The sequence below is a fragment of the Haemaphysalis longicornis genome, unplaced genomic scaffold (assembly GCF_048455015.1).
Source record: "Haemaphysalis longicornis isolate Haplotype H1 unplaced genomic scaffold, Haemaphysalis longicornis Haplotype H1 scaffold_8, whole genome shotgun sequence".
In the NCBI taxonomy this organism is placed as follows: Eukaryota; Metazoa; Arthropoda; class Arachnida; order Ixodida; family Ixodidae; genus Haemaphysalis; species Haemaphysalis longicornis.
The window spans coordinates 22,895,705-22,967,793 of NW_027526445.1; the positions used below are offsets into that span (position 1 = coordinate 22,895,705).

Below are 72,089 nucleotides of genomic sequence, written 5' to 3' on the forward strand. Positions count from 1 at the left end.
GTCCACTGCACCTAAGTCATTAAAAATGCCAACCAAGTGTTGGGTTTTTACGCCGCAACTTTTCAAGGGCACACTTTTTCTAGAAACGTATTGTTTACACTACAGTAATCCCATCTAAATTTAAATATGCTGCAGCAGAAACGAATCCTAGTCATGCCAACCTAACACACTCCCCTGATATGGTACAGAACCACTCATCTCTTCTTACACTTTGTAATTACAACCACACAGCAACCATAACAGCCATGAAACCCAGCCTTAACTTGCTTTCACTTTCATTCCATCGTAAAATGGTGCGCCTCCAGTTCACTTGTTTCAGGCGCTGCCTCATGCGGGACCGTCTTGTCTTGCCCCCTAGTTTCTTTTCGCTTGGATTGCTCCCATAAAAGCGGGTCACCTTTTTCCAGGACTTGCACTGTCTCTCGCTGTTTCACATGACGCACCTCTAAGGATTACAACTGCCTTTCCGCATCAGCGGGAATCATGGAAAACCACCTGCATTTAAGAAGTGCGTTAGCCAGTTATGTATAAGTCATCCATGTATTGTATTATATTGTTGCATCCTGATATTGTATTGTTCCTGCACATGGTTTATCGTCTTGTTTGTATTGCGTCCGCCTATTTTTTATTTCACAATTCCCGTGTTTTGTGTGCTATAAAGATTGTTAGCTAAAACTATATCATTAAGAAATTCTACCCGATGTAATACTTGCAGCTGCATCATGTAAAAACCACCACCTCCCCTCGCGGGAACCCCTGTGTAGATGCGACGCATAGGCGGAGCGCCGAAGGGACCGCGTTTTATAGCGCGCATAACGTTGAGGGGACTGCGTAAGCCGGTCCAAGTCGATGACGACGTTGGCGTACTTGTAAAGCGGCGTGGATTCTAGGTGTTTGAGCCAAGCGTGGATGTTGCTTCGCCGAAGAACGGCACACCGGTTATATGCGCAACGCTCCCGAAGGAGAGGAAACCACGGAAGAGAGAGTATTGCGCATGCGCCGGCCCCAGCGCGTCTGCCGCGGCTATGACGCAACACAATCCAACACAATCCACTTTATTCCAATCCAATCCAAATCCAATCCAATCCAAGCCAAGCCAATCCAATCCAATCCAATCCAATCGAATCCAATCCAATGCCTCTCGCGAGAGAGTGTTCGCTATCGGAGAGGAGAGGGGGTGAGCGGCGGAGAGCGCAGCTGGCGCGGCGAGGAGAATGGGGAAGGGGTGGACAATGCCGCCGACGACGACGACGACGCCGGAGGGACAAGGCGAGTGAATCAGATGCTCTGCGTCTAAAACGTTTGCGCTTTGTGTTGCAACCACTCCCCTCGGTAATATCTTTTGGCCCTCAGGGTATTGCTAATAAATAAATAAATAAATAAATAAAAAGGTAAATACACAAAAACACACAAACAAATTCACAAATATATAAATAAATAAATGCATGATAGATAAATAAATAAATAAATAAATAAATAAATAAATAAATAAATAAATAAATCACACTCTGGTTTCTTGTCATGAGGTTATCCCCTCGAGCAGGTCGAGCAGGTGTTGAGGGCCCAGATTTCCTCATTAAGTATTGAAGGCCACCCAAGTGACGCGACCACGAGAAATAATTATCATTGCCCACAGCACCATCAGGAGAAGAGCACTTCCAGAAGCAATTGCGGTGCGGAATTCGACGTATGACGGTTAAAGGAAATTTGATACACGCGTACGAAACCACTACACTTTTGCGTAGGATTTCTAAGGGGGTGTTTGAACTATTCCATATATGCAATGATTCGATATATTCGGGATCGACTGGAGCTGAATTTTGTGCCGAAGTAAACGTCGTAGCGGGGCCATTGACTGGACCACGGGTTTCATTCATGAGTATCAGGCGTCGCAGTCACGGAGGCTGTTCCCTTCTTGTCGATAATAGTAATCATGTTGATATTCAGGTATTGTATTGGTATGGCGCATGCTTGGTGTAGCAAGCAATTTGGCCTTCCTCCAATTGTAGAAATTGGCGTATTCATGGTAAGTCGTGGCCGTTACTACACCAGGGTGTCCAATCCTGCTCTGGTGAGGAAGTGCGTTACCAGCAACGGTTCCCTGGATCAGGCCGCACACCGACCCCATTCTGCAATTCCATCAATAAAGGTTTCTTTTAGTTCCAGTGGAAATTGTCTTGCACAGGAATTCAAATCACGGTACTTCTGCACGCGAGGCGGATGCTCTACCTCTTCTCCACCGCTTCACTCCACGCCTCTTCACTGCCTGAAAGCAGTGAAGAGGCATCTTACCGTGGGGAAAGATCAGATGTATGCACTTAAAGACAAGCAAGGCAGTGCCATCACAAATACGGATAAAATAGTCACAGTAGCCGAGGAGTTTTAAAGGGATCTGTGCAGCAGTCGGGACATCCAGGATAATGTCGAACGAGACAGTACTGAAGAGGATATAGACACCCCACCAGTAACAACACAAGTAAGGAAGGCTTTGAAAGAAATGAAAGGGGTCCAATTCCCTGGTTAGGATCAGATAAAAGCAGACCTCTTGAAGGATGGTGGAGAAATTGCAAACCTGTAACACAATGCCTAATGACCGCAATGCCTAATGACCGCAATCATAGAAGAACGCGAACATCATCCCAATCAATAGGAAAGCGGACATCAAGGACTTGGAAAATTACAGGCCGATCAGCTTACTGTCTGTCGTCTACGAGGTACTTACAAAGGTAATCGCTAACAGAACTTCTGCAACCTTAGATTTCCGTCAACTTAAAGAACAAGCAGGGTTGCGGAAAGGATATTCATTAATTGACCATATTTACACGATCAATGAGAACATAGAGAAGTGCGCTGAGTATACTAAGCCCCTATATATACCCTTCGTAGATTATGACAAAGCATTGGACACGGTCGAAACCTCAGAAGTCATTCAGGCAATACGAAACCTGGGTGTATATGAGCCATATGTTATAATACTAAAAAATGTCTACAATGGGTCCATAGCTACCATGATGCTCCATAAGGAGAGCAGTAAAATACCTATCGGGAAGGGCGTCAGAAAAGGAGACACAATCTCCCCAATGTTATTCACAGCATGTTTACAAGAATTATTCCGAACATTATATTGGTAACAGGTGGGAGTGAGGATTAAAGGCGAATAATTGAGTAACCTCAGATTAGGTGATGACGTTCACTTGCTAAGTAACTCGGGGGACGAATTGCAAAGCATGCTTTCCACACTGGACAAACAGACCAGAACCGTGGGCCTGAAAATTAATATGCAGAAAACCAAAGTAATCATCAATAACCTCGGAACAGCTCAGCAGTTTGAGGTAGGTGGCGAGGCAATGGAAGGGGTAAACGAATATATCTACTTAGGCCAAGTTGTGACCCCGGATCCCAACCATGAGGGAGAGAAAATTAGAACGATGAGAAAGGGGTGAAGTGCATACCGCATACATTTTCAGATAATGAATGGCAGCCTACCATTTTCCCTAAAGAAAGTGTATGTCAGCTGCATCTTACCGATAGTCACCAAGGGGCAGAAACTATGGGGCTCACTAAGAGAGTTCAACTTTAATTGAGAAATACCCAGCGGGCAATGGAACGGGAGATGATAGGTGTAACATTGTGGGACAAGAAGAGAGCAGAGTGGGTAAGGGAACAAACGCGTGTTCAGGATATATTAGTAGAAATTAAGAAGAAGAAATGGACGTGGGCAGGGCAGATAATGCAAAGGCAAAATACCCATTGGTCATTAAGGGTAACCGAGTGGATCCCGAGAGAAGGCAAGCGTTGCAGGGGGCGGCAGAAAGTTAAATGGGCAGATGAGATCAAGATGTTTGCGGGAATAAATTGGTCGCAGGTAGCACAGCACCGGTTTAATTGAAAGTAATGAAGAGGCCTTTGCCCTGCAGTAGGCTTAGATAGGCTGGCTAGGATGATAATGAATTGTAGAAAAAAATGGGACGGAGTTCATGGATAATGATGTTTGACGCACCACCGCCGCCGCCTCCGATGATGATGATGATGAAGATGATCACGATTACAGGCCCCCCCTTTGTATCGGGACGTCAGTTGTCCCCACCGACTTGCTTGTGTGTTTTACCCTTCACTAACCTAATGGTTCAGCCCCACCCCCGGTTTTAAACTTCCATGCTTTACTCCCGTCCTGCCCTTACACACCTTTCACCCTCCCCCCTTCTGTTATAAATTTTAATTCGGTATATTGCTGTTCCTACGTACCACTCTCTTCCCTACTTTTCTTCCACCACCACTCCAGCCATGTCTTCGACACCTCTTTGACCCTGAAGTTGACGCTTACCCTCACACCAAGTCCCAAAGCCTTCGTCAACGTCGTTTCCACATCGTCCCGCCGTCGTCGTATCTCTGTGCTGTCTGACAATAGGCACTATGGTCTCCCGATCGCTCCCGCAGCATACGTAAGTTTCGCCGTGTGGGCCGTCACCTCTATGCGCATGAAGTGGAGTTGTTGCCTCCAGATGTGCAGGCACCAAATAAAAACACGGCATTTTATGCTCGTTGGCTTCACGTCAATGATCATTGTCGTTGCATACATACGTACCTACCGCACACCGACAGCATACGAGAGCTAATATTATCCGGCGCCATTGTATGAAGACAAAGCCTACTCTACTTTAATATAATGCGACGGATTTCAACAGATTGCATCGTTCCGCAAAAGTATAATGTAAAGTCATTAAGGGTACGGAGGAAACGTATTTATCTCTTTTATTAAGAAAAATACCGATTCATATTTTGGTTCATTCCATTCCGGCCGAAACGACCATTGGTTTTCTATAAAGATATCGCAACCTTGTTAATCTTTACCTTCAAGCTACAAATTTCATTATGATTTCATTGAAAAAACAGAGTAATGAGTGTGGTACTTCTACGCTAAAGAATTCCATTGGTTAAGCGAGACGTAACCACAAGGAATGCTACATCCATGCAGTCATGTTTACTGGCAGAAGTTTCAGTCCTGCAGCCACCAGTCGCAAAAATGTTGGCCGCGCATCGGCACAGGGGTAATACGTGAAAGCGCCTCGTGCGTGATTCACCACACTCTGTGATTTGCATTTTAGACGATCTGGAATAACTCATATATGAGACCCTTCCCGTACTATCCAGGTATAACGAAGAAAATATTAAAGTATATATATATATATATATATATATATATATATATATATATATATATATATATATATATATATATATATATATAGGGGATAGTAGAACTTTGAAGATGGTAGAGAACACAAGAGAAGAAAAACTTCGAACAAGGTAAAAGCACGATTGTGGCCTACGTTTCAGCAAAGAAAACTTGCTTTGTTGCCCTGAGGAAAGCAAGTTCTCTTTGCTGAAACGTAGGCCACAATCGTGCTTTTACCTTGTTCGAAGTTTTTCTTCTCTTATATATATATATATATATACATAAATATATATATATATATTTATATTTATATAGACAGAAAATAGAAAATAAGGGCAGTCCCGAGCAGTCCGAGTGGCGCTGGATACCACCCCCAAGTGCAGGAAACAAAAATACCTTAACACAAATTCTCGAGAAAGTGCTGGGGAAACAGCCCCGCTGGTAGCGTAGTGGTTATCGCACCAAACCGGTTATTTTAGGTCGTGGGTTCGGATGCCACCCGGCGGGCATTTTTTCACCCCTTTCTTTTCTACTCAAAAAATTCTTCATCTCTTTCTATTACCCACCACAACCTCCCCTTTGCTTTCCGAGGTTTTCTTGACTGCCAACCCTTATTTTCTGTCTTATTTCACGGAGCCCCTCATTTCCCATTTTCTGATTCGCTATAGAGTTATATATATATAGATATATATATATATGTGTGTGTATATATATATATATATATATATATATATATATATATATATATATATATATATATATAAATATAAATATATATATATATATATATTGAGAGGCAATGCCAGGAGACTTGCCGAACGATGAATATTCGGCGAGCATTACCCTGGCCAGAACCGGATCAATCACGATGGCAATATGGCGCGTCCGAGAAAGACGACGAGTGATGAGATGATGGTGGACGCACAAATTGCAGCGACGACGACGTCGAAACATGAAGGCGGTATTGGCCAGTCATAACACTGAGCTATGGCTTCATGAGGGGACATTTAAGATTCGCGCTTACAATATTAACCCCCCTCGTCGGAAGCCGCCAATCTGGCCGTCACAGTCAAGTAGAGCAAGCCCGTCAAATGAAATGCTTGATTCGGGAAACATGAACGATCTCAGTTCCACGGCAACGGCGGTCACTGACACCGAGAGTAGGTGTTACGCGGTAGTTAACTGGTGAGGTCTGCGCGAGGATTGTGTAGGGGCCAATGAAGCGGGGAAGGAACTTCTCGCATAACCCAGGGGCATGGATAGGGGTGCACAGTAGGACTTCTTCCCCAGGTTGGTATAAAACAGAACGATGCCTCTCATCGTAGCGGGACTTGCGGCTGATTTGGCAGGCTGCCGTGTTCATACAGGGGAGACTCCGGCAGTGCGCAAGTCGGGAAACTAACTGGTTGGGCAGGCTTGTCGTAGAAGGCCCGCGTGCGAAAAGGAAAGACGTGTCAAGCACCGAAGAAGGGGAACGGCCGTAGAAAAGGAAGAAAGAAGAGAATCCCGTGGTTTGTTGACAGCGGTGTTGTAGCCGTAGGTGACAAAGGCAAAATGGTGTCCCAGGTGGTGTAGTTCGGTCGAATGTAAAAGAAAATCTTGTCGGAAACAGTACGATGGAAGCGCTCAGTGATGCCGTTTGTTTGCGGGTGGTAACTGAACGCAGTCTTTTGAAATTTTTCAGCGACACGAAGAACTTCGGAAAGGAGAGTAGAAAGAAACGTTCTTCCGTGGCCACTGAGCAGAACCCGAGGCACACCATGGCGCAGAAAGATTGCTTGCAAGGAGAATTCCGCAACCTCCGAGGCGCAACCCCTGCGAATAGCCGCTGTTTCGGCATAGCGGGTCTGGTGGTCAACCGCGGTGACAATCCACCGATTACCGGCTGGGGTGGCTGGAAGGGGTCCGTACAGATTGATCCCTACAACTTCGAATGGATTCGAAGGACATGGCGGGGGTTGTAGCGTCCCAGCTGGAGTAGAGGTTGGTTGTTTCCGGCGTTGACACGGTTCACAGGACGAAACGTATTTGGCGACACTTGTTGAAAGTCCGGGCCAACATAAGCGGCTGTTTATGCGATCATACGTCTTAATGTAGGAAAGATGACCAGCGATAGCATCGTCATGAAAAGTTCTTGCCGAAGGGAAGGCGGAACCACAGGGACCCATTTGTCGCCAGTAGGATGATAGTCGAAATGGTAAATGCAGCCGCCATTCATGAGTTTAAATTTGAGTTTTCGACGCGAACGGCTGTTGAGAGGTTGGGTTGAACCGTCTAGAAGGTCGATAAATTTGCGGCAGTAAGTGTCAGCTCGTTGTAAGGAGAGAAGATTAGAAGGTAACGCCGGGCTGACGGGCTCGGCAGAGGCAATAGTAATAGCTGGCAGTGTCGCAGGTGGCGCTTGACAACTTCCCTCAAAGAACAGCGGACAACGCGAAAGTGCATAGGCATCCGAGTGCTTTTTGCCGGATTGGTGCACCACGTTAAAATCCTACTCTGGCAGCTTAAGTATCCAGCGTCCAAGGCGTCCGGATACATTCTTGAGGTAGGATAGGCAGCAGAGTGAAAGGTGATCCGTTACAACGGTGAAAAGACGACCATACAAGTATGGTCGGAACATTTGAATGATCCAAACTACAGCGAGGCACTCCTGCTCGGTATTGCATAGTTCCGCTCGGCTGGCTAGACAACCACGTGCTCCAAAAATGATGTATGGCGTTGCAGGAGCACAGCACCAAGAGCATGCCCACTGGAGTAGGTGTGGATTATTGTCTGAGCGTTGTCATCAAAATGGCTACGTACGAGTGCACACGTAAGAGCCCGTTTGAGCTCCCACGAACACTGTTTGGCATTCTTTAGCCCAGGTAAACGGTGTGCCAGAAGCTCAGAGCTTGTTTAGGGTGAAGCTATTGCCCAAAAGTTTCGAATGAATCGACGGAAGTATGAAGCCAATCCAAGGAAACTGAGAAATTCTTTCTGACGAAGAGGTCGCGGAAAATTTATTACCGCTCTCGTTTTATCGGGATTGGGGCGAATGCCATCCTTGCTCACAACGTGCCTCAATACCTTGAAGGATGTGGTTGCAAAGTGGCATTTTTTTTTTAATTTTGAAGGAGACCGGCCTGGCAGGGGCAAGTTAATACTAGGTCCAGGCGTTGAAGGTGCTCGGCAAATGAGGAGTAAAAGATAACAATGTTGTCGAGGTTACAGAGAAACGTTTTCTATTTCAAGCCCTGAAGGACATTGTCTATCGTTGTTTCAAATGTAGCGGAAGCATTGCAAAGCCTGAATGGCATTACATTGAATTCGTAGAGGCCATAGAGTTTGAGAAAGCTGTTTTCTGTTTGTCGGCTTTGTGCATGGGGATCTGCCAGTATCCTGATCAAAGTTCGAGACTAGAGAAGAATTCTGCCCCATGCAAGGTGTCCAACGCGTCATCGATGCGCGGCATCAGATAAACATCCTCTCGAGGGTTCTTGTTGAGGGCCCTTTCATCCACACAAAACCTCGTGGAACCGTCTTTCTTCTTAACTAGCACCTCAGGTGATGCCCAGGAGCTAAGCGAAGGAAGAGTAATATTTCGCTTCAACATGTCCTCCACGTTTTCTTGAATTATTTTATGTTCTTTAGGTGAAACGCGGCCCGGGCGTCGACGGACGACACAGGAACCATCCGTTTCGATAAGATGAGTGGCCACAGAAGTTTGCCCAAGAACAGAACAGTGAGTGTAAAATAAAGCTTTGTTATTTTCCAGTAGGGTCAATAGGGTGTTCGTTTGCTCCGTGGAAAGGTCAGGATTGTTTTTCGCAACAATGAAGACCACCGGAGGTTTAAGATCTAAAGGATTATCTACTGTTGGAAAAGAGTCAAGAGGAAGCAATTCAACGGCATCATCCGGGGGTACAGAAGCAATCGCGGCGTGTTGGGTTACCGAGAGGGTCTCCGACGTCGAATTTATAGCGGCGAGATAGGTAGATCCACTAGAAAAACGGACAAGGCACGGCGGTGTTAACAGTCCTTTAACAAAGAATTTTCCCGTTGGTGCGATCAGCACGTCGCCTTCAACAATTTGGCCTGATGACAATGAAAGAACAGCTTCTTGGCCAGGGAAGAGTGTACAGTAGGTGGTCGTCTCGTCACCAAACGTAGATCTGACGCGCTATCAACACTTGCGAGCTCTGTATCGGCGATATCAATCATTGGTTGACCACAGGAGATGATAACAGATGCCGAATGTAAAAAGTGCAAACCCAGAATTACTTGATAGACGCACGAAAAGAGTACTGCAAACTGAAAGTGATGGCGACTGTCAGTGATGAGTATACACGCAGTACAATATCCTGAAGGCCGAATCATATCCCCGTTCGCCCTACGTAGAGCTGGGCCTGAGTAAGGAGCCCTCACCTTTCTTATTCGAGAGCACAAACATTCATAAATGATAGATATGCTGGCAACTGTGTCTCCCAATGCGTCCACAAGAATTTCCTCAACGATCACAGTCAAAGTGTTCCATGGCCGGTCCGGGGGTCTTACATTTTTCCTTGGTGGTGCAGTTTCGCCCTCTAAAACTGCAGAACAGTTTTCCGGTGCGTGGCTGGTATTACGGAAGACTGGTTGCAGAGGCGACACCACCCGGCGGTGTGTTGACGGTGAACGGCGTCGTTCATTTCGGATGTTGTGAAGAAATTCAGCGGGGCCAGGTGGAGAGCGAGAATGACGTGGGGGCGACGTATAACGCTGTTGACGGAAGCCGTAGCTAACACTGATGTTGTCGCTCTCGTAGGTGTCGTAGCCACGTCGCTCGTCCTGTTGACGCAGGCGGCAAAACAGGGAGATGTGGCCACGTCCCTTACAAAAATTTTTATCGCCTTGGTTTTGAAAGTTTATTGAGTTTTGTCGGAAGAACTTATTGATTTCTTTTTATGTTTCTATTGACTCTGCCTATACAGTTTCAAAAGTTATTTGGCCACCGCGTTCCTATTGAAACGGGACGAAGAGGTTCAATAGACTTTTTCTATCGAGTACTTATTTAAACTTGATATACTAGATCTATTAGGTTTCTAATTAAGTTCCCTACAGAGTTTAAAATGAATATGCATAAAACTTTTTAAGTAGTTTCAAAAGACGTTTTCAATCGAGTGAAACTTCGAAAAAAAGTTCCTGCGGTTTTGCAGCCGCCCCTTTCCAAAGGGGCGATTTTCAGGCGTGGATTCCCCTTTCAAGGGTCCGCACTCGACCAGGGACTACTGTACTCATTAAAGAAACCGGTGGCTGCCCGTCGGTACCAGGATTCGAACCCAGTACCTCCTGCATAAAAGGCGAGTGCTGTACCTCTGAGCCATCGCTGCGGTTAAAAGTTCCTGCGTTTTCTCCGCCGCCCCTTTCCATAGGGGCGATTTCCCGTGCAAGCCGGGTGAACTTCCCAAGCATTGTATTCCCACACAAGGGCCGAGCGCCAGCCCAGGAAGACGCTTGTACCTATTTTACCGGTAGGTGCCCGGCGCCACCAAGACACACGAATGCACATGGTGCCTTCCACAGCCACGGTGGACGCTCTACTCGCAACCGCCTGTGGCAGGACATGCCGCCATACTCTTTCACCACCGGCAATGGCGCAACGCGGCATGATGGCCGGGGGCCGCGCCAGATGGACAAGGGTCAGGAACCCCTCGATAGGGTGAAGGCAGCTTTCCAGGCGTGGATTCTCGTCTCAAGCGTCCGTACTCGACTTGGGACGCCTGTACCCATTAAAGTAGCGGGTGGGTGCCCTGCGGTACAAGGATTCGAACCCAGTACCTCCCGCATACGATGCGAGTGCTGTACCTCTGAGCCATCGCTGCGGTCTCGAAATATAATTTCGAGACCGCAGTGAAATATTTTGATATAAGTATAATTCGAATATCAATATAATTTTTATAAATATAATTCGAAAAATAACTTGTAAATTCGTGTACCTAGGCGGTATTTACCGGATTTAGGTTTTAATTGAAAAACATTAGAGTTCACTGTTGGTTCATGATGTCTGGCTTGAATTGGTTTTGAAAGCCTGTATATACAGCGTTCATTTTTTCTCACTTTGCAAGATTTGACGATGCCATATATGTGACAAAACCTGCTTGCGAAACGAGACCACTGACAACAACAGCGCGGGAGAGTGCTTCCCATTCCGGAACGGGGTAGCTAGATCTGATGTGATGGGGGAGTACAGCGCACTTCCCTATCATGTTAAACCAACGAGCATAGTCACTTTAGTGCATTCCAGATCTGACATGACCCGTACGTGCAAAACCAGCAGGGAATTAATATATTTCGCCGTTTTTGCTAGTGCCGTGGCAATCCGCAGACTCTCGCGGCGGGGCAATTAAAATTGATTTTGTACATGCATCTCCGGCCCCGCTCTATATAGCTGCCGAAATTGCTGGGAGTGACCTCCACAAACTATTGAAGCCAATTATATGATTATTTAAGATTCCAAATTTGGTGATTGCGGCATATGCATCCTTTAATCTGCATATGTAACAGACATTTTCATTCTCCGTGCACCGCCTCCATCGAAAATACTTGGATGAAAAACTTCAAAGTGAGCCAACGGAAACTTTCTTGCGTTTTCACGTTAAAACTTCAATAGCATTTCCAGTGACCTTATATTGAGTTAGTTTCTATACTGAATACCGTACAAAAATTCAAAATAGCTTTCATAGAGTAGACTCCATAAAACCGCTATTGAACGAGTTCAGTAAAATGTGTATAGACTCTTTATCGAGCCTGAATAGATTGAGTTTTTATAGGGAGGTCCCTTTTGAAATTCTATAGAGATCTTATAGAGATGAGGAGAGTGAGTTTTTATGGGGAGGTCTCTTTTGAAATTTTATAGCGATCTTATAGAGATGTGGAAAACGAATTTTTATAGGAAGGTCTTTTTTGAAATTCTATAGAGATCTTATAGAGATGAAGAGAGTGAGTTTTTATGGGGAGGCCTCTTCTGAAATTCTATGGAGATCTTATAGAGATGGGGAAAGTGAGTTTTTAAAAGGAGGTCTTTTTGAAATGCTTTAGACATCTTACAGAGATCACTCGTTTGGTCATGAGTCTGCCATGAGTTTTTAATGAGTTCCTTTAGACTCTATAAGTACTCTATAAAAGTTTATTAGGATCGCAACACTCTTTTTGTAAGGGGTATTCTGCAGTATTAACAAACCAGGCGGCTCACAACTAAGTCTTGTTGAGGCGGTCGTCATGACTGGTAGGGAGAATGGGGACCCAGAGCCGTAGGAACGGCTGCCATAACAGTTAGTCGCAGGTTGCGCCAGGATGGTGTCAGCAGCGTAGGTGGTGGCCGAGCAACTTTTGAGTAGGATGGAACCGTCAGAGGAGTAGGAGGGTCGAGAGGAGTGAGGCCTGGCATAGGGGCAAGCTCCTTATTAATGATTTCCCGCAAGCCAGTTGCAGAAGGCTGAACATAGGCACCAGGAGCACAAGGAGAACGGCAATCAAGGGCATCTTCACGGATGATAGCCCGTATCAGCGCCCGCCGGTTGTCATCTGTGGGGTACTGCGGCGTGGTGGCCTCCTGCTGCAGACGGATAGACTGCAGTTCGTACAGCCTTTGGAAGGTCCTGGTTACATCTGCCACGGTCGGCGGGTTTCGAAGAGCGAGAGCCGTGAACTCGAATTGATTGATGCCCTTCATGATGTGTCGAACGCACGCTCCACCACTTGAGAGGCAATGCCAGAAAGCTTGGCGGACAACGTTTATTCGGCGAGCGGTACCATGGCCGGAACAGGATCAATCACGATGGCGATGATGGCGCGTCCGAGAAAGACGACGAGCGATGAGATGATGATGGACGCACCTAATGCAGCGACGACGACGACGAAACATGAAGGCGGTACTGGCCAGTCATAATACCGAGCTATTGCCTGATGACGTGCCATTTAGGATTGCGCGTACAATATATATATATATATATATATATATATATATATATATATATATATATATAGCAGAACAGCAAGACACGGGACTCGGGACTCGGTAAGGACACATATTCGTGACAATATCATGGTTGCAGTCGTCATTGCCAGTGCTATTCATCTGTCTCCGAAATAATTAATAGCGCCTAATGACGTGTTTGTCACGTTTTTTTTACACAGCGGCCAATAGGCGAAAATATAAGTCGAGAAAAAATCCGCCCTTTGTTTCCTGGAGCGGGAGTCGAACCCACATCTCCGCATAACGCGTGTGGTGCAGTGAACAAATATGCTATCCCGCAGCGGCTCTTCTCTCGACTTTAACGCGGGGCTTTATATATACAAGTATTGTGAGGACAATCAACTAGCGCCACCCCTGGACCACCGCGAGAGACGTAGAACGTCTTTTTTCCAGCGGCCGCCACGTAAGACGGGGTCGGAGGTCGGGGTTACCAATTGGCATATCCGAACTGCTGGAGCCAGAGCCCTCGTAATGCATGTAGCAGAACAGAAAGATACGGGGCGTGGCACTCGGTAAGGACACATATCGAGGTTGCAGTCTTCATTGCCACTGCTATTCGAATTTTTCCGAAATATTGAATAGTGCCGAATGACTTGTGTTTGTTATGTTTCTTTGATACAGTGATAAATAAGCGAAAATATGAGTCAAGAAAAAATCCGCCGTTTTTTCCGCCATTGAGCAGCCGCTGCGGGATAGCATAATTGTTCAGTGCAGCACACGCGTTATGAGGAGATGTGGGTTCGACTCCCGCTCTCGGTAAAAAAGGGCGGATGTTTTCTCGACTTATATTTTCGCCTATTTGCCGCTGTATCAAAGAAACATGACAAACAAGCCCACATCATTCGGCACTAATAAATATTTCGGAGACAGCCGAATAGCACTGGCAATGACGACTGCAACCTCGTTATATATGTGTGTGTATACATACATACATATATATATATATATATATATATATATATATATATATATATATATATATATATATATATATATATATATATATATATATATATATATATATATATATATATATATATATATATAAGACAGAAATAAGGGTTGGCAGTCGAGAAAACCTCGGAAAGCAAAGGGGAGGATGTGGTAGATCATTGAAACAGATTAAGAATTTGGAAAGAAAGAAAGAAAGTGAAGAAAAAATGCCCGCCAGGTGGGATCCGAACCCACGACCTCCGAAAAAACGTGGGATCCGAAAAAACGCCCGCCAGGTGGGTTCGGATCCCACCTGGCGGGCATTTTTTTCTTCACTTTCTTTCTTTCTTTCCAAATTCTTAATCTGTTTCAATGATCTACCACATCCTCCCCTTTGCTTTCCGAGGTTTACTCGACTGCCAACCCTTATTTCTGTCTTATTTTCAACGAGCCCCTCATTTCCTATATATATATATATATATATATATATATATGGCGATATATGGCCTGAAGCAGACCAGACCAGTGGTCGAAACTGTCGAATTAAAGTATTTGTTAGTGTTTTCCAAGTGGTCGCACCCAAGTTTTTGAATATATATATATATATAAATATATATATATATATATATATATATATATATATATATATATATATATATATATATATATATAGTGAAAGAAGTCGACTGCCACGTTTCCCGTTTTTGTTGCCAACAGTTTCGGAGTTAGAAACTCCTTCTTCAGGGCTGTATTTTAATTTCTCACATTGCGCCTTTATACAAAAACTTCTGTGAGGGAGGGTTACTTCCCTCATCCCTACAGGAGAGGTCGCAGGTGAGGGGTGTTTCAAACAGTTTGAGCAAGTGAGGCATTCCGATTGGCTAGAAAGGTGGAAGGTGAGGGAAGGGGAAAGAACACGGACGGAAAGGCAGCACGAAAAACGTAACAAGAGGCACACAAGCAAATACAAGATCAAAAACAAGAGTGAGTCCTGCGCGCTGCGCAAATGGTGTAACAGTAGTCAGCAGGAAAGGAAGAAGAGCAGAACAAGAAAAGAAAGAAAAAAAAGAAAAAAAAGGGGGGGGGCGAATGAAGGGAGACGGACATAAGATGGCGGCACAGGCATAGATCTTCGATTCGGTCAAACTGCAAGGTCGCATGCATGCACGGCCCGCCAAGTCAACACATGGTCCCCGCGCCATACTCGGAATTTCCTGTCTCATTTTCGGTTTTGTTTTATTACTGGTTAAACCTACAGCAGCTCTGGTCTTGGCGCCACTTCGACGAAACCGAGTGGTGCGGCAAAGCCTTGCTACGCGGCCAGCGAGCCGCGGAACAAGTAACACTTGGATTTGGTTTCGTTTGCGGCGCATTCTTCGGCCGTTTGTCTATCAGTGGTGCGGCGGTCATAATTCAGGGCGCCGTGCGTCGGCGGGCCCGTGGGGCGCGCTCACAGATGTTCAAGGTCACTGATGAGACGGTGGTGGTTGCCGAACGGGCGGGGAAGGGGAGGGGGGGGGGGTTGGGGCGTTCTACCTGTTTGTTTTGCTTGACTTGGTCCCTAAAGCGGGGTTTCCTTTTTTTCCTTCTTGCTTTCTTTTTAAGTTGTATGCACGGTCCTGGTTCTGCGTTCACCCCCTCCAATGCCCGAAAGGTCCCGATATTTCCCGAAGGTCCCGAAATATCGGGACCTTTCGGGCATTGGAGGGGGTGAACGCAGAACCAGGACCGTGCAGAACCAGGACCGCAGAACCAGGAAACCCCGCTTTTGGGACCAAGTCAAGCAAAACAAACAGGTAGAACGCCCCAACCCCCCCCCCCTCCCCTTCCCCGCCCGTTCGGCAACCACCACCGTCTCATCAGTGACCTTGAACATCTGTGAGCGCGCCCCACGGGCCCGCCGACGCACGGCGCCCTGAATTATGACCGCCGCACCACTGATAGACAAACGGCCGAAGAATGCGCCGCAAACGAAACCAAATCCAAGTGTTACTTGTTCCGCGGCTCGCTGGCCGCGTAGCAAGGCTTTGCCGCACCACTCGGTTTCGTCGAAGTGGCGCCAAGACCAGAGCTGCTGTAGGTTTAACCAGTAATAAAACAAAACCGAAAATGAGACAGGAAATTCCGAGTATGGCGCGGGGACCATGTGTTGACTTGGCGGGCCGTGCATGCATGCGACCTTGCAGTTTGACCGAATCGAAGATCTATGCCTGTGCCGCCATCTTATGTCCGTCTCCCTTCATTCCCCCCCCCTTTTTTTTCTTTTTTTTTTCTTTCTTTTCTTGTTCTGCTCTTCTTCCTTTCCTACTGACTACTGTTACACCATTTGCGCAGCGCGCAGGACTCACTCTTGTTTTTGATCTTGTATTTGCTTGTGTGCCTCTTGTTACGTTTTTCGTGCTGCCTTTCCGTCCGTGTTCTTTCCCCTTCCCTCACCTTCCACCTTTCTAGCCAATCGGAATGCCTCACTTGCTCAAACTGTTTGGAACACCCCTCACCCGCGACCTCTCCTGTAGGGATGAGGGAAGTAACCCTCCCTCACAGAAGTTTTTGTATAAAGGCGCAATGTGAGAAATTAAAATACAGCCCTGAAGAAGGAGTTTCTAACTCCGAAACTGTTGGCAACAAAAACGGGAAACGAGTCAGTCGACTTCTTTCACTATTTTTATACTGGCCCATCGAACCTCATGATCTCTATATATATATATATATATATATATATATATAGGGAGTAGTAGGACTTTGAAGATGGTAGAGAACACAAGAGAAGAAAAACTTCGAACAAGGTAAAAGCACGATTGTGGCCTACGTTTCAGCAAAGAGAACTTGCTTTCCTCAGGGCGGATGTTTCGAGATATCTGTGCAAGTTCTCTTCGCTGAAACGTAGGCCACAATCGCGCTTTTACCTTGTTCGAAGTTTTTCTTCTCTTGTATATATATATACACATACACACACAAACACACACACACACACACACACACACACACACACACACACACACACACACACACACACACCACACATATATATATATATATATATAGACTCGCCATATTCCAAACTGAAAGTGACCCCAAGGTTTCGTAATAACTATCAGAACGTCTTATAAACATGACTCGGGGCAACATACCAACTTGTCCTGATACAAAACATTCACTTATATTTGGTAACACTACAATCACACACATCTCGAAAGACAGGTCTTCTTGTGTTTCGGCGAGTGCGGAGTTGGCCGACAGTCACGCTTGTCATATTCGTACATGCCGCCCCTCCAGCTTGCCGTCTTTTTTTTACTTACCCAGTCGCGGTTGTTGCCACGCTTGGTTTCACTTTGACATGTGTATCACGGTAGTTGGCTTTCGTTGTGAGGGTTGATTGTATAAAGATGCAAATGTGAAAGTAGAAGCCGAAATGCAGCATATAGTTTCTTGGAAGCACAAGCAAAAAGTACGAATTGCCCGAATTTACCAACTGAAGCAGTTTAAATTTCCTGCCTTTAAAATGCATTGAAAACATAGCGGGCCATCGAAAAGTATGAAATATTTTTTGGATGTTAGCGAAAATTTGGATTATCCGAGTATAATTACAGCGAATCTAGTGTATGTAGGCATATATTCAAATTCCATAGGTCACGTTCATATCGAAATGAGATGTAGAAAAGGGTAATTATTTATACGAGATCGTTAGACCAGAAAAAAGCTAAGTATATGCACACCAGATTATTACACAACATCTAAAAGTTATACTCGCGTTATTTGCGCAGATTTTGTTTGTTCTTAATTGTAACACGTTCAGCAGAAATTGCTTCGTTGGTAACTTGGCAAGGCATCTAAAAGAATTCACCCGTCCTCTGAGAAAACGTCGTCACCAATGAAATGTTGTTGTTGTGCTGATATGTACATATTTACGTCTCATACATGGCCTGGAATAATATTCTCATTGTACGAAAGATACAGGTGCTGAGAGAAGTGTTCTTATGAATAGCTTCCGTTTTCTCTGAGGTCTTAGGCGGCGGGAGAGTTGTCGACGCAGTGCTGTTGACCTTGTGCTATCACACTTTATTCTGGACGAATAAAGTGGGGTCACTGGTTTTGTCTCGGTAATGTGTGGTAAATATTTATTTTTCTATCTAACAGCCACAGAACGACGTATTTTCTCAGAAAGCCATTTCAGTGATCTAGGTCGGTATAAACGTTGTGGACCGATTTGTGGAAGCTCCTAGGTGGACTAAGCTGTGCGGCACCAAAATTTGACACATCCTTCAAATGCAGCCACACAAGGTAAGTGGAAATGTATGCAGATTTCTTAAGAAACTCCGCAGTCGAGCAAATACTCGTCTTGCTTGTATGAAACCGGGATAAATTTTTCTGCAACTGAGAAATTTCGGACAAAGCTGTATGACGATTTACTGCAGAGATACGGAGCATTCCATGTGGTTCTCAAAATTTTTTTTTGATATCTAACCTTTGTTCAAGCGAAGGCAACTTAAATCTGTAGTTGACGTTTCCTACTTTCAAGGTTATTGCCAGAAATCAATATAAAGAAAAAAAGTGGTGTTCTTATCCAGTGGAATGTACCTTTTTTGTAAAAGCATTACGAGCTTTGAGATCACTAAATGTTGCCACTCCCAATTGCAGACAAGGGGGAATTGACACAGTTGGCAGAATAAATATTGTTCCAATAAGCCCAACCGACATCCAGGTCGTGGACACTAAGGGATGTATGGGAATCTTTTTGAGGCATAACTACGCCGCAAGCACGAATACCTACAAGGGCATTGTTTTCAGCGAAGTACACAAGTATGTTATTGTAAATATTTTATGCATTTTATTGTATTCCATGTTGACAAGTTTTCAACAGGGGCAGCACACGAATGAAAAGAGGACGTCAATTATACGTTAGGCTCCTCTGATGCGTGTTTGAAGCAATCAAAATGTGACAGAAACTATGGCCACATGACGGATGGCGAAACAAAACACTCGCTAATTCACATGAACAAATCATAATAGCCACATTGGCATTTAAAGAAACCATGTACGTAACCGGCTGTGTACGAAGAGTACTGTTTGTAGCTTTCTGTTCTCCTTAAAGTGTCAGTTGTGCACTGACTCACGTTACAGCCGCTTGGATATCCACTAGAATAACCAAGTTGCCCACTGGGTTATTTTAAGCGGAAGGGTCCGCCGAAATGCGGAACTTCACCTGTCACCGCTGAAAGAACAATAGGGGCCGCCGATAAAGGCACTGTTTTGAGTTTGGCTATTCATTGAAATAACAAAGCGCAGTTTTTCCATGTCTGTCTTACTCGCATTATTGACATCCATCGGCCTGTAGCACAAATCTAAACAAATAAAGCAAAAGGAAGTTAGCAGAATAGGTTCTTTTCAGAGCTACGTTAGGCTGCCGAGAAAGCCGGAAATAAAGCAAAACTGCCGCCCAGTTGCAACAAGCTTGCACTGCTGCTTGTTTTTTAGCAGCCTTTCAAGAAAGGTAGGTCGAGTTTAGGGCACAAACAAAGCTAGCAAAAACACAGCAGCAGTGAGCTGTTTACAAGAGCATGCCCTTATTTGATATGACAGAAAAAAAACAAGGTCAAGCCAGAGGAAAGCCTTAAAGGGTGAAGTGGAAGTTTTTGCCACTGGGTCGCCGGTGCGTTAATCTATATACAAAGTACCGAGTTATTGCTATACGGCAGGGTTTCTACATTGGGTGTGCTTGCATCACTAGGGCATATAACAATATTGAAGAATGCAGAAAGCTATAGTTATGTCACTTTTATTGAGCGTGTTGATTTCAAGGTAAGAATTAAGGTTTGAAATATATTTGAAGAACACTACAGTGGTGTTTAGTGCGCTGCGGAACGAAAGACAGCTAAACGGACAAGGTACGGCCCGAGTGAGAGAATACAAGTGGACCATACCTTTGATTTTATTTACTAGTGATCACTGTTGTGTTTTCGTACTTAATCGTTGATTAAATAAGAAGCAAATACGTTTCAATTGCCACAAGCTGGAGCAGCAAAAAGCAGTTATTTCATGGGCAGCTAAGAGCTCCTTGTCACCAGTATATAAAGATCTACGCGCAAATGCATCTGTGCGGTTCTACATAGACAGCTTTCGTATGCGTTTACAGTCAACCCTAGCTACCGCTGGGACATCACGGCATAAGCATCTGTACCTATTATTTATCTCGAAATATTCAGTTTCGAAACGTCAAAAAAAGACCAAAGGCTAGTTTTGCGCTAATGAGGGTATGCGACAGGTGACTGACTCGTGAATTTGCGAAAAAAGCTAAGAGGTTACCGTTATTGTGTTGTTGTGCTGTGTCTTATGGTACATAAGCAACAAAGGCTATCATGCGCCAAACAAAAGGTTTGGTGTTTTTAATAGATTACTGGCCGTGTCTTTGAGTTCTTTTCTTCCTTCACCCACTGAATTTGTGATTATATTAGTTGTGTTGTCATTTCGTCATACAAATTTATTCTGCAGTGTTCCTACGCCCTTGTACAGCTTGTCGTGTTCTTACTAAATGTGGGGTTTCACTCTTTTTTACTAGATTCGTACTATGCCGTCTCAGGCTTTTCTCAATTTCTTTCTCACGGTGACCTTGTTATCTCCAGTGTTCACTTGCCTAGAATACTCTGATGGTGCTTGTTCGACAAACAAGAATAAGCCCTCTTTATACCCCGGAATAACAGTATATGTGATCAAATCAGTCACAAGACTTGTGAAATAACACCTCATAAACGGCACAAAATATACCCCTTATCACGGTGATGTCACATGCTCTCTGCACGTGGAAGCATTTCTTTTTAAATGAGGAAAAAGAAATATCTCACGCTCTATTCTTTGAGGCCGACTTTTTTAGGCCTTCGAACAACCCTTCCAAATCTTGCTCGTTGAAAGGGGACAAAGCACCTGGTGAGGATCAGATAACAGCAGACCTCTTGAAGGATGGTGGAGAAATTGTACTTGAAAAACTGGCAAACCTGTATACGCAATGCCTAATGACCGAAAGTGTACCGGAATCTTGGAAGAACGCGAACATCATCTAATCCATAAGAAAGGCGACGTGAAGCACTTGAAAAATTACAGGCCGATCAGCTTACTGCAGTCGTCTACGAGGTACTTACCAAGGTAATCGCTAACAGAATTTCAGCAACCTTAGATTTCAGTCAACCAAAAGAACAAGCAGGGTTCCGTAAATTTTATTCAACAATGGACCATATTCACATGATCAATCATGTGATAGAGAAGTGCACTGAGTATACTAAACCCCTATATATATTGTTCATAGATTATGAGAAAGCTTTTGACACGGTCGAAACCGCAGCAGTCATTCAGGCATTACGGAACCAGGGGGCGGATGAGCATTATGTAAGAATACTAGAGGATATCTACAATGGGTCCACAGCTACCATCATCCTCCATAAGGAGAGCAGTAAAATACCTATAAGAAAGGGTTTCAGGCAAGGAGACACAATCTCTCCAATGTTATTCACAGCATGCTTACAAGAAGTATTCAGAACGTTGGATTGGGAACAGGTGGGAGTAAGAGTTACGGACAATACCTAAGTAACCTCAGATTTGCTGATGACGTTGCCTTGCTAAGTAACTCGGGGGACGAATTGCAAAGCATGCTTACCGCACTCGACAGGCAGAGTAGAACCGTGGGCCTGAAAATTAATATGCAGAAAACTAAAGTAATGATCAATAACCTCGGGACAGCCCAGCGGTTTGAGATAGGTGGCGAGGCAGTGGAACTGGAAAGCGAATATATCTACTTAGGCCAAGTTGTGACCCCAGATCCCAACCATGAGGCAGAGATGATTAGAAGGATCAAAATGGGGTGGGGTGCAATTGCAGACATTCTCATATAATGAATAGCAGCCTACCATTGTCGCTGAAGAATAAAGTGTATGACAGCTGCATTTTACCGGTACTCACCTACGGGGCGGAAACCTGGAGGCTCACTAAGAGGGTTCAACTTAAATTGAGAACGACTCAGCGTGCAATGGAGCAGAAACTGATAGGTGTAACATTAAGGGACAAGAAGAGAGCGGAGTGGGTCAGGGAACAAACACGTGTTAAGGACATATTAGTAGAAATTAGGAAAAAGAAATGGACGTGGGCAGGGCATGTAATGCGAAGGCAAGATAACCGCTGGTCACTAAGGGTAACAGAGTGGATCCCTAGAGAAGGCAAGCGCTGCAGGGGACGGCAGAAAGTTAGATGGGCAGATGAGATCAAGAAGTTTGTGGGGATAAATTGGTCACAGTTGGCACAGGACCGAGGTAATTGGAGAATAATGGGAGAGGCCTTTGCCCTGCAGTGGGCGTAGATAGGCTGTATATTATTATTACTATTATTATTATTACCAATTTATTTATTTCTCATTTAAGATCGGCGGTATTGTAACTCCTCAGCATCCTATGATTAACAAATTCTCGCTATATTTGCATTGGCAGTTAGAATAACGTTTTTGTTTCGCCATTGAAACGTTTTGCCACATAATATTGTTCTGTTTGCCGGAGGGTGCATTGGCAGTTAGATTAACATTTTTGTTTCGCCATTAAAAAGTTTTGCCGTATAATATTGTTCTGTTTGCCGGAGGGTGCAAGTTTTCCCCTTAGACCATACCAGTGTACCTACTCGACTGTTTCTAATACCTTTTCCAGAGTTCTGCACCGGATGCTCACGACCGTCCTTTTCTAAGCTCATGTAGCGTTCAAATATTTTGTGATGATTACGTACTGAGTGTTGGATTTATTTATTGCGAACTCAACACCTTTGCTGCAACTGTCTACCGTTTCATGTACGTAGGTGGGTGCCGGTGCAGATGTTTTTACTGCCTCTTACCTGCGTTTCTAACACCCGTATTGAGAAAAATTCCCTAACTTAGGCCATAACGACGGCTTTCGTGGGGGTCCGAAAACCATCAGAATCAGAAAAGGCCGCCTTGCGCTTCACAAACCTTCCTTGAGGCGCAGTTAGCAAAGGCATCCTATTCGAGGCACGCTAGGCTCCTACGGACGGGGGTAGCGCGCGATGCGTCAGTCCGCAAAAGGTGTATGGGTGGGACTTGTCCTTTGCGCCAATAGAGAAGGACGCATCCATGGCGCCAGCTTCGAAGCGTTAGGATCAGCCAGCTCCTTCCGTAGCCAGTACCCGTAGGGAATTTTAGTCTTAAAGGAGCCATAATTACAAAATACAATTTGGGTTTATTAAAAAGACGGCTTAGTCCAGGTAACAATGATACCAATATCATCGCAATCTTCGAACAAATAACGCAGATAATAAAGAAAGTGTGTGAAGTAGTCGCGACCCCCTAGCCAATTTCCCGCAACTTTTCTATGACGTCACAGAACCTTGTTTTTGCGATTGGAAGCCGCCTAACTGACCTGTTGCGACGACACATGACTGGACCTGTGTAATGGGGCCTCTAGTTCCATTTTACCGCATCACTTGAATGCTAACGGACAGTTAACGCACAGAAAAATAGGTTTTATTTGTGGTCCGTATGACGTCAATCTTGTACATAACAGGTCACTGTAGCGTAAAATTTAAAACTTTTGAAATATTTCTTGCTTTTTTTCGTTAAAAAACATCTTATGTGGCTGTAATCGAGCTGAGTGAGATACTTAATCATTGTTCTTTCAAATGAAACGAAGTCGTATTTTCTCTTCATGGCTCTTAACATCGCACCAGAATACTGATTGCCGCTTGCGCTACTACCGCGCATGGCTATCTATTGCGTGAATTTACACAGAGTATCATCCTGTTTCTCGTATGCTAAACTTAGTTTGCGCGAATGGTTTTTTTCGGGATCGCGGTGAGAAACTGTAGCTGCAGCTGCTGGCGTCCTGCTACGCGCGGAGGCCGCGGCATGGTGCCGCGCTGACCGAATCGCGCGCCGGCCGGGCCGGCGGATCGGTGTGCGGGTGTGTGCACGGCCGTGTCAGGGTGGCAGGCATGTGCACAAATCTTTTTTGCTCGCCGAAAGCGCTTTATTGTTTACGGCTTTATCAATTTATCGCAAACGACACACAAAATAAAAACAACTCAGCCAAGCTATCTTAGTAGTCTAGAATGGGGGTCGGGAAAAGGCGCACGTAAGGTAGGTCGGGAGCTAAGTAAAGTAGCGCTTACTTTTCGGTCCGATAAGCTCTTGAAAAGGAGCACTATAACCATAAATCTAGCTCATGAAACTTTTTAAGACGCCGAAAAGTGTCCGAACAGAAAAAAAGTGCTACTTATGTTAGGTTTCTTAATATGGAGCTAAATGCGGCGACAACCGCTGCAACCGTTTTGCTCAACCTAAAACAATTCGTTGCATTATCTGCCATATTTTCTAGACTCCCTTGGTAGCCTGCGATAGCGCAAAGTATTGCTCCTCGTCAGTACTATCAAACGTTTTCCCTGGCCTTTCGCGGGCAGTGGACGCAAAGAGGCTTATTGGCGATGAGCGCGACCATGAGCGGCGCTGCGAAGCGCGCTTCAGTTACGTCGGATTAGGGATTCTCGCATTTGTCGTTTGCTTCACTCGGGTCGCTCTCTTTGCTGTATCTTTGCGCTCGGTTGACAACTGATGCTTGTCCGCACCAAAATTTGCATGTGCATAACCTTTTATCATAATTAATAGACTTAGAATCGCACACACTAGCTCAAGGCGCTAGTTAAAGTACAGTTTTGGATACCGCTATGGAAGAGACATTGCCGGCGTCGCCCCAATCCTTGCGAAGCCGGTCCTTTGGGGTGCGCGAATAGTCGCAGCTGAGCGTCAGGTTCAGTATTAAACAATTTTCCGAACAAAGGTAACAGTCAGTTGCTAGTAACCGACAGCAGCGAAAATACAAGACCAAAACAAATTGCATGCCTTTGGGGCTGTCGGATTTGACAGAGGGCATTCCGATCCCCGGTATTCATATGTAAGGTAAATCCGTTTTCGCAACCTTGCCGAACGCTCGAAAGTATTGTATCGTTGTCGTGGCACCAATGTATGTCGACATGCACGATTGCGAGCAAAAAATGTAGGTTGAGTTCCAAATAGCTGACTGTGTGTACAGGCGCGTGTTGGTTTTATACCTGGCTTCTAGCCAGGATGGATGTTTATTGAGCAAAACGAGTCACGTCTACAGTAAGAATACAGTAACACTATGTTTGTTCAGACCTGGAGGGATACTTCGGTACAGTTCCCGAAGTGTTCTAACATTCAGTATTCAGATATCCCAATATTGAGATATGCTTTCTGGGAGAACTGCACTGAACAGGAGGAGGGTGGGAAGGAGGAGCAGGACAAAACTTTAACAGTAAAATTGAGCTAATTATTCGGCTGGGCACTCCGTCCAGGACAACAGTCTACAACCAATTTCCTTCAATTCATGGAACGCCATCCCGAGAAGACAAGGATTAGTTCATTACACCTCGAAGGGTTGGAAAACAACAGAGCTCCTTGGAAATATTGATCGGTTTCAATTCTTGCAATACATGCACGTATACAATTTATTGGGTTCGTTTGCGAGTATATCAAGCCTTCAACACCGTAATCATGTCATAATTGTTCAGGTTGAGAATCAGTTCGTTACGATAACGATGGTTACGATTAAAATTTGGTCACAAAAGCCGCCTTCGAGTACTCTGGACAGCGTTGTCGGGAAGGTGATCGCGATTGCCTAGCACAAACTTTGTAATTGTATTTGCATGTGAATAAACAACGCATGCGGCGGATATGCACAATCTTGCACCCAGCCACAGTAAAAGCCATTACAGCCCGAAGAAAATATCCACACGATCTTTGTGAGCCTCTCAAACATACCCAAAGCTACAAATAAAACGTTTGTGAAGGTGCAGAAAATGAATTGGTTAGGCATGATACATGTCAACAACAACGAAAGAAATAGAAGACATCCCCTTTATTTCCTGCTCTACGATGCGCGTGTAAGAAGCGGTTGCTTGGCACGTAGCATTAGCCTGTTGAGTCTTCATAAGAGCATCTCAAAAATACTGAAGATAACCCCACACATTTTGAATACTTATCGAGGACCTCTGAGCGCTGAACCTCGCGAATAAGCCATAGAAAGGACGAGTTACATAAGATCTTCTGACAAATGCTCTAAACAAAGTTGTTCTCTCTCTCCTCGCGTGTTGCAAAGTTGTGGGGGATGCATCTAGAACTTATTCAGATGTTTCAGAAGCTGGTAAAAATAACTCAATTACTATAAATATGCTTTTTAATACACCAAGGCATCAAAACGGGCGATTTCTAGACTAGGCACTGCTTCCCCTTACAAGCCGAGTGTAGCAGACGACAGCGGCGCGAGTCCCTAAGCCGACGTCAGAGCCAGGGGGCGCCACTCAAACATATCACCGCCAGTAGTAATAAAGCTATAACATTCGCTGATAACTGAATGGAGTGGGGAACACTTACGCATTCGCGGTTTGGCACAAGTTTTCTAGAGACATATATAAATTCATGCAAATTGAGAACAACATACGAAGTGTTGTATGTACAAAACTTTGTAAGCAAAAAACGGCGTGCGTAAACGTGCAAGACGAACAGAAAACAACGCGCTTTTTTGCAAAGTGTATATCGAGCAACCAGGAATAATTTAAATGACCCGCATTCATGGGTAAAGCAACACTAAAAGCGTCATTGAAATCTGGAAAGTAGCTAACGCTTGTTTTTGCTAACCCTGTTTTTGCCTTTTTCAAATCCTTTCAGTTTTCAGCCTGTTGTGGCACCAAGCGCCCCCAATCGGATGTGCCAGAAACATGTGAGTACCGACAAAATATAAAAAACGTAAATGCTCAATCGCTTCAATTGTTTTCGTCAGTAGATGTGCGGGTTCGGTGACATCGGCAAAAGGGAGCCACGCTCACTTCTGACGTCCCAAAACCGAGGCTTTTCACCACCTCGGCTGTAGGCTGCTGTCCTTTTATAATTCAATATTCTAATTACAAAAGGTCACCACAGCGCTAAAGTAAGATGGTTTTTATAGTAGATTTGACCATTGTGAAGAGAAATATGATGTCACGCGCAGCAGTTGCTTAATAATACAGGCAATGCCAAAAGCGTGAAAACCATGTATCCCCACAACTTGCCCTTTGCCGCACGTGCGGATGCGTTTGCTGGTAAGCACTGCCAGCCGTTATCTGAGCTATGGGAGTTATATCACATCATAAGTCTACATGAAGCACACAAAACCAACTATCAGCGAAAACGAACCGAAAATGAACCAACCAACGCAACTTTAAAAAAAGGTAACATACTTATGCTTATTGCAGCTAGCTGAGCCGGCCCTTTTGCTGACGATTATGGAGAGCCTAACCAATCTAAAGTGCACAAATCTACCTAAATTATACAAAAAAGAATGATAAAAAAATCAACAATGAACAAGGAAGCAAGGACGACCTATAATATATCCAACAAAAGCCGGGGAAATCGCCATAAACCAGATATAACAACACAAACGTACAACAAGTAGTAGCCGATTGGGCCTAACGATTATAAAACCATCCCAAGTCCCATTTGTAATCACAAATTGTCATAAATATAATAACGTGTTATAGAAAATGTTACCTTGCCAATAAAACCAACAATTAATAAAATAACTACCTGATGTGATGGAATTATAAGCTTGCCACAAAGAACCGAAAAAGGCACTTTTTTTAGTGTGCGAGCGCTTTGGCGGCCGCTCCTGGGATTCGGAGGCGGTGACGGCGTCGTAACTGAGCGAGCTAAACCAAACAAAGAATGCCCACGTATCTGCTTATTTCGTTGCAAATATTGATGAAAGATGAAAGTCGACTGACGCCCCTGTTCCTATCCCGTCTCGTTGCTACCAAGATAGCACGCTATTGGTTTGCTCAAGTAAATTTATATTTACCCCGTTCCACTGCTCCAAGTCAAGCGCGTCCATGCCAGCGCTGCTGTACCGCTGCTCTACAACGATTATAAAACCACGTTGCCCTGCTCCACGAGTATCACATGCAGAACGTGGAACGATTGTTGTTGCCGTGGGATTTTTTTAAATGTGGCCAGGAGCTATAGTAGCGCGGGCAACAGCAGGCGACGGTTTCCTGCAGTTGATGTAGTATTTCATTTGCTCTCAGAAAAACAAGCATCTGTAAATTTTTTAATAAATGACCGCTGCAGATATCCCTTATGTGTAAATTTTCGGCTTTATATTTGCGTAATGTCTTGTTCTTGTTTAGAGTGTTTAAAAGTACGAACATTACCACCTGGCTGAAAGGTTTAGGTTAGGATGAAATAACTCTATGGAACAACCTACCTGATAACATAGTCACGTGCGGCAAGCGCTGAACGTTTTAAAATAAACTAAAAAGTCACATCACAATCTGAGCAAATGCAGCAAAACCTAGGCCCTTTTAGTTAACTTTTTGGAGCCCTGTTTTTACCTTCTGTTTCATTGCAACACGTTTCGTACCATTCTGTTTTTCTCTTTTGTTCTTTTTTTCTGCGGTTTGTGTTCATGGTTTAGTTTTAAATCATACCTTGTACGCCCCGCTTATGTTGCCGTCTGGCCTCTAAGGTGGAAATAAACGAAATGAAATGCAATAAACAAAATATAAGACTATTATGCTGCTTTTTTTTACCTTAGGCCGGGTGGCTGAATCGAGTCACAGACAGACAGACTGACAGACATACAGACGGACAGACGGACAGACACACAGACAGACACACAGACAGACATAAAGCTAAAGGGCTAAAATATAAAATAAAAGCCCAACCCGTAACACATACCGTATTACGGGTAGACAGACAGACAGACAGACAGACAGACAGACAGACAGACAGAAACACCAAATATTCCACGTTTAAGTAGTCCAACAAAGACTAATGTCTTTAAAAACTAGTGCCCTTCCACTCTCTGAAAACGCATGACCTGCAAAGCTGCGCGCCCTCCATGGAGCGCACGAGAGAAAACGCGTTCGTTTTCAATTTACGACTGGGAATACCTCCTAGCCAATTACCGGAATTAAATTTGGAAAGACCCCAGCTTTATCCCAAAATGCTTGAGTTTTTTTGGGTGAAACCTTTTTGGCGAGGAACTACAACCATCGGACTGCACATGTAATGTTATCAGGAGTGCACCGGAGCCAACCATGGAAACGTAAGTTGACTTTTATCAGTTTATGGCCCCCAGAAATTTCGAAGCGGACGTAAGGCTAGCAACGACCACGCCTGCCCAACCTCTGTAGATAGCCGATAGGCCACTCGACCCACCTGTCTTTAGCCCCATCCAAGGACGAAGCAGTAGAAATGTGCGAACCTCACGAAGGTCTGCCGCCCCATAAAAAAGAGGAGAATGGCCACATCCGTTTTATAGAAGTTACAAGCCAGTCGCAACGCCGCAAGATGCAGCCGCACCACACCACGACGCCGGCAAAACCATCCCTCCGCCAAAGCCAAGTGGCACGCAAGCCGAAACAACTACCACTACCAGCTGAGGACTACACGCTTGTAATCCGTCCACGAAACGGTCTCCAGCTGAGCAAGGTAAGCCCTATGAACCTGACGAAAGCTCTCGCATGTGAAGCCAATTTTCAATGTGGAATAGCTGAGGTAAAGATCCGCATCGATGAAGAACACAATGTTCTCATTGTAAGCACTCCATCGCCGGCGACCACTGCAGCGCTAAACTCCGTCAAGAAACTCACGATTGGCAATAACACCTTGGAAGTTTCCTCCTACAGCGTTTCTCCGGACAACTCATGCAAAGGCGTCATCTACAAAAACGGCTTGAATTACACTACCAAGGAAGTCCAAGGCGCATCGTAGCGCCGAACCACAAAATTCTCACCGGCAGGAGAAGGGGAAACACCGGCACCTCCCTGCTCACGTTACAAGGAAAAAGGTACCGTTCAGCATCTATGTCGCTGAAGTAATACCAAGATGTTACCTGTACAAGCGTATGGTACAATACTGCAACACCTGCCACCTAATGGGCCACACAGCTGACGTGTGTCCTAACCCACCGAAAACGCCCTAGTGCAAGACATGCGGATCCTCGTTGACCACCAACCAGCAAGAATGCCACCCAAAGTGCCTTCTCTGCCGCGGCACGCACACCACAGCGTCCAAGGTGGGCCCACAGCATTTCCTGCCCGGGGGAATGGGCAAAAGCAAGTGGGGAACAGCCGGGCACCCCGTTCAGGCAACTCCAGGTCCCCATCCCCGCGATCGAGGAGAAACCAGGACACTCCCGTTCCAGATCCCAAAAGCAGAGAGGCGGCTCCACAGGACCAGACAGGGGTTCGAGTGGCTGAAGGCTGCGGTCGGAGTCGAAGTCGCGGGCCTTCTCCCGAGGCCATTCCTCAAGCGTGACGAGAGGAAACCATGAAGTCTCCAAAAACTCCTAGACGTCCGCGGCATCAGGTGAGCTGGGCAAGGATTCTCGATCCCAGAGCTCCTAACTCGCACAAACTAACAGAGAAACGTTTCTTAGAAGGAAATGTGCAATGCTTAGGGCGGAGACAGCATCCACGCGCGCAGACGTAGAGGAAATGAAGGAAGAGCTAAACAACTACCGAAAAGTGTCCAGCTCTGTAAACACACAAATGACCTCCCCAGAACAGCGCAAGTGCGCCTAGAAATTACCCCCACAAGCGGCCGAAAAGTCCCCACAGTCAAACAACCTATTGCAGCCATACCATAACTCAAACATTATTTTCCCACAGTACGCAATGGAAGAGCAGGCAGAGAGGTACGTTGCACGTGCTAGCAACACCCTGCAAGCTGCCGAAAGTGGGCAAACCCGTCAGATCATGGAAACTTTCAAACAAATAGCTTCCCACCCTACGAGGCTAGAGGGGTGGGTTCAGGTTGTAGAGGAAGCCGACTTTAATATCCGCACCAGGAAGATTACCAAAACAGATAACGCCAACCCCACATGTCTCCTCTCACACATGAATCAAGATGAACCTCCATCCACCTAATAATAAATTGTTTCAAGTGAAATGGATACCTTTATGGCAGTGGAACTGCAGAGGTTTCTGGAACATACCTGGATCCCTCTCCTAATACATCTCCTCTTCCACGACGATACTACTAATTATATCACATACAAAAGCCGGCACACTGTGGTCGGCAAACGACACGTAGAACGGAACACCCACTGAAGCAGTCATAAGCAATATTTCTTGAAATTTTACTTCAAGCACACAAGAAGATCCCTCCCGGCTCGTTTTTAATGTGCATTGCTGGCCTAAAGCCCCAGGGTTGTTCTTCAGCAAGTATTTAAATAAGCGACACTTAAAGCAGCCAACAACAGGGATGTGAATACAGGGGATTTCAACCCTGCTCACCCTCTGTGGGGCTTCGCATACACCAATCCAAGAGGCGCTAGACTACATTCGTTGATGGAAGCTCAAGACCTCAGTATTGTCACGGACCACAGAAGACCTACACGCTATAATACAAGCGTCACTCGACACACAGATCCCGCCCTGACGCATAAGAAAATGTTCTCCATGTTCAAAGAATCCACACGGGCTAACCACAAGCAGCAATCACGTAATTATATCTAGAACTATAAAAGGATCGGACTACAAAGCAGTAATAGGTCGGGCTCGCTCACGGACTGGACAAAGCTCAGAGAGGAATGGAGCAACCGTCCCCTTGCCCAAGAAACCCAAGTCAACATCTCTTTAGAGAACCTATTCAAACAACTCCATCAGACTCCTAAACTATAACGAAATAATTAGGATGGCCACCGCCACAGTGTGCATCGACTGTCATCTACTGCATACCGTGAAAGTGAGGCCTAGCTCGCAGTGGAGGTAGAAGAGCCAGAGAGTCAGAGGCATAATCGAAGACTGAGAAAACGCATCGGACAGCTAACACAAGAATCGGCGAAGTACGCCAACTCCTTCTATAGGGTAAACTGGCTTTCGCTACGTGAAGACCTGCGAGGTGCCCTCTCCACATCAAAAACATTGAAGCTCCTCCGTTACTACATCCACTCCTCATCTAGCAAAACAGAGTCCCAATACAACATGACTAAAATAACAGACCAATTTCCTGGAGACATGAGAGACCTGCTCACACCCCTTAGGATGAGGTACCTCCACACGCACCCAACAGCACCCCCACCATCGTACTCAGGGGCACCAAACCCGGCGCTTGATAAAGACATCCAACTGCACGCAGGCACCACAGCCATACAAACTTTAAGAAGATATACGGCTCTAGGAATGGATCACATATCTAATGGGATGCTTGTCAACCTTGACGACCTGTCGCACTTAGAGCTCACCAATTACTTCAAGAATATCTGGAAGGCGGGAACAACACCTGAAGAATGGAAGACGGCGGAAGTTTAGAGAAGTATAGAGAACCTCCGGACCATACCTCTTACTTCGTACCTAGGAAAACTCCTGGAGTACATCATCCTGACAAGATTTCAATTCTTCCTGGAAGGTGCGAGAAAGCTACCTAGAGGAATAGTTGGCTTCAGACCACATTTATCAACGCAGGATATACTGCTCCAGGTCAAAAAAGAAGCAATGTGACCCGTCACCTGTTATTCTCCGACGGCTATATTGGCGCTGCATCTGAAGGGTGCTTTCGACAATGTTAACCACACGGCCATCCTGGAAAGGCTAAGCACCTTGGACTGTGGAGTCACGAACTACCAGTACGTAGAGTCTTACCTCACAGATCGGAAAGCCATACTCGAAGTAGAGGACCACACCACGGACCGCTTTCCAGTAGGGGGAGGTGTAACTCTCTGGGGGCTGTGTTATCTCCACTCCTGCTTAACATCGCTCTCACAAGACTCCCTGCGCTACTCATTTCTATTCACGGTATATATATATATTGGCCTCCACGTGGACAACATTACCATCAAGTCCACCATGGGTTCAGTAGGAGCAATGGAGCAGCTCCAGAGGAAGCAGCGGACGTAGTAAATGGCTATTGCAAGGTCACGCGGCCTTAGCGGCGCCCCTCAACAATGTGAACTATTACTCGTGTCTTCAATCAAAAAGCAACCTTCAGGGAAACCCACTATCAACCACGGCCGCAGGATTAAAGGCGCACTGACGTGCGGCCTGCCGCGTGCCACCAAAGCGGCGTGAGTGCGTCTAGAGCCAAATACTGCCACCGCGGCGCCACCGTTCCGGTACTGGTTGCGGCGAGCGCTGCCCACGGGACGCCGGCTTTCGGGCCGCTAATTTCGAAGAGTGGGGCTTATCATCAGCGTTCCACGCTCTGCATGAGGCATTTACCAGCAATAATTTTACGCCTCTTAAAAGACAAACATGATTAGCGGCTGCCGAGCTTCATTTGGTCAGCTCGGAAATTAAATTCCGTTCGCAGCAGCAGCATTACACGTTGATAGTGTGCCTTCTGTCTCGCATTGCTATGTCGTTGTGTCTCACATCGCCCGGCATGCTCTTTCAATTTCTCTTCGAGCTGCGACTGCAGAGGATATATTTAAATTCCGGACAAACAGAAATGCTGTTTTTGTGACGGCACTTATCATTTATCAGTGCCAACACTTCTTAAAGACATAACCAACTTTTATGTAGGTTTTTCCTTGTGCGCTAAATAAAAGATCACAATTCGTATTAATTTCGTGGCACATACGACTTGATTACACGTTGTTTAGTTATCAAGTAATACGACTAACATAGCTATGTCAGCCCTTTTTTTATTTTGACAATGTATCTATCCAGTTGAATGAAAAGCGATTCCAGTTTCTACGTGATACTTAATCTTGTTCTATGCAGCCTCGAAAAAAAATTAAGGACAGCAGATGTGATGCCTGGGTCGACAAAAAATTAAAAATATATATTAGGCGAGCTTCGGCATGCTAATTTTTTGCCTGGACACACAAAAAAAGCGAAATTGTACAGAAATTCTAAAAATTGCCTAATTCGTAAGCATTCACAGACCGCTTTTCCATTTAACTTTTTTTCTTTGTTATTTTACACCACCAATCTACATCTAGAATATCAGAATTATAAATGTTCTAACTGCCTCTATAACGCATTTTGTGTGCAGATACAAGGCATTACACTTCTTGCATTACGGAGAGATTATGCCATGGGTACTCAAAAAAGAAATCTGACGTGTTAATAACGTATGCGAAAATTTCCCTACGCTACGAAAATAAATTCGAATTGAAGCACAGTATGTTCGCAGAGCAAAACTACCCCATCGTCTTTAGAGCGCGCTAATTTCAGCACACACTGGTGCTGCTCCAGGAGCCCGGCCGTTAGCTTCACGGATAAATGCAGATGGGTTCAAATCGGTGATTAAACACCGGAGGAAATGTACCTAGGATGAGTTGTCATCGCAAAGTTTAAAAATGCTTAGCAGCTAGGAGAGTGAACCGTACGCACTGTCTCTTGAACACCGCATGGTGTATTTATTTTTCTTTCTATACAACCTCTGTAATCAAGTTTTCAGTAGCGTGTTTAAAGGCACTGTCGTGCCTGCGAAATTGAAACAACCCAAATCTCTATGTGCGGCATGATATGATCGAGCCAGTATAAGAGTATTAAAAGACACAAAATGTCTAGTCTTTTCAAGTCCTTTTTCAAGCATCCTGTCGCGTGTCCCCTTTTTATGAGGTGCGCATTAATGAGGTGCGCATTCTGCCCGCCAAACATGGTTTTGTGCAATAGAAGTGTCTTGAATACTTTAATCCATCGCCGGGAAATATTTGTCGCTCTCCCGTTTGTCGACAACGCGTTTCCCGTGAAAAGGTGACATTTTCGAAATTTCGGAGGAATAAAGTCCCGCCAAATACCTGCCGCTTTAATCAACTTGCGGCTTTAAACTGTGCAACGCGGTTTACGTGCTGTGTGTGAGACGTTTTCAGAGAGTGAAACCTAACCGATGGTTATTATCTTTTTGCTGAATATTATCTTTTTCTAACAATGTTCTCGAATATGGCGCACCTTTTAAATCTGCTAGATTGAAAAAGTATTGCCTATATCTTACTAAAGAATTATTTTAACTTCTGGCCACTTCAGAATCGACTGAATCGAGCGGCTGAATTGAACGACAGACTTGCAGACATACATCCATACGGGCAGACAGTTTTCGCGGTTGAGTAGCCCAGGAAGGACAGCATCTTTAAACCCCGTGCGCTGGCTCTGTCTCTCAGTCGGCGCAAGCGCTCGCCTACGGGGACCGCCCAGCTCCGTCCCCAAACCAGTCCCCGAACGCCAGCGCCGCGAGAGAGTTTAGCGGCGGCAAACGTAAACACCGCCACTCACGCCCTCGGCCGTTGAATTCCGGGCGACGCGCCAGGCCGCACCTTGCGTGCGCTCTCATCCAGCGGCCGTGTATCAACATACCCATACATGGGCACGTTATCACACCTGCGCAAAGCATCAAGATACTCTGCGTCACCTTCCAGTCTAACATGAAAAATATCACAACATTCAACAAGATCAAGACCATTACGGAGCAACTCATATAGACGCTCAAGCGCATAATTAAGACAAGGGGCATAGGGGAATCTGATACACTCCAACTCGTACAGGCATTTTTCATGTCGCGGGTCACTTAAATTCTCTACGCTTTGCTTTCAACAACGGAACTGAAGGAACTGCCTACCATTATATGAAAAGCGTACAAATACGTTTAGAGCCTACCAATCAGCACTTAGAAAGACAAATTCTTTCGTCTCGGAGTGAACAACACAGCTGATGAACTCATCGAGGCACATCTACCCCACTTGAGGGCACGATTAACTACTAACAGAAACCGACAGATCCATCCTTTCAAGACTAGGACTACCGCTGTCGCTTCAACATCCGATACCCGAAGTCACAGACATCCCGCATGATATCAGGAGCGATATTAAAGTGCCTGCACTTTCGCGAAACATGCACATAGTGCGTCACGACGACCGGAGAGGGGCAAAATGCTGTGCTATTTTAAAGAGTATGGAAGAAATCCTAACGTGGAATACATGGACGTGGCCCTCTATCCCGGAAGATGGGCCTCACTAGCGACAGCTGTCATAAGCCAAGATCTCCGCACCAGCGTATCACCCACTCCAGCCCAACTCCTACTCGCCGAATAAGCGGCCATTGCCTTCGCGTTTACCCAAACTCAAATTTACACCATAATTTCCGACTCTCCACAGGATTGTGGCAGCTTTTCTGTGGCCACATACAGAAGGGTGCTCTTAAAACAGCGCAACAGAAGGCACTAGCGAGACCGGTGAAGATAATCTGGGCGCCTGGGCACATTGGAGTCTCTTGGAATGAGATTGCCCATCTCAAGTCTCCAGAATTGACCGGCCGAGCTTCCGAACACGAAGTTCTGCTATGCTTTTTCTAGTCTCGTATCATGAGATTACCGCACGCTATCGGCCACCGAGACAAACGTACGCCCCACCGCAAAAACAACTACCCGCGGGCCACGACAAATGACTTGGCCCCCTGCGAACTAATTCTTACCCCCACCCGAGCAGATACCAATACACAGCCCCCACCATGTATTCCCGTCTGTGCGGCATCTTTGGGGAATCGGGACACTCTTTTATTTGATCGGCGGCTCCACGCGAACCCCACTTGACCCACCCGATCCCTTCCACGCCTATGAGCTTTTGAAGAGCACCTTGGTCAGCTTCCCCCGATGTTCAGCGCCAGTTGGTGGAGAGGGCAGAAGACACGGCCCGTGCCGATGGACTCCTGGAATGGGGAGGCCACCAAAAAACTCTTACCTAGGAAGAAATAAATACATTTAGTCTTTCTCTGTCTCCCTCCCGCGTCGTAGATATCTCACTGTTCGTGTAGCCCGCCCGCCCAATTCACTGTACGTTAAAGCGCAACGAACGGGTCCAAATAAAGCGTTTGACGTTCACGTTTAAGGTTCACGCCAACACATTGGTCACGCCATCAATAAGGGCATAAAACCTATAGCCGCGCGTGCCTGCACCTTTCCTCTAATCCCAACCCTTGCACGCAAAAACCGGCAATTCATCATGAGCGGGTGCTTAGAAGTGAAAAACACTGTAGAACAGGTCGCTCTGAAGGGCCATTAAACTGAAGAAGTGCTATGGGCCCACATCGGCATTACAAGTGGGTCAGTTGCTATTCATCACGGAGAGATTCACAGTTAATTTACCAGCTGCAACTTGATGCAGTAAAGGCGCAATGGCTTTCCGTTGTTTTCGCGCCCATTTACTTTTCTGTTCGGGCAAACGCTTCATCAGTTGCCACCCATCTTCCTCCGAGCGAATGACATTCGTCCCTCCCATGGCGAATGTCGGAGGCCTCGACATTTACCTAGCGGACACACACACGTCGGTGTCCCTTTCACTGCCCAGTCGTAGTCATCTTATTGCCGGTGCAACACACCAACCTTGTCCCAAACAGCTCTATTGCGGAGGACAACTGACAGGGCGCATTGAGCCATGAAGCTCCGAGTGTTGGGAGATTAAAACGGGGAGATTTAAACGTACAACGTGGCCCGCGCAAATGGCGCAAAGCCCTGTTGTGCGTGCATTCCCCCACCCTAAACCCGCAAACCGTGCACGCCTAAACCGGCAAACGGGGATGGCGTATAATTAGGAGTGAAATGGCGAACGGAGAGAGGAAAACTTCATATGTGGACAAAATAAGATTTGTTATAATTATTCCGCCAGAGTGACTATGACCACCTGGTTAACAAGGGCCGCCGACGCGGCGAGGTCGCAGGAAATAGCTTTCATGCTAGAAAAGAATTACGCACTCATGTGGGCATTCCGACGGGGCAAGTTGCTTTCAGCCGGCCGGAACCCGCAATAGTGGGCGAGATGGAATTTTAGACGAAAAAGGCCGCGTCTACATTCCTGTCAGCGGCACTGGTGTCGATTTCGGGCGTTTTACACCTATTCGCGCTGCTGTTGATTCTCCGAATCATTTGATAACGGCACTAGGGCCGCTGGCAACCGACTGCGGAACTTGTGATAAAGGCATAGGGGGGGGGGGGGCGGCGAGGGGAACAACCGTTGTGATAACCGTTGTGAATTAGGGGTCACCGGGGGTGGGTAGGTGCCCTGGAGCGGCGCCAAGCAAATCGGGTTCAACGGAATGAGAAATGGTGGCGGTAGTGGGGGGATGGAGAGGGTGAGACATACACTGCTTTGCAGTAAAATGGCGGAGGAAAGTGTGTGCAAAGTTGCGGGGGAGGGCAGAACACTGAGCCCGCACACTACGCTCGTCGGAGCAACTGGCGAGGGTGCGACGGGGAGGGGTGTGCGTGCTGCTCTGGCGCCGATTATTTCACTGCATCCCCCTTACGCTTTATGCAGACGATACCACTGCGTGCGTGGCGAATCCGAACCACGTGACATTTGTGCGGAGGTTCCAACCAGATTTTAAACAACAAGGTTGCTGGCAGCGGGGACGCGCTGCGAGATAACGGCAGAGTAGCGTATACCTCCGTGCGTACACTAATCAAGCGATGGATTCCCGAGACGCACTGATATGTGGAATGATCTAGGAGACAGCATGTCCCGCTGCGCACAATTTCTACATTACGCGGTGTAGTAATCATCAGAGCATTTCTACTGCGACGAACTACACCACTTCCACACAAGGATGGATAGATGGAAACGAATTTATTCATAGCCTGCAGATCGGCGCCCTACAGTGCAGCGAAGAGGGCCACTACGTCATCTTGGCGGGGTCCTCTACTCGGCGTCGGCTTATGCTACTTCCGGGATTCGTCGCCCGTGAAGGCGCCACCCCATTGTTTTCGCTCCACTTCCGTATTTAGAGAGCGTCCAGAAGCTGCTGTACGTTCCATAATTGTACTCGGTGGTAGGGTGCCATCTCTTCTTCTAGCCTCCATGGCAGTCTGACGCTTCTTCTTGTCCCTCGCTCCGGAAACTTGACATAGCCCCACAACACGTGCACGAAGTCCGCCGTTTGCGCTGGCATACCCGGCACGTGTCGGTCGGATAGGCTTCTGGGTGCACGTGTTTCATAAAGGCCGGGGTGGGCGGCGACCCAGTCTGCAGCTGTAGTAACGCCACTGCCTCTGCACGGCTGAGCCAAGAGTGGCGGGGTGGGAGAGTCCTTCGAACCAGGTGGTGGAACTTTGTGACCTTGCTAAAATACGTCTGGTCTGACAAATCCACATCTTCTATGAAGATGTGCAATCGGCAATGGTTAAAGTAAAAACAGAGTATTCCGTATTTATGGGAGACTTCAATGCTAAAGTAGGCATGAATCAGCCTGGAGACAAGGCAGATGGGAACCATGGTCCGGGCTGTAGAAATAGCTGGGGGGAGCTACTAGTCGAGTTCGCAGAACGGAATAATCTACGCATCATGAGTACCTTCTTCTGTAAACGTGAGAGCCGGAAGTGGACGTGAGGAGCCCGACTGCAGAGCATAAAAATGAAATAGAATTCATATTATGCGATAACCCTGGCGTCGTGCAGTATGCTCGGAATGGCAAGGTGTAGTGACCACCGTATAGTGAGATCTCGAATTAGGCTGTAACAAGCTTGTGCGAAAGATGTCAATAATAAGGTTGCAGTAAGACGTAAACTCGAAGATTTAAAGATAGCGCTCAAAAACCGATATTCAGGTCCTAATGAGGAAGCCATGTTTACGACACTGGAAGCCAGCGGCAGTCTTACAAGCATTATCACAGAGTTTGCAGTAGAGGTTGAGGGCACGATTGCTACACAGGATACTGGTAAACTTTCCTCGGAGAAGAAAGCTCTGATTAGGAAACAGCAATCCATGACATTCTTCACCCCAGGTGGAAGAATAGAACTAGCGGAGCTATCAAAGTTAATAAGTGTAAGACAGCTGACATATTGAAGTAAAATATGGAGAGCTTCGAATATCCTGTAAAGAACGGAGGGAGACTGAAAGCAGTGAAGAGGCGTCTCGGCGTTACGAAACATCAGATATATGCATTCAAAGAAAGCAAGGCAATGTCATCACAAATGGAGATAAAATAGTCTTAGTAGCCGAGGAGTTATATAACGATCTCTACAGTAGCTGGGGCATCCAGGATACTGCCGAACGAGAAAGTAGTTCACAGGAGATAGACATCCCACCAGTAACGACCGAAGAAGTAAGCAAGGCTTTGAAAGAAATGAAAAGGGGCAAAGCACCTGGTGAAGATCACGTAACAACAGACCTCTTGACTCATGGAGGGCAAATTGTGCTAGTAACTGGCAACCCTGTCCACGCAATGCCTAATGAGCGCGAGTGTACCAGAACCTTGGAAGAACGCTAAGATCATTCTAATCCATAAGAATGGTTATATGAAGGACTTGAAAAATTGCAGGCTGATTAGCTTACTTTCCGAAGTCTACAAGGTACTTACCACGGTAATCGCTAACAGAATTTTTGCATTTACATTTTAGTGAACTCGAAGAACAAGCAGGGTTTTCTGGAGGCTATTGAACAATGAAGCAGAGCCACACGGTTAATCGGGTGACAGAGAAGTGTCAGGAGTATACAGAAAATACATATACATACCTTCATAGATTATGAGAGAGCATTTGACTCGGTCGAAACCTCAGCAGTCATAAAAGCATTACGGAACAAGGGTGTGGATGAACATTACGTGGGAATGCGAGAGGATTTTTACAATGGGTCCACAGCTACCATCATCCTCTATACGGAGAGCGTGAAATATCTATAAGGAAGGGCGTCAGACAAGGAGACACAATCTCTCCAGTGTTATTCAAAGCATGTTTACAAGAAGTATTCAGAACGCTGGATTTGGAACAGGTGGGAGTAATGGTTAATGAAGAATACCTCAGTAACCTCAGATTTGATGATGACGTTGCCTTGCTAAGTAACTCGGGGGACGAATTGCAAAGCACGCTTACCGCACCAGACGAACGGAGTAGAACCGTGGGCCTCAAAATTATAATCAGGAAACTAAAGTAAGGATGAATAACCTCGGGACAGCAGAGCGGTTTGGGATAGGAGGCGAGGTAGTGCAAGTGGTAAGCGAATACATCTGTTTAGGCCACGTTGTGACCACGGATCCCAACCATGAGGCACAGATAATTTGGAGAATAAGATTGGGGTGAAATGCATTCGGCAGGCATTCTCACATAATGCCTCGCTGCCTATTTATTGTCTCTGAATAAGAACGTTTATGACAGCTGCATGTTACCAGTATTTACCTAGGAGCAAAAACGTGGAGGCTTACTGAGAGGATTCAACTTAAAGTGAGGATGACTCAGCGAGGAATGGAACGTAGATAATAGGTGTAACATTTTTTCCACAAGAAGAGTGCGGAGTGGGTCAGGGAAGAAACGCGTTTTAAGGACATATTATTTGAAATTAGGAAGAAATGGACGTGGGCAGACCATGTATTGCGATGGCAAAATAACCATTAAGTGGAACAGTGTGGCTCCCTAGAGAAGGCAAGCGTGGCGTGGGGCGGCAAAAAGTTAGATGGGCGGAGGAGATCAAAAGTTTGCAGGGATAAACTGGTCGCAGTTAGCACAGGACCGGGCTAATTGCAGATGAAAGGGAGAGGCCATTGCCCTACACGGGGCGTAGATGGGCTGATGATGATGATGATGATGGTGGAGACAATTACGATGATGATTATGATTGTGTATTATGCGGTCCTTCCCTCCGTACTACTCCGGACGGTCGGTTATGCCGGCGCTGTTGGTCAGTGCTCGAACCACCGCATGTGCTCTCTCGTTGCGGTTGTCGTTCGTTGCCGACGCGTCTTTCCCTGCCTGCGTCAGAAACCATTGGGAGGCATGCGTCTGTTTTCCTGTTGTAGCCTCGCCGTACACAGCACGCGCTTGGCTTCATTGCATACTGGGCCACGGCGAAATTTCACCCGTGTTTCTCGAGTCACTCAGCCCGGTCTGCAAGCCGGCTTCGGCAATGGCCAGGGCGATGGTCACCTACTCCATCTAGAGCGCCTCTTTGACTAAAACTGTCCCCGCCGCACTCGTGGCACCGGTCGATCCCTCCGGCGATGCCTCCGGGGTGGCACCAGCGAAGGCTTCTCGTTCTCTTCATACTCTACCTCACCCAAGAACCTCGTCTGCCCGTCGTTTGAGCGCAAATCGATAAGGGCCTTGTCCCTCCACATTCGTAAGCCCCTATTTTACTCCGGATTTACGTTCCTATGTAGAGGGTCCACCCTGACCCGGCACAGGGTATCATAAAGGATTGGGACTCTGCTGCTTGTGTTGCGTCCTATAGCCCAGATCTCGAAGTAACCTCCTGCCGTCCTAGGTCTTAGATAGCCGCTCCAGCTGGATTTTCAGTTGTGCTTCTCCAATCGCCTCGAGCGTGTTGTGCGCGCGCAGGATAAGAAACCTGGTCCCACGCATACCCTATAAAAGCACGAGCACCGTCTTTTAGGTACGCCATAACAAGAGGGTGATCTTGTTGGGCTCGCTCTGCAGCCACTGGTGGTAGGCTGTGACTCATCACGAAGGATAAGACGAGCCTGATCTGACTCTCCTCTTTCATCCGGCCTTGAGGTTGGCGACCCTCTTGATGAGTCGCATTGCGTTGGACAGCTTGGCGCTCTGTCGGGGGAAGGTTTCTCCGTTTCTTCGCTGCTGATCGACCACCATGACCAGTACCTATATGTTACCGACCTCGTGGATCACTTGGCCGCTCCACTTTACGATGTGAACCTTCTCGTACTCTGTTGGCACAACTTGCTTCAGTTCGCCCTTTTCGGTGGTATCCCCAGCAGCCCCGACTTGCCCGGCGAGCATACTAAACTGCAACCGCCGAGCTTGCCCCCGAACTCTTTGACTGCTTCCTGCAGTTTACCCTTCATGTGAGCGTCGCTGCCTCCATGGACGCACAGCGTAATGTCGTCCGCGTGAAGGGTGTGGCTGACTCCCTCGATCGTCTCTACCCGCTCGGCCACCCTGATCATTACTATGTTGAATAGCAGCGGTTAGATGATGGACCCCTGCGGAGTCTCCACGCTGCCGAGCTCCTTTTCGTGCAGTTGCATATCGGCGTGTGGAGCTCATGTGTCCCCCATTAGGAAATGTCGTTTGTAATTGTGTGACCGCTCGCCCATGCTGTCTGAACACCTGTGCCGGGATCGCGGAGTCTTTCACCTGGTCGAATGCACTCTGCAGGGGCATCCCTAGGATACCCTTTTTATGTTGCGTCTTGACTTTGTCGCCGACGATCTAGTTCTTCAGTAATATCATCGCGTCCTGCCTGCTCAGAAGCTTCCTGAACCCGATGACAGACCCATTGTACAGCCCGGAGCACTCCGGGTAGTCCTTAAACCCATTCAATAAGACGCACTCTAGCCCCTTGCCCATGCAGCCGTGAGCGGGATGGGACGGAGGTTGTCCGTGCCCAGCGGCTTGCCAGTCTTGGGGATGAGGATGGTCCGGGCCGGCTTCTAGTGCTTCGGCAGCGTCCCCAACTTCCAGCACTTGTCGGATTACTTGGTCAGTTTCTCGATTGCCTCGTAGTTCAGGTTCCTCAATTCCTTGTTCGTGATTTGGCAGGGTCCAGCCGCAGATATGTCACTCTGCTTGTGCAGAGTCGTCCTCACCTCCTGGATGTCTATGTCCTGGTAAGTTTCTCGCTGGCTTCGCCCCGTAAGCGGGATGCCGTTCTGTGGTGGTACCCGCAAGTACTTACTTGTCGATTCTTTTGACGACCTTAACTTTCTTGTGCTCCAGAACTACCCGGTGCATGAGCTTGGCCAGGTGGTCGCGCTGGTGGGTCTCAGTCATCGTTTCGTCGAGCATAGTGACGCAGCGGGCTCCAGGTCTTCCCGCACGGCACCGGCCCATCCGCCGTGTTGCAGGTCTATTTCCACTGCTGCACGCAGAGCACTCGGCATGGGTCCTCGATGGCACGGTTGAGCTGCGCACTTTCTTAACCAGCAGTTGAGCCGCTGCATCTTGCACTTGCTAAGTATGGGCTGATTAGCCTGGAAGAAATGAGCGAGACGGTTCTCGACCCGCGGGACCGGCGCTTCCGTCTCAGTCTTCTTCGTTGGCTCCTTCAACCTCGCCTCGATCTTCGCGCTCCAATCCTCGATGTCCTCAATTTCGCCTTCATCGTCCGACAGCATTAAATCTCGGACCATCATCAGTCCGTCCATCTATATTCCTTTTTTAAGTGCAGAGCACTTAATGGGCTCGCCTTGTTGTTGTAGTTATCTAACGGTCGATGTCAAACGACTGCCGGAATCAGGCGCCCCAACGAGATAACGAACCCAAGAAGAGCATGGTGTACCGTCTTCAGGGACTAAGGCTGACGCTTCGAAAACCACGCGGTTAATATAGTCATAACCGTTCGAACCACCATACCCACTGGAGCTTGTCGTACATCTCTCCGTTGTTTGGCGCAAAGAAAATTGCACGTACAGGCACCCCCAAAAGTAATCGGTGTACGAGTTGGGGATTTTTAGGGGATTTTTCTGCCAGGTGCCTAGCCAGTAACCTCTAAGATACTTGGCAATAAAGTCGTTTTACAATAAAATCGGGCCGCACATTTTCTTGTTATGGAGGCAGCCGCATAAAATAAATTTATTCAATTTCACTTAGCCGTGCTCCATTTACTTTTGGAGGCACGTGTATATTTTAGGCAAAATAGAGGGAAATAATCCTTAGCCCACGTGTTAATACTGTTAGTACCGCTCGTTGGCTTGGTGTCTACGACAGTAAGCGAAAACTGGGTTCCGCAAGAAAAAATGGCTTGTTTGAAGTGGCCCAGAATGGCTCAAGCCCCACAAGAAAAAAAAAATGACGCGTTCGAATTGACGCAGAAAGGCTCCAGCCTTCGAAGAAAACTGGCGCATTTGAAATGACGGAAAACAGCTCCAGTATACAAAATCAAAGCAAGCACAAAAACAACAGAACTCTCGCAGGCGTGTTTCAGACAGGGGTGCGCGAACACTGCGAAGGCTAGAAATTTGAATTGAAAATTTATCAAGAGAGAAGTTTGATAGGTCAGGGAAGAGCCTAATGGGTGGTAGCAGTGAACAGCTAATGGTGCCACGACAATTATGGCGAATCACTGGTCTGGGCTTCCGACAGCTGTCACATTGAGTGTAACGGGTTTAATGTTTCGTCGTACTCCAGTATTATGGTCTCCACATTGACGTGTTCACTACCGAGATCGTACCCCGTGCACGAATGTTAGATCCGGCGTCGTGTCCCTGTACACCGAACTGCCGAGTCTAGTCGCATGCACTGAGTTCGTTATCTTCGTAAAGTCTAGTTCCATCGCCTCTTCCAACAGATCTCGCCCTTTTGGCCATGTGCTTGCTGTAATTTCTCGCCGGGTGAATCGCACTGAAGTCGCCTCACGCTAATAAGATCTGGCTTCCTGCAGCGACGCATGCCTTGCGCAGGGTGTCTGGAACTTCTGCTTCCGTTGTGACGGGTTACTGTAGAGGTTGAGCAAGAACGTGCTCCCCTTGCGTGTCTTCCCCAGGATTATCTTGACGACCTTGTGTTCAATGTTTCACTCGGGAATCTCATGCTCAGCGAATGTTAGTCCCATCCGGAATATCATGCAGATCCCCTGCCCTCGTTGTACGCTGCCGGGACGTTGGTATACACTCCGTAGCCAGGGAGCAATGTAGCGTCGAAAAGCGTCTCTTCTAGCATTTTAACGCTCTGTTTCCTCATTTACTGTGCGATGTGCGGCTAACTCACTGCCATCTTCCACGCGGGCCCGCGGCAGCACCACTGTCACCTGGTCAGTCTCTCTACTGTTGACGGAGACGCGATGATTGCGTCAGTGTAAATTGCTGTCGTGTCTTGCTTGTAGGGGGCTGCGCCGTCACTGACGCAGACGTCGGGTGAGTCACCATTGGTCTCAGAGCTTGTTCGAAGAACGTGAACCTGTTTGTGTTCTAGGTCTTCATTGCCGAGATCGTTTCCTTGATGAATCCTTCGGGATTAGTCAGTCGCACATTGATGCGTGCCTCAAAGCCATCAAAACCTGCCTGGAGTTTATTCAACCAATCCTCGATGATGTCGATACGCTCGCTCACCATCCTGTGTCATGGGGTCTCGATCGCCCGCTTCATGGCTTCCTGTCCCTTCGTCTCGGGGGTCGCTGGCATACCACCTCCGGTCCCCACACCACCCACGCAAGGCGCCTTTTGGAGCGTTTCGGTACCGGCGGTGGTATCACAGTGTTCTCGCACCTGAGCGCATCGTTGGCTTCCCTCATGGCTCTCGATTCCTCGTCGCCCTTCTTCCTGTCGTTGCCCTCGATCTTCTTGGGTTTATTCTTGGCGATGTTGGCCCACCTTTCTTTTCTCTTGACTGCGACCCCCTTCTGCTTTCGCTTCACCGTCTGCTATCGCTGTTCCTGCACTTCGATGGAGGGAGTGACGCGAACCGATCAGCTGCGGCGGCCTCCCCCGACTACTTCAGCAATGACGTCAGCTACGGGGAATCCCCATCCTTGAAGCGCCCGCCGCTGCAGCTGCTCTTCCACCATCTTGCGCTCCCGTTCTCCCCTCCGCACGGCGTATGGGGTCTTGCACTTGTTCTTCCACGTTTTGGATCCGGTCTCGTGAGGAAACCCGCACAGTCGGCATTTCGGCCCACAATCGTGATATTCCTTTTGGTTATACCTTCCGCAGTAGAAGCACGTTTTAACTTTGGGCGTCGGGAACACGTGGCGACCGCGTCCTACCTTTCCGCACAGTCTGCGCATCTCAAAGTGCTTCTTGTACAGGTTGCACTTTGTTATTACTGGACCGTATCACACGTAGTTCGGAACATCCTGACCTTGGAACGCCAGGATAACGGTGGCCGAGTTCCCGATCCGCTTAGCGCTCAGGGCCCGCGCATGTCTTGAGTATACGATGTTCTTGCCAATCTGCAGCGGAGTATTTTTAGTGGCATCCCCCAGAACATTCTTTTCACGGTACTGTGGGGCGCGGTTTGGTACAGAACACGCCTACCTCGTGCTTCTTGCCGTGTATGCAAGTAGACCTAATGTGGTTTTACATTCTTGCTTGCTTGTCTTCGGGTGTACTCGCCACTACGATGTAGGCTCGGTCACTCTGCTGTAGGTTCGGGCAGAAAGAGTCCGCAACTACCTCCGCTCTTGGCACCTCCGCCGCCGCTATTTTAGCCGACACCACTGCAGTCTTCCCGGTCTTCGCAGTGTTCAGGCACACCTTCCGAGCCGCACCACGACTTTGATATCCTTCTTCGGTAGAACGCCGGCATCCTTGCTACCTATTTTTCCCGAAGCCTTTGCGTTCCTAATATACTTCTTTGTTGCGGATCTCTACTGATGGCTGACGGGACCCTCGGCGTTTGGGGCTTTCATACCCAGGCCCATAGTCCGCCATCCTGGTTCTGCGTAGAACTCTTCTGGCTGGAAACAGATTGGACAGAATCCAAGACGGACGTCTCCATGTCGGGCTTTTGGGCGACGATTCCTCGGCGCCAGAGTTATGTCTAACCAGCTACACGCCTAGGCCTAGCGAAGCCTGCGCATCGCCGGGGTATAAACGTCCCCAGAAGGTTGAAAAAAAAAAACGAATATTTAGGTTACAAACCACTTGATGCCCCGAATCGCTAAGGACACAATGGTACTTACTCCAATTATTTCTCATTAACTGTGCGTATTTTATCAAAAAAGCCAGAACAGATGAAAACATGTCTGCTCGCATTGGCGACCACAGCCCGACAAAGCAAGAAACTTTTTTTGTACGCGTCAGCACAAAAATCGCTGGCTGAATAAAAGAAATTACTGGCACAGGCAGGAATAGAACTTTGGCCCGAATACAGAATAAGAGCGAGTGGCCGCCATATTGCCGACTAAGCTATGCCCATACGCGTAAACAGGGAGACAGATGGTGTACTCAACGAGCGCTGCGACTGGTCTACCAGCCGCGCTCATTCAAAGCCATCGTTTGAAGTGCAAACTGCATAATGTATCATAATGGCTTTCACGTGTTAAGAGGAGCGGTGACCGGAACAGCGTCTGGGGAAGGCATTTGCGGCGACGCATGAAACAGGAGTGAGGGAGAGCCAGTCGGAGACCCATAACCGTGCATGCCACCCTCCTCCTCGCCCATCGCCCGACATTTCTCTCTGTTTCTTTCTGATGGTGCTCTGGCTTTCGGTCGCTCGGTTACGGGGACGCCGTCCCGCAAAATCCAGGTAACGCATAGCCCATACTCTTGTTTCACTCTTTGTAGAGCCAAGTAACATCGCATTCGTAATTGTTGCTAGGGTCGTTTACAGATTCGCAATCTAACCACCATCACATGGTGGACTGGAACCAAGTTTGTTTCTCTATTGGTATTTATTCCAAATATAGGCAGACATGTACACGTACTATTTAGAAATATTGGCGCCTGATGTAAAAAGCGAAACGGGTAAACGGGAATTCAGCAAACAAAACATTGACAAGTATTCCTGAAATCGGGGTGCCAAAGATACACCCGCGTGCAACACAAGGCACCGTTTAGGTCTAAAATATTTTGTTCTTAGTAACCTTTTAGCCTAATTATATTATGACTAAAGTGCAACTTGGAAGATACCATCTCCTCAGCGTTTCTACATCGCAAAGAAGCTTATTTGCAGTCAATGAAACTCTGCTCAACTGTTTCTTGAGCATCCACATGTCGGTTGTTAACAAAAGACAGAAATATGTTTGTACTACACAGCCATTTTTAACGGGAGAGGTTTCCCTAAGGATCTCGAAAAATAATCCTTTTCTACATGGAGAAAGAGGCATTTCACAAAGTCAGCTGAGGACAACATAGGCAAGACTAAAGCTTCCAGCTCATATAAATGGGCTGTAGGAAGCACGTGGATACATGTCTAAGCATGCCTTTAGATGACGCCATGTGTCAGTAGGCAGTACCCTCAAGGAAACGCCAATACCTTTCCGCGTGAATCCCGACATATCACTCGTGGCAGTTGCTTAACAGAAAAAAATACCAAAATCAAGAAATACCAAAATCCGCGACCCCCTACGTTTTCCGAAGCTATATTTTATTTCGGAGTATATTTAGCGTGCATCGTGCATTCGATCCCCTTCCCACACCCCAGAATTTCCCGAACGTTTCTATGAATCTGCGCTTATCAATAAGACAATTACGCCGTAACCGATATTGCAAGTGGCCTCAGAAGTGTATCTGGGTTCCGGGACCGCGCCTGCCCCTGTGTAAGACCCTGAATATAATTGTAAAAAGCAATTACTCAAGCCTCAGTGTTGCTCCTGGTGGCGTAGATGTGTTTTATTCTCTACAAAAGCTGTTCGTTCATTTTTTTTCGTTGTCAGTTCTCCCACTGGCGCTATGGGGCAAGTTTGTTGCCCGCCCCCCTTCCCAAGGTGTATACCGTGAATCTTGTTGAAGTGGATGTCAGGTAGAAAGAGAACAAACTTTATTCTGGATCGGTTCGGTCAGAGACGACTGGGGACCAGTGCTTTGAAAGCGCCGATGAACTGGGCTGCTCGTTCATCGAGTCCTTGCTGGATCCTAGCATGTGAACTGCTTAATGCCGCTTGCCAGTGCTCCACACAAGAGATGACATGGAATGAGTTGAGAGGGCATTGTGAAATGATGCAAGAAACTGTTTCGTGGGCTCCACAGTTAGGGCATTGGGGAGAGGGAAATAGAGATGGACGAACTGTTTGTAGTCTGGCGCGACATAGGAGGGCGTTGGTTTGGAAAAGGCAACAGAATCGTTCCTTCATAACAGAGAGTGTCCAATGGGTTGGAGGGTAGCGTCGGCACTGATTTCATGGAAAGTCAGAAGGCAGTCGCGGGCTGAGGCTCTTGTAGAGGGAGAAATACCGATATATTTTGATTGCGAAATTGGTACGTCTTCGAAAAAAGTAAACATGCTTCCCTTCCAACCAACCGAGGCGGTCCAGGTTGGATGGAAGAGAAGAATGTTTACTTTTTATAAAGACATACTATTTTCGCAAAATAAAACACACGGGTATTTCTCCCCCTGAAAGATAACTTGGCTCTTTCTAATACAAAGCACGGGTTCAAAACTTAGAAATTCGTGCCAAGAAGTTAAAGTATCTATTTACATTTCATATTATAGTTGCACGGGTCAATAAAAAAGCTTTGTTTTGAATTCGAGAATAAGACTTGCAAACCTTAAAAGTAAAACCGCCGAAAAAAAAAGTTACCGAATGTACAACATCAAAGTGTACATTTTTCTCGTTTTCTCTCTGTAAAACCCTTATGCGATGTGGGTGTAGTGGGAGCTCTTTATGGATCGTCCTCTGGAGTACTTCGGAAACAAAAACAGCTGCCCAGCACTGAAGAACGGGCTCGCTAGCCTCGGGATCTTTACAAAAAGCGCTCTTTCATCCCCAAGCCACAGACGACCCCCTTTCATGTATCCATGTACTGACAGAAAGTGATCTTGTGTGTCACATAAAGCAGAATTATTTTTCCCCTATGGTACTTCCATACGCTTCACTTGCTTGAAGACATTTTAGCCTGGACCAACCTATACAAAGGTACCTGCAAAATACCATCATAGACATAAATATATATATATTTATTTTGTCGTTTCAGCAGTCAAGTATTTCATAGAAAATCGTGCACCTAAAATTTAGTGCACATACCGATTTCTTTAGGATATCCGTAACTGCTACCTCACATGTTACTGCACACAAACACCAGTTCGGACAAAGCCTGCACTGCCTGTACGGCCTGGACTGGCCGTACCTGAATTACAGTACGCACAAAAGAGACACGTTGATCAATGAAAAAATACAAATCGTTTTACAACCTGCCTCACGTATAAGTAGGAAAGCTTGAGACCACCATCACAAATGTGTCTATACAAATTTGTTCGACCGCCTCTTTACCAGCTAGATGCTCAGAAATATACGGTCATTTATCTGGGAAATTCCTGAACGTTGAGCCTAAAAAATATTTTACTTGCAGTACTTACAAAATTTTTGCCACGAAAAATAAATTTCATGTGGTGGCGCTTGACAAAACTCACGTATTTTCTCCTTTTCATTTCTCCGACCTCTGCTTCATATTTTGCACTTGGCTTCGATTGTTGGGTTCACTATTCGGGTGGTAGCCGAGCTAGACACCCAACTATTACAGTCATTGTGACGCAGCTGACGTTGCTGAAAGTCGCGGGCGTTGACGCCAATTCGCCGTGCCAGAATCCCTTGCATTTTCTCCAATTTACTAAACCACCGAAACAGACCGAGGAAGTTAATTACTAGGTAGATGCCAACCCTTGAAGTGTGTCTCGCATCAATGTTTCCTACTTCGTTGAAAGAATTCCTCTGCGGTCAACGAAATATGTTTTTAATGTAGATTGTGTAGTAAGGTTCCCTAAAGTTTTACTGACTTCGCCTGGGTGGAGCTGATACGTAGCTACCGCGCTGCTACGGGTAAAGGAAAGCGATCGCAAATGTCTGCATGGCTGCAGCTGCTATTTCACACTGCGGACCTTTTTCTTGCCATACATTTGGGTTATGCTTTATGCTAAAATTTTTGATCAGTATTTATTCGCTATTACTTAAATATGCTTCCCGATCTCTTCTTCTGCACTTAACTGACCTTATATTTGTAGAAGCGAGTTGGTCACACACGCATATGCAGTTATAAGCGCCGTGGAAACGAATTATTCGCCAAGGCGAGTGGCCCAGAAGTCGTCACCCCAAATCCGAATCGCATTAGCGTTGGTGTTAAGTTACATTGGTTTCATGGGCCTTACTAAGCTTAGTACACTGCAGAAACTTACAAAACAGAGATGTATTTATTACTACACAAATAGTATCGGGGCTTAGTTTCCCAAGAGCCTTCGGCCGACGGGTTTTTTTTTTGCTTCGGTGTATTAGCCCGTCCCACTAGGCGGACGTTCAATCGGCCGACCTGTTTGTGTCGCCGCCTGCATTGTGTGACAAGGTGGTCTGCAAACTTGGGAGTATGCGTCGCCGTCATGTCGTGTCGTCGTGTTGGCGTAGTTGGAGCGCGCACTAAAGTAAAGCGTGGCAAAAAGGTAAATATAGACGAACACGATCGCGTGTAAGCATGCTCCAGGAAGCTCTAGCTTGTATAGCTTCAGCGACAAGCCGCCGACGCTCAGTGGACAACGCTTCTCTTCGCCGGGAGTGCGAGAAAAAGCCGCCCAATAGCAGGATCTCTGCCCGTAGCGCAGATGAGAATTTCACGACGTACAGTGCGGTCCATTATTAAATGGAAACGGGAAGCGCGGGGCTGCTGCGTTCCGCGAAGCGGCGAGAATCGGAGACAGCCGGCGCATGCGCACTGACCGCATGAGGCCTGAGAAGCCGCTTTGTCGTCTGCTATGGCGCTCCGCTGTGCGGCTCAGCCGGGCTCAGCTTACGATAGCTGAGGCAGGAACCCCTAAATTAGCTACGCTTAACGGTAACGACATTGGTGCACGGCAACAGTCATTTTGGGGCCTGACGCCAGGTTGGCCAGCTTTATGCAACCTATTGCGGCTGACACAGACCGGTGGAATTGGTTCGTGCGGAATTGGTCCGGGCTTCGCTTGGCAACCATGACACTTTTAGAAGATTTAGAGACAGCGCTCCAGTGAGATATGGTCAGGCTCGGTTGCGCTAGCTTAGCTCATTTAGTGGCTCTATGTTACGGTAGAGCCACTAACTAAAATACGGTTTTTAAGTGGCTATAGGTTACGCTAGGCCACTATCGTTCTTTTTCATCGGGAGGCGATGCAGGCATTTTTCGCCTCCCACCTGTTGAAATAGCCCAGTACAGATCAGCACGGCATTGCTACTCTGTCCGGGAACTTGAAAACGCACTCTCAACGGGTCATACAGATGCAATACGCTCTGAAAATCGCGGCAACACAGAGGCGCCAAAATGTCAGGGCGCATGAGTCTTCCCAGGGTAAACACATGTCACTTGACGCGGTTCGACCAAGGGCCGCTGTCGTCGGCATACAACAATGACAGAAAAGAGTGCCGATACTCAGAAGCCTGATCTAGCGGCTCAAGCTGAGGCATTTCGCACTCGAAGGATGCTGAGCGGCAAGGCGAAGCACCGTAGCAGACGACAGAGCGGCTTCTTCCACCTCATGCAGTCAGCGCGTATGCGCCGGCTGTCTACGATTTTTGCTACTTCTCGGCGTCAGCGCTTCGCGGATCCCGGTAGCCCCGCGCTCGCTTTTTCCGTTTAACAGTAGACCGCACTGTACTACAGACGTTTATATGGCGCTGTCCAGAAACACGCCACGAAGGTTGGGAAAGCGGCGACAAACTTTGCAACGAAAGTGTGAGCGTTCGCTGCACGTAAAAGTTTTACTTGCCACAGATGACCCAGAGCACCCAGCCTAACGACATCGCTAGTTCATTGAGTCCGTTCAAGGCGCCTTTCGTACCCATTTAAAGCACGGCGTTTGGCTCAATATTAGGCCGCGTGTACCGGTGAAGCCTCTTCCCGCTACTCCTTATGAATGCCGTTGTTCAAGGAAGCAACACACTAAGACGTCGGGAACGCTTTAGCGAAAGTCTCAGTTTCTACATACGCGCAATCGGCTGAAACAGGCTGACTGTTCTGTCGAACAATAAATTGATACGACCATAGGCTACTTATGATCTGTGTGGCTTTACCCAAGAATAAAAATGGAAACCCTTCCCTACCTGCAAGAGTTCCATACGCAGAGCTTGTGCAGCTTCGTCAATCCCCAAACCAATCGCCTGCGGGATTCCTGTCAAACAAAATGCTCAACCTCTGCTTAGAGAAGTGACTGAGTGGACCCTTTGTCCTTTCGCCTGGCTTTGGGATTGCTTAAACTTAGATGAAGTCCACCGAGCACACACGCAACCACGGGTCCACTTCCGTTGTGTTTCTTTTCACGGCTGCAAGCTCTTCGGCGGAGAGGACCATGCGCGAACTACCCACAGCGCAGTTGGCCTTCAACTGGCGAGATAACGGTGTGGGCCGAGGGCGCCAGTCCCCTTTCGTTCCCCTCTGTGTAAGGAGGGATCACCTGTTATTGGTTGTGTACGACCTGGTCCACCGCTCCAATTGGGTGAGCGCCCGCCAACTGCGGGAGTGGGAGAAATAGGAAGTGGAGGTGGGTTTGCCAAAGGGTGCAGCAATACCGACGACGCCGACACGAGTCAAGGAATGTAAGCTTCCCGGAAGTACATGTTTCAGATCGATGCTGTTTAAATGGCGTACGACCGTCGAACGTGTGCTAGAAAATCTCTCCGAGTAATGGCGTCATCGCAAGCACCGGCACACCTCTACCTTCAAGAAAACTCTGCCCAGCGTTCGTGACGTGATATCTGGCGTGCTCTTCTTATCGCCATTTGACGTGCATTCCCGCCTCCAATGGAAAGCACAAAAATTCTTGCGCTACAGACGCCGAGTTTGCGAGGCACGCTGCCGCGGGTTCTAGCGCATGCTAATGCGGTCCACTTTGGAGAGATGTGAAAGCTTCCTGACAAAACGATGCGGTCCTGCCAGTCAAAGAGAACTTTCAGTGACACTTCGGAAGTCTATGTGAGGTGAAAGAGTAAGGATAAAAGGATAAATGGGGCACCGAGAAGAGAGCGTCACTTCCGAAAAAGGGAAGTGCAGAGCGAAAGCCGCCGGGCCGCTGTTCAAGAACGGATGCTATGACTTCGGTCCAATCCCGAATATCGCGCCCGTGATGCGGTGACAAAACTTCAGCGAGTTGCAAAAACTCCTGATTTACAAGCTCACGTACATCGTACGTACTTTAATGACCTTGTGTTCATTGCTACTTGGGAGCTAACGACGGCACGACGAAGAAAACCTGACCTATGTCAAAGCATAACCTCGCATAAACTTTGCAGAACCAGGAATAAGCTAGTTGGTGCCGCCAGCTTCACTGTTTGCTTGGTCATTTCGCCACTACTGCGAAGATGTCCTAATCTTTTGCACGAGCTCTATATGGCTATATATTTGCTTTTTATGCAATCATGGGAAAATGCCCGATGCTCCGCATGTATTTGAAACGCGAGACATTCTGTACGGCGAGGTTTTATAACTTACGTACACGTGTATGTGGTATGAGAACGCGGTCGCCAGCAAAGTCGCACGGCCTTAAAACTTGAGTTGGACCTCGTACTTATACGTCTCATAACTTTATTTTGAATATTGAATATAATATATTTTTATATGCAAAGCTCTTGCCAATATCAGTAGAGTAAAAATAAAATTGTGTGCGTGTATGTATGTGTCTTTAGGGCAATTAGCAGCGCCAGTGCTGAAGAGAAGTAAAAGTTGGCCATACCTTTGGGCGAAATTATGTATCACCTGAACGTCATTCGCTAGAAAGCATCACTGGTCATTCACCTTCAGTGAGTGGAATGATTAGAATTTGTGCATGGCATTTTTAATTATTTCCTTTTACAGGAATGTCCGAAAGGACAGAAAGACTGTCCAGATGGCTGTACATGCTCCGGAGTGCTCGGAATGATGGCTTCTAAGGATAAAAAATATCGATGTGCATGACTGGACGGCAGGCTCCATACTTTTCTTTCAGCTTTAGAAAATAAATTCTACACTTCTAACATCCATCTTATGTTCTTTGTTGGTTGTGTCAGTTATCCTGTAAACCGTGACAATTACGTCAGAAATTTCTCATGGCAGTGGGCTCTCATTGGCTAGGCACGATACGCGAAGATTCTATGGGATAAATATTCCGAAAAAAAAAGCCGAGTTGCAGCTGCCCTGTGGCGCTGTTGTATATTATTTGGTTTTACGCGAGATGGCTCAGGTTCGAGCCCGTCACACGATGTTTTTTTAGCTTTCTAAATCTTCCGATCATCGTGATTTTGTTAACACGCTACTTCAGTTCATTTGTTATTACGTTTTTCACTCTGGTTTTTACTATATCAAGAGATTGATCAAATGGAATTCTAGAAAGGTTGAATTACGTTTACTATAGGTTGGCTTCTGTGTCGTTGGTCTGGCTGAAATTAGGTTGGGCTGTATTTGGGTAGGGTATTACGGATTCGGTTAAGTTACGCTGGTTCGGTTAGGTTATGTATGTTAGGTCATGTTGGGACGTAATATTATTCAGCAAATTTTAGGCCATCCAGCTTTTATGGAAACAACCGGTAGATTAGACGCAAGATATGTTGACGGGCTAGTTGGTCTGATACTTGAAAAGCCATGAGGATTGCGCGGAACGACGACACAAAGAGGAGACAACAGGACGAGAATGTTGTGTCCTCTTTGTGTCATCGTTCCGCGCAATCCTCACGGCTTTTCAGATTAGACGCAGCCTTCTTTATTTTACACCGCCGAGTTTGAATGCGTCCACCCCCCACCCCCCCCCCCCCCAAAAAAAAAATTGCATGTGCACACGAGGTGAAGAGAGGGAGCATAATCAAATCATATTCCAATAAACTTACAACGTACCACCTGCCCACCGTTTTAAAAAATTGATTCGTGAGGGAGCATTAAAACCCTTTACTACCTACTTTTTGTCACGTATGGCATGATTTGTGCTGTCGTGAGTCGGTGCAATATCGTATCAAGACACTGTCTTTGCGTTAAGTGTTGCTATTGCTCTGAGTGATTCTTTACTGTCCATTTCGCTGTGTTTGCCACAGATAAACGTCAGGCTTTTAGAAAATACCGGCGAATAGCACTCAACGTTCTCCAGGTGGCGCGAATTCTAAGCATGCAGTACGCGGCGTTGAGTAAAAGATTGGTCGTCCCGATTTAGTAGAAATGCAAATAGAACCGGGAAAGAAGAAGCAGATACGTACAACATATGTGCGTGGCGGGTACGTACATAATAATCAGCACCTTCTGCAAACAAATAAAGCGCAAAGAGACACCATGCATTAGCTAAAGCACCAGCCGTTTCACTAAAAAATATATTCAATTTCTTAGCCTACACCTATAAACACATCGTCACGGTAGGTTACAACTTAAGTCTGGGGGCTCGCGGTCCGCCGTGTCACCAGTACCATCCCCATGAATACTCATTGTGCCCCATGCGGAGCAGCTTGAATATTTATATTAAAGTCCAATGAAAATGTTTTCAGGGGCGAAACAAGGTCAAAAGTAGGGATCAAAGGACGGTGACACGCTGAATTGGTCGGTAGATTGCAGAGAAAAACTTAAGCACAGTTCTCGCCATTATGAAGTCAGCTGAAACAGTGGAGCTGTGGCTGGCTTCTGTCTCCCGAATGTCTACTGGCACTCGCCCGAGAACGGCAGCGCCATCGCCGCGCAAATTCTGTGTCTCGCGCAGAGGAGCCGCCACCGAACCTTCAGCGGCGGGAAGCTCCTTCCCTGTCCCTCCCGCTAGGGGTAGGGAGTAGGGGGAGGCCACTGCGCTTTCTATTGGTGTGATTGGGAACTAGTTTCTGCGAGGACGCCGCCATGACCTCAAACCTACTCCTACCACTGCGCACGGAGTGAGTACGAGGCAGGATGGAAAACGGCGCTTCTTAGGGCGGCTAGGTAACGCCATAAGGGCTTCGTGTACGCTAAAGGGACACTTAAGTGAATTTGTCAAACTTGTGTCCCGCAATGATAATGGCAGGGAAAGCCCAAGCAATAGCCAAATCAAGTGGTTCGGGATCAACGACGTCTTGGAAAGGAAACATTACCCAATGAGAAGGGGAGCAACCAGGTTCCTTTAACAACAGCGCTAAAATTTCACAGTCTGGGCTTTGAAAATATAGGACTTTGTTGAAATCGAACGTAACAGACCGCCACCTCGGGTATGTCGGTATAGTCTGAACGTGCGGTAATTATAAATACCAAAGTCACAATTGCTACTCACCAAGGCTGGCTGTAGCAAAATTACATCTGGAAAAAATTGGGAGCACAAACAAAGTAAATCGAAAAGCCAGCTGAAACAGAGCGACGATTGGACTGAACAAGTTTGAGAGCCCCTACGACTAACAGATATTATTAAAATGTCACCGACAGCAACCGTATACCAAAACAGGAAGGGCAGGATATGCGGGCGGAGCAGGGTCAATAACCCAACGGTATGCGAGATCTCACAACACCAACGTAGCGTGAAACAACCAATAGCAATTGCATATGAAATGCTTACCTAGTGAAATGAACTCCCTGAATTCACGACATTAGGAACGTAAAATGGCCTGGAGAAGAGAGTAATTGATCCGAGCAAGATTTCTCAAGAACCGACCATCACGCTCCCATCACTGATAACGACGTCGCCCCGGACAGCGATTGGCGGTGAAATGTTTGAGTGGCGCCCCTTGGCTCTGACTTCGGCTTAGGGACTCGCGCCGCGGTCGTCGGCTACACTCCGCTTGTTAGGGGCAGCCGTGCCTTTGCTGAATAAAGCCCGCTTTGACGCTTTAGTGCATCAAAAACTGTATTGCTTGTAGTTCAGTTATTTTTGCCAGCTTCTGACACACCTGAATAATTTCAAGGTGTATCCCCCACAAGTTTGAAACACGAGGAGAGAAAGAACAACGTTCTTCAGAGGATAGGTCAGAAGAGCGTGTGTAACTCGTCCTCTATAGCTTATTCGCAATGTTCAGCCCTCAGAGCAACTCGATAATTATTCAAAATGCGTAGGCTTCCCTACAGTATTTTTGAGACGCAGACTCAACACTAACCATACGTACGAAGCAACGGACACGTGCATCGACAGCAGGAAATAAAGTCGCTGTCTTGTATTTCTTTCGTTGTTGTTGACTTGTATCATATGAATGTTTGTTTTTTCTATGCCCAAGGCATTATTTTTAAGGACCATGCACAAACGCCTTATTAGTAAGTTTGGGGTGTTTTGGAGGTTCACAGAGATCGCGTGGATATTTTCCTCAGGCTGTACGCTATACATTGCCTGTTTCACAAATTGGCTTTCGTTATGGCTGCATACAAGAAGGTGCATACCCGAAGCATTCGTTCTTTATTCACTGCAAATACAATGAGACGGTTTGTGATACGCCCCCACGATGGCGACCCAGACAACGGTATCCAGAGTACTCGAAGGCGGCTATTCTGCCCAGAATGTCTATCGTTTTCGTCATCATAACGAACTGATGACATGATTAAGGTGTTGAATGCTTAAAAAACTGGCTAACGCCATCAATAGTATACGTGCATATATTACAAGAATGGAAACGATGAATATTTCCAAACGGCTGTTTATTGTTTCCCAACCCTTCCAAACGTAAAAACCAAATCCTGGTCTATTCGTGATAGCGTTCTATGAATTGAAGAAAGTTACTGTTACTCCCTTGTCCTGTACTGAGGGCCCGGCCCACCGATCAGCTCGATTTTACTGTTCAATAACGTTTCCTCCTCCCGGTCGTCCACTTTAGTGCACTTTTCTTATAAAGCATATCTGGATATTTGGGGGATGTGGCTATAGGAAATGTATCGAAATTATCCTTCCAGGTCTGAACGAACATAGTGTTAGTGTATCTTTAGGGTAGACGTGACTTATTTCCCTCAAAAAACCTCCCTACTGGTTAGAATCCTGGTATAAAACCAGTACACGCCTGTACACACAGTGGGTTATTTGGAACTCGACCCGCAGTTTTTTGCCGCCCATAGTGCATGTCGGCATACTTCCATGCATAACAACGTAAAGGGATGCGATGCAATACTTTCAACCGTTCGGCAAGGTTGCCAAATCTGTTTTGCCTTACATGTGATTACCAGGAAACGTAATGCCTTCTGCCAAAGCCTACAGTCCCCAAGGCCCGGAATTTGTTTTGGTATTGTATTTTGGCTGTTGTCGGTTACTAGCAGCTGGCTGTTCCCTTTTTCCGAAAGACTGCTTAGTACAGAAGCTGATACGTAGCTCCAACTCTTCGCGCTCCGCACAGGACCAGCTTCGCAAGCAATGGGGCGACGTCGGCAATGTTTCTTCTTTAGCGGTATCCATCCACAAATATATACTTTACCTCACTTTTCGGGCTAGTGCATGCGATTTTAAGTCTAATAATATGATAGAAAGTTAGACACACGCAAAGTTAGTTGCGGACAAGCATCAGCTGTCAACCGAGCGCAAAGAAACACCAGGGAGAGCGATCCCGAGTGAAGCAGACGACAAATGCTAGAATCCCTAAGCTGACGTCACGCAGGCGCGCTGCGTGGCGCCGCCCGTGGTCACTCTCACCGCCAATGGGGTCCAGTTGACATGGATGTAGGCGTGCGAATAGGCGGCTAGAAAGAAGTCCCGACGTGGTAAACAGACGTGCGGCATATTGCAGCGCTGCCTTCAAGAACTTTACACCGACACATGAACGTGAAGAAGATATTTTCGTTGCACATGCCGTGCCTTAGAAACAACGATGTTATCGTGGCCACCGTGACTACATTCATTTCGGATAGAGGACCATCCAAACGATGACATCCCAAGAAATGTGTCCCCATGTCATCGCGTCACATAGAATTACAAGCGGAGGAATGGTGGAATGGCAGTCACGTAATCGTTCACAATATAGAGCGCAGCTCTTACCACCCGCTTCTCTGGTGTCGCCTCGCCGCCGACTTCGTTGGAACTGAGCGAATGAAGAGAACACCGAAGATAGGCGAGATTGAGGGAGTAGGAAAATAGAGGAGGGGAATATCGCGAAAGTGTGAGGGGGCGGCATGCCTAGGCAGCGCGTGACACGCTCGGCGGCAGTGAGGCGCCGCGAGATAAAACAAGAGTAGTCTGTGCTGTAGTGCTTTAGCTGATGACGCAATGACTTCCCGCGACACATTAGCTATGTGCCTACACCTAGAAGATTGCATTTTGCCCTCCGCTCAAATTTCGCATTCATGTTCGTCATCTATCTTTCGATCACTTTCCGCAGGTGGAGGTTTTCGAAAGTTCATAACTGTAAGGACAAAGCTGCGTGCTCAGATATTCATAGTAGATGACAATAAGAATTGATGGCGGGATATGGACATTCTCGGTGTGTGATCAAACCTTAATAAAGTTATTTTCTATGACAAAGGCGCTGTTTTGCATCACATACCTTGCAGGGGTTTTCTGTGTGTTTAAACAGTGGTGGCGAAGGTGTCACTGGAAGAAAGGAATTGCTTGTTCTGAAAATGATGCATGGGGCCTCTCGAACTCCTCGAGCCATTGTTTGCGAATAATATTCCTGATCAACGAACGCTCGGCTTGAAATGCTCGTTGCAGAAGTTGGGGCTGTTTCTTATTTTTTGGTGCCTTAGAGTTTCGTTTCTTTGTGTTTAGAAAATGAATCTTGATCAGCATTCTTAAAGCTCTTACGTGAGTTATTCAGTACACTATCTCAAACTGCTTTCCAAAACGCCATGATCTGTACATTGTAGAGCTGCTAAGGCCGTGGCAGTGCCGATTTGCGGCGAAAAGGTCGTTTCAAGGCGTGGCTGTTCTGCCCACTGATGACGATACGTCCGGAGATACACCTCATTACTCAGCGAAACGAATCATAACCAAAGAAGGTGTGAATGCTCGCAGCAGGCAGTGACTTCATTTTTCGACTTCTCCCCGTCCTCTTTGCTTCCCATTTCTGCTTGTTGCTGTGTTCGGCGGTACTTCGGCGGTTTTGAGGCGATTTTTTTCAATTTTTTGTTGTCCTCGGGGGGCTTGTTGCTTTTAACCTTAACAGATACTACGATTTTCGACAACACGTGTTCATTTTCCGGTTTCCGCGAAAAATCTATCAACGAGATTTGACCACTCCACTGAATGCTATGGGGTGGTCTGAAGAGTGCGACTATAGCTGAACGAGTTCTCTGAATGAAGCCATGGCAACCTAACTGCCATACTTGACCCTTCGAACATTTCAGAAATTAAAGCGTATCAAGAAAAGCACTCGAAACTTCTCAGAAACGGACCGCCTGCAATCTCATGAATGCTGATTTTAACGTTCTGCAAGTATTCGAAGGCCAATTAAAAACTTCTGCATCCGTTTTATGTTCTTCGTGCAGGCTGAAAGTGACAAATAAATACTTTTTATGGTTGTCGCGAAATTTAAAGTTAGATACACATGCTCTTCTCCGCCACTTAGGTAAGTGGCATACAAAAAAGCAGCGAATAACAAGAAATAATTTTTTCAAAACTGCGGAAGAGTTTTTACTGCAACCAGCTCCTGCAAATCGTAGCTAGGCTAGGTATAATATTAACGGGCAGCGTTCTACAATTTATTTAGCATGTTCGATTTTAATCAACACTTCCAGCCATGATCAGCACTTCTTGCTTACATTGTAATTTTAGTTTCATGCAGCTTGTCAAAAATTTTTCAGCTGGTCACCAAACGTATTCTCCGTGTACGGTATAATACCCAACGGAAAAAAAAATATCAACAAGTACTACAACGATCAGTATTGCAATTGAGACCACAGGCGCGTACTGCGCGCAAGCTAGTAAAATAAGACACATTTCTGTTCCTCACTATGCATGGAATTTAATTTTTAGAGAGCGAAAATAAACGCAACCATTATAGTATAAACCATGTCAGTTCCGTGGGAAGCAATCGGAAGTGGCTAACGGTATCGTGGTAGTTGCCCCATGGAACGCTCGTGTAGTAGGTACAACTCATTTTTAGTGCCCCCATCATGCATCTGGCGCTTTCCATTAAAGACGACAGTACGTGTTGGGCTACTTAAACACAAAAATTGTTGGTTTGTGAGTCTGTCTGGCTTTGTATGCATCGATTTCGCCAGGAGGCCAAATTGAAACAGAAGCTGCGCGATAGGTTTATATACGCATGGACAAGTCAAACGTATAAGCTCGGTGGCAATGTTTACACTTGCCAATATTTTTTTAACAAAAACAATATATTACGCAAATATGGGGCGAAAAATCAATAAATAAGTGGTATTTGCAGTGCCTCTTTGTAAAATATTATAGATGGATGATTTTTGCGATAGCAAATGCTACATCAACTGCACAAAAATCACTTCATATCCTGCTGTCGGTACTATAGCCTGCTACTCTACCTCCTGACGACAGTTTTAGACATCAAACGCCAACAGTAACAAAAGGTTCCTCTGGATAGGTTCCTCGTTCAGCTTGGAACGTAAGTACAGAAGGGCAATGTGTTTCTTTAAAAGATGAAGTAGGGTGCCTCAATTCACGCGCGTCTCCACCGTACGGCAGCGCTGCCATCGAGGCACCCGACCTAGTGAGGTGGAATACGGTAAATTTAAATTGACTTGAGCAAACCTCTAGCGTGTTCACCTTGCGAAGAGCACGATGGGAGAGGAACAGCATGAGGGGAAAACAGGAAAGCTAGAAAAGGCATTCAGTTGGCAAATGTCGACGAAAAACATTCCCGCGCCTTCCCGCGAGGGGAACACGAGTAAATGCAGAGCATTGGTGGCCGTTACGCCGCGTAAAGTCGCGTTACGGTGGGTAGTTGGGTCGTAGTTGCGTTGGTGTTGGTTTGGGGTAGAGAGACGAGTGTAACGTCGTGTTAGGGTGGAGCGAGCGTCAACCAAGGAAGGAAGGAGCAACGCAGTGACTGAAGCACGAGCGACCGCTAGCCGCTTTATATTTGCAGCGCGCGCAGTAGAGGGAGAGCAGAACGGGGGGAGAGCGCGCATGCGCAAGCAGCGCGCGCCCTTCCACGCCCCACCGCGCCGCTATCACGCACCTGTTACGCCGAGACCGCGACGGAGCGAACGGGCTGACTACGACGCATGCGCGCGCCAGCTGCTGTTGAGAGAGAGGAGGGAAGCAGGAGAGGCGCACCTGCTGCGGACGCGGAGCTGTGGACGCCGTCCGACGGAAGAGGTGAGGCTAAGAAATGCTCTGCATTTAAGACTATCGTATTTGTTGACATTTTCAGTGAAAGGGGAAGATGCAGGGCAATTTTTATTTTCTGTTGTTTACCTTGGAAAAACGGTGAAGCTCGATGGAGAAATGTCGGGGCCGTTTTTCCGCTTTGTGTAGTGATAGCTTGTACAATACTGAGAGCTACATTCCTGAAACACAAAAAATGTGAATTCCTAGCCTAAGGTAATATAACTAGGAAGTTGTAAACACTGTATATATGTATTCCCAATGCCGTAGTACACACTCCGTAATGCACTTTGTCGGCCACGCTGTGGCACAGTACCTTCCCAATGGAAACTAGCTAAGCTAGTGCCATCCTCAAGGCTGGTAAACCACCAAACGTTTTGACTCTTTCCTACCAATGGCTTTGCTAAGCTGTGGCGGTAAAATTATGGAGAAAATCATATTCAGAAGAATGACCTTGTACCTTGAGAGCAAAAAACTCTATCCGCCTCAGATAAACGGATTTCAAAAAAATAGAGCAGGTACTGACAATGTGATTGCTCTAGTTTCATCTCTGGAAAAAGAATTACATAATGGGTATGTTCCTATTGCCGTAATTTTAGACATTTCATAGACATTTGATCCAGTTTTTCACAATGCCATTCTGACATCTCTTGCTGCTTTTGGGTTTGGTGGAAAAGTTTACGTTTGGATTTGGAGTTATCTGCGCGGGCGACAATTTTTTATGTCTACGCCGGACGGCCCAACTTCCTACTGTACTATACAAACAAGGAGTGCCTCAAGCAGCCGTTGAGCCCTCTGTTATTTAACCTTACTCTTATCCACCTAAAGCGAGTACTCCCACATGGTGTCCACGTCAAACTTTATGCGGACGATATGTGCATCTGGATTGTGTCGCGATCGCGTTGTACGACGCAGCAAGGGCTACGAAAACCTCTCGAAAAATACCTGCGTACCACTCACCAAGAGGACTCCACCTATCTTCCAAGAAAAGTGTCGCCATTGCTTTTACTCACAAGCACATAAAACCATATGCACTAGTTCTCAGAGGCGCACCCTACAATATGTGCGAACCCAAATATTTCTCGGAATCTTAATAGACCGGAATCTACCCTGAGCTTCTGAAGTGAAGAACCTCCATGGAAAAATAACCGCAATCTCAAAAATCCTCGGGTATCTCTCCGGAAGTCGCTGGGGCAGTGTCTGCCGCTCAATGGTACTGCTCTTCAAAGCCTATGTCGACGGTGTACTGCGTTGCAGCGTCCCTGTCCTCACCCAAAAGCTCTCACCCAAAAGCAGAAAGCAGCTAGATGCGGCAATAAACCACGGCCTCCGCATCTGACACGGCCTAACGAAAGGGTCTTCGTCCTTCGGTACGATCGCTGAAGCTGGCTGCCTGCCTTTGAACGAGATTCGAGTTCAAAAGACCTTGCGAATATATGTGTGACATCGGCTGTACCTGCCGAGCCATATATTAACACGTATGGTTGAAAATCGTAATTCGAGTTTCGGGCAAATACTCAGGACATAAAATGTTTCTGTTGCCTCTGAGGCACCAAAAGAAATTCCATCTAATTTTCTACCTTGGTATCATGCGATGAATTCGCAAGGACAAAAACAAATGCCGGTTAAAGACGACGACGAAAAGAAACTACGAATCAGACGACACGCGCAAGATCTTCCGCCAAGTTGATTGACACCAGCTACTGCGCCTAGTGCTCGCGACCATGGCACGAGCTCGCGCCGGCCACCAACAAATCGGGAGCGGCCAGCGACAGGGACCGGCGGGCAGAGGCGATCCCGAGAGGAAGACACAGAGAGATAGGCTGTGAATTGTGGAGTGTGACCGGGCTGCGCGGCGGTCGGGCGACCGGACTCATGCCATGCCCCAGGAGGTCCTCCACCAGGACAACATTCAAGACATCTTCTCCACAAGCTAGTCGTCGCACCGGGCATCGGTGACGACAGTGGCGCTTCCAGAGAGCTGCGTTCCCCACGACGGTGACAGGATCTCGGAGCACGCTGTACTACCGCGGCCACAACACACTACCTGGTCATTTCAAGGCTACTTCGACCGGTGTCGGTAATCACTACGTACCGTCTCTCATTCCTCATTTCCCTGACTGTGACTCTTCCACCATTTCAACTAATTGCCGTTTTTTATACCCCGTCCTCACAGCCCCGATTTGCACTTTCGTTTGTTTCTGTTCATTGTGTGCATTTTGTTGTGCTTTTGGGTTTTACAAATATAGTCTCGTTAAAGAGTTTCTTCTCTAATTTATTGTTGTCCACCGAACCTGACACCTGGACCCTTTCGCCCCTACACATCAGATGCTGCATCGCCGGAATGGACTCCATGAAGAGCATGCCTCAAAGTGGACGTCTACAGTTAGTGGTGTTTTAGGAAATGAGAAGGCAGTTGAAAATGATTGCAGGGGCCTGGAAATGCGTAATGTGAGGAAGTTTTTTTCACTAAGTGTGATGCCACAACTAAGTGTGATGCCTTTATTAAGTATGATGCCACTAAGTGTGATGCCATTATTATTTCCGAATGTGTAATACCGACGCCCACATCTATGTTAGGGGATAAAGAATTATCATCAAGGATAAAAACTGATAAGACTCAATCATTTAATAACTGAGCACATTCGGATTCCGGAGCAGGGTCCCATCGGTATTAGCGAGAGTTACATCGGGTTGGTTGCTAGGATTTATAGAGCGCCAAAAGCGCCTATGGTTATTTTTAGTATTGATGACAAATCACGACTGAACAAAGCGACGACGAGTAGATTTTAAAAGGCGTTGATATACCTTGTCACATGTTTCATAACGACACCACGAATATGATAATCTGTTTTTGACCACTACTCTGAATAGTCGCTTTTTTGTTATTAGGTCGACGTAGTGGCTTATTGAAACACGGAGCGTGTTTGGTTGTTTGTATAGCCATGGCAGCTATATATTGATCAATTAAGTTTGAAAGAGCATTTTTAAAAAGGTTCTAGTTGTCTTCAATTGAACGTGACAAATGGATATCTATAAACCCCAGTGAAACTGCATAATTTGGCACTAATTTTATCATTGTTCGCACCGTTGTAACAATTTATACGCTTGTTGGTAACTCTCCTTTGGAGGGGTGAACAAGCGAAGTTTCTCGTATTTATATCATGATCAGAAAGACCATCTAGATGGGCGATATCTGTGAAAATGTGTGGAATGAGAATTTAAAAGTAGATTAAGAATATTTGCGCATGTGGTCGAGCAACGTGTCGGTTTTTCGAAAAGCTGGCACAACTAAAAGTCGAGACAAGACTCCAGAACTTCCTGTGCCTGAGTATCGGTGGATGAAACAGATGGTGTAGTCCATTCAATATTGGGATAGTTGAGGTCACCTAAAATCGCAAGAATCAGATTGGGAAACCGCGTGCATACTTCTACCACAACACGATGAAATTCACTTTCGAACGTTGCATTCATGCTAGGGGGCGATACAGAACGCGAATAATTAAATCGGTACAACCAAGCCTCAAAGAAACAAAGACGCATTCAAAATATGAGGTAATAATAATGGGTAGAGCAAGGAATTTTTAGAAATTGCAAAGACCACACCACCGCCGGTTCGTTCTTTTCTATCGCAGCGAAAAAAATTTATATTCGGCTTGTCTGACAAGAATATTACTATCGGAAAAGGCACCGTTCAACCATTTTCTGTTAGTGCGATGATAAATGGAGAGCATGAGTCGATTAGCGAAGATGGCTTAACACTTATAGAAAGAACATTTCTGATATTAGTGTAGAAAAAGCGACTGCTCCATCTGAACGAGGTGGTGCAGCTACCTGTAATTTTGAAGGGGCACGTCATGTTGTTGTGGATGAAGGCTGTATGCAGGCACCCAATCGCTTCAAATATCTGACAGACATGTGCGCCGCGTACAGATCCTCTCCTTGCACCAAACAAAACCATCTACTTCCGCACCTGCTGAGAAGAGGAATGAACACTGGGCTTCGCAACTCCTTTGTACGATTCGGAGCCGACAACCATGGGCATATGTCTGACTCTCTCACCAGACAAGGACTCTTTGTCCTGGCAAACTGACCAAAAGACGGAAGAAATACTCTTTCAAAATAAAAAAGACATTATTGCGGTGACACGAAGCCCCAGAATCTTCGCAACCAGCATGTAGCCAAAGTAGTGCAATTACCTTTTTTTAGATAACAAGCAAGATTGTGTAGAGCACTGCATCCTCACAATGGAACAGAAAATATTTTAGTGAGAAACACAGGAGCTGGTATAGTACAAAAATATTTAGGACGCGATCGGGCACAGCTACTTCCCACACTGCATGGCGTGGACCTTTTGGTGACATGTAAAACAAATTGCGCAATTTTGTAAATCGTCATTTATCTTGCGACTATTTGCTAACTTTGGTACTAGTTTCAGAATTATTGACTTCGTAAGACGTACATTTTTAAGAATATATTCTTAAAATTTTGTAGCGCGAGCAATGTCGTTCGAAAGCAGCACTTTAAATTATTGTGTTTTTTTTCCACCGGCTTAAAAGCTAAGGTGTCTAGTTTTCTAACCTTGTGTGCCAGGAGCTGCTGATCTATTCGTACCCTGTTCATTGCTCCAGGAAGCAACGTTTTCCAAACAGTGCTTCGACAAATGCGCTGAAAAATGAAATTCTTTATAAATGGGCGCCTTTCGACTTCGTTCAAAACAGACAATGTTTATCAATTTTCTCCATATTAACACGAAATGACTCTTAATAAATTAGTATTTTGGGAAGCAATATTGCGTTACATAATTTTTGTTTTGAGTCGAAAAAAGTGAAGTAAGCTTACAATAACACGCATGACTTCAACGTAGCTAAGTTGTACGCGATCTTCACTACCATTACGACGGTTCGAGTCCCCGATCGCAGCCGATTTGCTTCTTCGCTGCTGCTGCGACGACGTTTCCTCCATAATTGCTGCTATCCGTGTGAGATTTCTTCATTTTATAAGAAGTCATACTGATTGGGCATCCCCTTGTACGGGCGTACGCTATGACCTGTTTTTCTGGCTCCGAGAAAGTGTTGCCATGATAACTGGGAACGCTGGAGGATTTCTCTTTTTATTTGGCGATCTTGGCCAATCTCCCCAATTTGATATGCTTGGCTTGCAAACGTGCGCCGATGACGGTGGACGATCACCGCGGGACACGATCGCCTGCATTTTCTTTTTTTTTTTTGTGCACAGCTGGGCAGTCGACGCAATTTTGGCCAATCTCCATACGTAGGCATGCTTGGCTTAACAAACATGCGGAGGGGACGCTGGGCAGTCGTCGCGAAGCAAGCAGACATGATCACTAGGCATTTCCTTCTTTTTGTTAACAGCCGTGCGGCTCAGCGCGCTCGTCATTTCTTGATATTTCTTACTCCAGACACAAAAAATTACGATATGCTAAAAAGTTTCGCACTTAAAATAAGGCCACAAAAACACACTTATTGTGCAATCAACAGTTGAATAGCAGTTGCCAGTAAACAACGAAAAATCCCCGTGGTTGTTTTACAGCTTTTACAACCATAAATCGGCTGAAGAAAGAGAACCGATCAAGTAGTCATTCTGATAGTTTTCGACTTGCTAGTTGCCGAAGGCAATAATATTTTTGTCAAGTTTTAAGCTTGGGTCTTCTACAAGAGTAATGTAGCCAGTCTCAGGACATTTTGTTTCGCCTCGCCCTGATAATGCTAGAAACTAATATTTCACTTTTCCCGCACTTCTTAATTAATGGCACATTATTAGTAATTAAAATATTTACAAACATGTAACCACGTCGCTGATACTTAAAATTTTTCACATGCAATTCTCCCGGTCACTGGTCGTCAACCTCAATTCGTTTGATTTCACTTTCGTCGTAGCTGGAAAGTCAACGCAGGTTAAGCAACGTAGCTTAATGCTTCACAAGGCCACCCACACTGCGCATGCACTTTTGTAAAATCAGGTTGCAGAGCATAGCCGCTTTTTTATCATGTATGAGCTGATGTGCTTCTCTAGGATGTGAGGTTTGTTCTTTGAACGGGCGGCACTACCATCAGGTATATACGTTAGTACAGTGTATATTTATGCGTGCTGTGCAAACCGCGACTTGATTTTGACCAACCCCAAACATACATGAGCAGAGTCAAGACTGTGTTCGCGCAGATAGTGGCCGTAGTCTTTCTCGACGTCTGGACGCCCGTGAAAACACTTATTTGCCTCTGCTACGGGTAGTCTGACTTACCTTCTTCGGAGAGTTTTGCCGTTGCGCGTTAGCGAAGGTTCTCACCTTGGTTCTCGACGCTTAGAAGGCCGTGGTATGTGCAAGCTTAACCTTCGCAATATCATTGAGGTGTCCAAAGTAAAGGTAGTGTGATTATGCAGTGGGATAAAAGGTTATGTTTATAAAGACTAAAAAGTATTTTTTAAGAAGCAAATTTATTTACCATCAAGGGGAGCCTGTATGGAGAAAATTCGAAAGACGGCAGTAGTTGCAGTTTTAACTTTGCATGTCCCAGATAGGACCGAAATACACCCTTGACCGCGAAGATGGCACGTCCACCATTCTCACTTCCGGCTGCACGGTTACTTCATTGTAAATGGAGTAAATTACTAAAAAAGTGCAATTAAGCAGTCTCAAAAACGTAAAACATGGGCTTCTGACAAAGCTTGTCCTAGGCTTTAAAAAAATACTGTGAAAATGTCAACCTTAGTCGTGTAGAAGACACAACGATAAATCCTCACAATTATTTAATTTCTCCAAGAGATAACAAGTCGAAAAATCTCTAAATTAAACCGCTCTGATTGCTTACATTTATGCCGGTCACTTTTGTTTTCCGAATTCAGCAAGAACAGCCATAATTATTTATCTTTTCTGAGTGCTACCTACTGGTCACTGTACACTGGACAAAAAAAATGTTATATCTTTCCCCATTTTGTCCTAGTTAAAATAAAAACAATGCAAAACATTTGAGCTATCAAGAATACTCAAAAAACTTTTTGCCGTTTTGTGTAAGTGTGGATAAAATTTACCAATATTACCTTTTTAAATGAATTGAGAGATAGTCCTTTTTGCAAGATTTTCATTTGGGAAGTATTTGATAAAACAGTATTTGTAAACGTTTGCTTCCTATGGCAATGAGTAGATGCGAAGTGTTCAGCATCTCCTGGTAAACCACGGCCGGGCTAGAGCGGCGGCGCGCGCTTGGTTGATACCGCCTTCGCAGCGCCGGCGAGAGCCATGCAAACCATTCTCGACGGGAAGTTCCACCGCTCTCCGCGAGGGGGCTGGGGGAGCCTACCCTTGCCTGGTCCTTACGGGCTTGCGTTGCAGGCTGTTTTGGTAGGGTTCGTGCTTACGTGATTTATCAGCGATCATAACGGAGCAGAATGTCATAGCTCTGTTGTATTGTTGCAGTGAAATCTGTATAATGGACGCCAGACTTCGACAAAATTTCGGTCAGTCATAGGCAACGCCCGACAATGGTACTGACCACTTATTCGCATCAGCGGCGGATTTTTGGGCTGCGTCCTAGAAAGTGGGAGGTTTTTTTCAGGGATTACGATGATATTCTACTAGAAGTTAATACTAACAATAATATCAATAACACTTTATAATATTGAATTGTGTTTTATACGCCTATAGGCCTTCCTGGCAGCCGCCGAACAACGGTAATACTATTATTAATACTATTATGCGCATTATTGTATCGTTATACTGTAACAAATAGGGCTGGGCATCGAATAAACATTGTAATTCCATTGGTCGAACAATCTATTCTTTAACCAATTAGTCGGACGTGCTCATTTAAAAATGGCTTAGAAAGGGACCATTTTTAATGGTTTTTTCCATTGAATTGTCGATGCTACTGAATGCAGGTCATTTTATGTGATCAACGGTAACTCGTCTATGCAGTTGCGGAGGCCGAGAATTCTTTGACAATTTGATCGGACAGCAGGGAGTTTCCTTTCTTTTTGACAGTAATCCCGGTCATGCTGATCAGCACAGCACGTGAGCGTTTGTTCAACACACTCTCGCGTCGAGGACAGGAGGTAATGCGATTAAAAATGACGTTGACGTCACAGGAACGCGAAGAAACCTGTTTTACAACGGGTGCTAGTTCTAAAAAGGAGGGATTTCTGAACATGGCATCTTTCCAAGGGATCCAGATCGTCATTGGCGTTTTGCTCGCCTTGTCTTCAAACAATTGTCACATTTAAAAAAATATTAGCCTAGAACATTACTCCATTATTCGGAACGTGCATACACAAATCCCCAACCTCTAGTAATAAAAAAATTACCCCATCTTCCC

The 72,089-nt window shown here is 46.3% G+C and overlaps 1 long non-coding RNA gene across 1 annotated transcript; it reads left to right on the top strand.

The window, feature by feature from the left end:
* Positions 1–19,712: 19,712 nt before the first annotated feature.
* On the top strand, positions 19,713–55,600 carry LOC144148708 (uncharacterized). The gene is made up of 3 exons (XR_013318034.1): positions 19,713–19,901; positions 26,824–26,875; positions 55,437–55,600. It is a non-coding gene; the product is annotated as an uncharacterized LOC144148708 (long non-coding RNA).
* The last annotated feature ends 16,489 nt before the right edge of the window (positions 55,601–72,089 follow it).